Source organism: Eumetopias jubatus, unplaced genomic scaffold, assembly GCF_037043125.1.
Source record: "Eumetopias jubatus isolate StellerSeaLion01/CBP00866 unplaced genomic scaffold, mEumJub1_p1.0 scaffold_8, whole genome shotgun sequence".
NCBI lineage: Eukaryota > Metazoa > Chordata > Mammalia > Carnivora > Otariidae > Eumetopias > Eumetopias jubatus.
The window spans coordinates 118,544,840-118,616,928 of NW_028274814.1; positions in this window are offsets into that span (position 1 = coordinate 118,544,840).

A 72,089-nucleotide genomic window follows, 5' to 3' on the forward strand; every position below is an offset into this window, starting at 1 on the left:
CCTCCTATAGCTGGCCTCCCGCTGTCAGTCATTATATGCTCTAGCCTTCCTGAGAGTCTGGGCTCCCATCTTGGCAAGGCTTTCCTGTCACTCAGCTTAGCTGGGGACTGGATTTCTTGCAGAAAATTGAATCTGCTGACAATCCAGAAGGGCATGGTTAGCCCTGTTACTGCTGCCCTGCTGCTTTGATCCCCCCAACAAGGGAAAAAGAATTCAGAAGTGGAACCTCTGGGGCAGGTAAGCAGTTTTCAAGTGAGACCTAACTACCTACAAAAAGAGGCACCTTGAAGAGGAATCAAGTGGTAATTTTCATTAAAACAAACAAAAAACAAACCAAACCAAGAAACAAGGACCAGGTTGTTAATATTATTTAATTAGAAGTGGTTATTTGCAAAAAAGGACTCCTAGAAGGATAAAACAGAAACTCCTGCTCCTCGTTTAATGACTTTAATTTGTTTTGAAAACCTTGCCTGTAAATGAAAAGCCATTAACTAAAAACATTTTTTTCTGTTAATTTTAATTGGAAAAAGTTGTGATACATTCACCCAACCCCAAATACCCAAACCTTATTCACAGGTAGAAAAATCTTATCAACTGAACAACATAAATAACTTTCTATAACTAATAACAATTTGAAAGTAAACAAATGTCATTTATTTAAAACGAGAAATGTAATGAGATTTTATTGTAATGAAGGGTACTCATGAGGGAGGGGAGAAGATGGATTGGGGTGCCAGCAAATCATCCTTTGGAAGGTGATGAAGATTCAGATGGTCTGCATGTGAAAATAAAGTTATAGCACACACATGTTCACATGCACTAAGGTAGAGGAAACCTGGTCCTTCCTCTACCTTAGTGCATGTGAACATGTGTGAAACCAACAGAGCCCTGTTTCAGAGTCACTTGACTAGACTGTTGTGTTCCCAGGGAAGGCACTAAGTCTCCATCCTCTGGGCTGCTCCACTGGCTACCTCGGTCCCAGGCCTACAAGCTTATTGCCTGAATACATAAGGGTCAGCCAGGGCTCTTTGCACCTGTTACTCAGGCACTTTGCCTTCTCACTTGCTTTCACTGCCCTTTATGACTTGGACCTTCTGTCTGGTGCCCTGAGTGGTTTTGCTACTTTCTGCAACTCAGAGCTCACTACGGGGGAAGCAGAGTAGGTTTGAATTTGGAATTTCATCTGCATAGAGAAAACCCTGGAGGGAAACAAAGACCTCTACTTCATATTCTCTTTCCAAGACATGGAACATCTCACAGTAAACTGTTAGATCCAGGCAAATTTCCATCAGACATTTGGAACTCAATATGTCAAAACCTGAATCTACGGTCTTCTCCCTGTCTTTCCTGCTTTACCATGTTCCCTATCTAGGGAAAGAGAATTACCATCTCCCTGGTTGCCTTAACCAGAAACCTGGGAGTCATTCTTCCTGAATGCTTCCTGGAATCTTAATCCCCACTAATTCAATTTCTGCTGATCCTGCACCCTAAGTATCTCTGGTCCCCATTTTCACTTTTCTACCTGCCCTGCCATAGCCCTTGTTTAAGGCTTCTTCACAACTGCCATAGCCTCCTATTTTTGTTTGTTTGTTTGTTTTTGAGATTTTCTTTGCCTTTATTTTTATTTTAAATTTATTTTATTATGTTAGTCACCATACATTACATCATTAGTTTTTGATGTAGTGTTCCGTGATTCCTTATTTGCGTATAACACCCAGTGCTCAATTCAATACATGCGCTCCTTAATACCCATCACCGGGGCTAACCCATCTCCTCACCCCCTCCCCTCTAGAACCCTCAGTTTTTTTCTCAGAGTCCATTGTCTCTCATAGTTTGTCTCCCCCTCTGATTTCCCCCCCTTCATTTTTCCCTTCCTACTATCTTCTTTTTTTTTTTTTTAACATATAATGTATTATTTCTAAGGTACAGGTCTGTGATTCAACAGTCTTGCACAATTCACAGCGCTCACCATAGCACATACCCTCCCCATTGTCCATCACCCAGCCACCCCATCCCTCCCACCCCCCACCACTTTAGCAACCCTCAGTTTGTTTCCTGAGATTAAGAATTCCTCATATCAGTGAGATCATATGATACTTATCTTCTCTGATTGACTTATTTCACTTAGCATAATACCCTCTAGTTCCATCCACATTGTTGCAAATGGCAAGATTTCGTGTTTCTTTGATGGCTGCATAATATTCCAATGTGTGTGTGTGTGTGTGTGTGTGTGTGTGTGTGTGTGTGTGTATCTATATATATCTTTATCCATTCATCTGTTGATGGAGCGATGTGGAGCACTTTTTCATGTGTCTGTTGGCCATTTGGATGTCTTCTTTGGAGAAATGTCTGTTCATGTCTTCTGTCCATTTCTTGATTGGATTATTTGTTCTTTGGTGTTGAGTTTGATAAGTTCTTTATAGATTTTGGATACTAGCCCTTTATCTGATATATCATTTGCAAATATCTTCTCCCATTCTGTCAGATGTCTTTTGGTTTTGTTGACTATTTCCTTTGCTGTGCAAAAGCTTTTTATCTTGATGAAGTCCCGGTAGTTCATTTTTGCCCTTGCTTCCCTTGCCTTTGGAGATGTTTCTAGGAAGAAGTTGCTGCGGCTGAGGTCGAAGAGGTTGCTGCCTGTGTTCTCCTCTAGGATTTTGATGGATTCCTGTTGCACATTTAGGTCTTTCGTCCATTTTGAGTCTATTTTTGTGTGGTGTAAGGAAATGGTCCAGTTTCATTCTTCTGCATGTAGCTGTCCAATTTTCCCAACACCATTTGTTGAAGAGACTGTCTTTTTTCCATTGGACATTCTTTCCTGTTTTGTCAAAGATTAGTTGACCATAGAGTTGAGGGTCCATTTCTGGCCTCTCTGTTCTGTTCCACTGATATATGTGTATGTTTTTGTGCCAGTATCATACTGTCTTGATGATTACATATAGCCTCCTATTTTCAATCCTACAGGATTTATCTTTTAGTAGTTCACTCATTCATTCATTTATTCAGTAAATATTTATTGAGGATTTACTATTAGCAAGAACTGTTCTGAGCACAAGAACAAAATAGACAAGAATTCCTGCCCTTGTGGATTTTATCATAATATATTAGAAAATGATAAGTGTTAATAAGATAAAGTGAGGAAGGGAGATATATGAGTATTGGGGAAAGGGAGATGAAATTTTAGATACAGTGATTGGGATGGTCTTACTGCAAATGTGGCATGTGAGCAGGGCCTTGAAAGGACTAAGTGCTGATCAGTGCAAGTACCTGGGGGACAGGTGTGATTAGGAGGAAAGAGTAGGCACAGGGTAGACCTGTGCCTGGTGTTTCCCTGTGGTTGGAATGGAGTGGAGAAGACAAGAAAGGAGAGCAGTAGCAGAAGAGGTAAGAGCTCACCGGGGCCAGATCATGTAGAACCTCATAGGTCAGAGCAAGGACTGGGACTTCTATTTCTCTGGAATGGGAAGCATTTGGTGATTTTGAGCAGATGTTATGATCTGAGTTATTTTACCAGGATGAGTCTGGCTGCACTGTTGAGACTAGACTGGAGGAAGAGAAGGACAGAGAGGGAAACTCTTAGGAGAAAACCATTATAATACTCTGGATGCTGGAATGATCTTATTAACATATACATCCAACCATGCCATCCTCTGACTCAGATTTCTCCCTGTATTGGTCTCCCTGTATTGTTTTCCTAATACAGATAGGATAACATTGAAACTTCTTTGAATAGCTTCTAAGGTTGGTCAGGATTTGGTGCCTTCTACTATTTTGACCCATTCCTTGCTAGTGCTGCCACCCCTCCACCATTCTCTGATCTGACTGACCCCCAGTAAATGCTTATTGAGTCTTTAAGTTACAAATGCTTCCTTCTCCATGATTTCTCTGAATTTACCCATCCTATCCCACATTCGATTTAAGCACTTTCTTTCAATATTAATGTGTTTGGCTTTCTTGCTACCATAATGTGTGCTTCCTAAGGTTAAGATTCTGCTTTTCATCCTGTTACATAGAAATGACAAAAAAGCCAAGTGAATGACTTTAATCATGGAGTATGTTTTGGCTTTCTCTATACATAATTTGGGGCAGGGAAGGGGGAGGAAGAGTGGAAGAAAGTACTGGCTTTGGGCACCTGGGAGCTCAGTCGGTTAAGTGGTTGCCTTCAGCTCAGGTCATGATCCCAGGGTCCTGGGATTGAGCCCTGCCCAGGCTCCCTGCTCCACGAGGAGCCTGCTTCTCCCTCTCCCTCTGCTTCCTGCTCCCCCTGCTTGTGCACTCTCTCTCTCTGTCAAATAAATAAATAAAAATCTTTAAAAAAAAGTATTGGCTTTGAGATCATGTAAATTACTAGATTCTACCTTCCTTTGTTTTTTTTTTTTAAATCTTAGTTTTTAAAAAACTCAGAGGCCACTGAAATCCTTACCTGGGGTGGGGTGTGGGATTTACAAATGCGGCTTCTATCTGCTTATGTCATCTCCTCCTCCCCTTTAAAAAAACCAAATCCCTTTCTGTTGTTCCTTTTCTTCATTCTCCCACTAACGCTCCAAGAGAAAAAGAAAATTGAAGAAGAAAAAAATGACTAGCTGCTACTTTTTAATGCCCTGTGGTTATTTATTTATATATTAGTTTTGTTGGGGAACAGATTGTCCTAGGCATCTAGACTAGCATTTAATTTCATGGTTGGGTTAAATGTTTGTTTTATTCAGATCTCTAAGAATGCTATTTTATAAAACTAAAAAAATGCATTTTGTCAAAATCTTGCAAACCATTTTCCCCAAATATCAGCTTCTCAGATGTTTCTTTCCAGTTGTTTCTGCATATTTATTTTCTTATTGCAAACCTCTCAGTTGAGACTGGAATTCACAGCATCTCCTCACAGTTTCTTCAATAACATTCATTAAGATACTCTTTTGTCTCATCATGCAGATCACTAATGAAGCTGTTAACACTAGAGCTTCATTGATTGCTGGGGCAGGGCTACCAGACACTTCTGTAATGTCACACATCGCCTTTATCCTTGGTTTCTATGTCACCAGCTCTCAGCTTTCAGCCAGTATAGAATGCGAGTTCAAATCCAATCCAATTTGAATTCATTTTGCAAGTAAGACTTTATTAGATACTGTATTAAGTGCTTTACCAAAATTAGGTTATGTTACATCTTCATTTTCTCTCTCTCTTTTATTAATCATGGAATTCCCACTCCCTTTTAAAAAAAAGAAAAAAGCAATTAAGTTTGCCCAGCTTGATTCAATCTTAATATCCAGGCTGCTTATTGCCCTGGTTCCATTATAATCTAAATGCTTACAGATGCTAACTGTCAGGCTCCCTCCTCTTGTATCTCTATGAAATCAGTGCCAGATCAGCTTCTATCAAAACTTCACACCTCCTTAAGCCTCAGTTGTTTTTAGACTGGAAGTCTCACCTGATTAATGATGCTTGGCACTGGAAGTCTCCCCAGATGCATCGAATAATGTGGTTTTCAAAGTGCTTTTCAGGAACTCCTGTTTCCCCAAAGATGCCTTAGGGACCACAGGGGAATGATAAGGCAGAAGGCCAGAGGAGAGGGTTCTATCCCTGCTTTAATCAAAGTGATACAGTTTTCACCTGTCTTATATATTCGTCTTCCATGCAGGGTTACCTCTAGTCCATAGGAAGCCTTTGTGCAACTTAGAAAAAGTCACCCTTCCTCTGGGCACAACAGGGTGACCTCGGTTTAAATAACATTTGATTTTCAGAAAGGGCCTCTGCTGCTAAAAATTACTTTGGAGAATCTTTAACCTCGGCCAGGTTCTTAGGGTACCCAAGACAAGGCCAAAACCAGCAAGACAGATTTTTCACCATTCTACAACAAAGCAGTGCATCCAGCTCCTTCCATCTTGAGTATGTAAAGATTTTTGTTATTTTTAGTGGATAAGCACTCCTGCCTTGACACACATTCATGCTCACAGATAAATGAATTCATTCAACACATATTTATTAAGTATTCACGAAATCCATAAAGCTTATATTCTAGAGGAGGAAGACAAGTGATAAAATCATACATAAATGAAATTTCAGGTGGTAAAATGAAATTTCAGGTGGTAAAAAGAAGAATAAGGCAGAGTAAAAGGGCAGAGTAAGGAAGGGGAGTGCTATTTCAGGTATCCCATAAAATGGTAATCTCTGAGAGTGGGGAATTCGTCTTTTAATTTTGAAGTTTTCTATATTGCAAAGTCAAAAAAAAAGCAAACATATTCCCCTTCTCCACTTAATATTCATAATGTCAATAATAAAGTATATATCAAACACACAATAATTTTATATTCATTCAACAAATTTTACTGAATAGACACTGAAAGAAATACATGCAAATGAATAAGATGTGTAATAAAAACATATTTCCTGACCTCAAGAAACTTAATGTCTAGTGAGAGATTCCTGTACATTTATATATTCCTATACATTTAACCAACTGCAACATATTTCATATGAAATGAAATAATTGTTCAAAGGTCTCTCAGGGAACAATGGTTAATTGCCATTAATTAATTAATGGCAGGAGATACTGGGAAGTGGAAGGTTTTATTCAATAATATTCAACAAATGTTTCTATGTTCGTATTCAGTAAGTGAAAATGAGTCATATGAGAGCTAAGCATCAGAGACAAGAAGGAGGCCAAGGAGAGAAAGAACGAGCAGAGAAAGAAAAGCTAGTCTAAAAACCAGAGAGTAGCCTGATGAGGCAGAAATATGCAGTTGTGGGGAAGAGACCTTGGAGGCATTAAAGAATATGCTGAGGAGTTTGGGATTTATTTCATAGGCAATACTGAAAAAAATGGAAGAATCTGATGAGTTAAATGAATCAATGTAAAGGAGATTTGCAAAGAATTTGAAACAAATATATTGTATTAGTCAACATATTGACTAGTATATTGGATATAAAACACAAATATATTGTAATAGGGTTCTCCAGAGAAACAGACCAATAAAATATGTGTGTATAATAAATGTTTATACATTTATATAAATACATTTAATATTATATATTAAATATAGTTGTATTAATATTTATAGATATTAGATATATTTAATAAGTGTATTTAAATATTCTAAATATATATTATATATGGAGGGATGTATATATTATACATGTACAAGAGACTGTTTACAATATACATCATATTAATGTATATGTGGTATGTATACATGTGTGTATGTATATACATATATATGCATATACACACATACACACATATATATGTATAGAGAGAGAGAGAGATTGAAAGAGAGTGAGGGAGAGAGATTTATTTATTTTAAGAAATTGGCTCATGCAATCATGGAAGCTAGCAAGTCCACAATCTGCAGGGTAAAGTGGCAGGGCTGGAGGATATCTGCTGGTAGAATTCTGTCTTCCTTAGGGGAGGCCAATCTTTTTTCTCTTAAGGTCTTCAACTGATTGAATGAGGCCCACACATATTATGGAGGGTAATCTGCTTTACTCAAAGTCTTGATTTAAATGTTAATCTCACCTAAAAAATACTTTCACAGCAACATCTAGATTAGTAATTGACTAAATTATCCGGGTAATGTAGGCTAGCCAAGTTGTCATATAATATTCACCATTAGACATCTTCCTACCTTTTTGTCTATGGTGCTCAGTAGTTGCTCAGCAAACAGTTGTACCACTGGCCTCAGCAAGCAGCAGGTTTGTGGACAATGTACATTGCAGCCTGTAGCCAAATGATAGGAATGGGGGAGGGCTTTGATATATTTTCAAGAGAAGGCACTGTCTAGGAGCTCAGCACTTCCCAATCACTAACTTGCTTATGAAGCACCTGGGACATCTTGTTAGATGCAGATTATGGTTTGGTAGGCCTTGGGTGAGTTCCAAGATTGTCACTGTTAACTAGGGATGTGGATACCACTGGTCCATGGTCCACACTTGGGGCAGCAAAACAGTAGAATTTCTGAAGCTTTAATTTTAGCAAGATGGGTGGGAGGTAGCCTGGGTTGTAGAGGAAGAGGAGCCCTCTGAATTGAGATTTGAGAGGTAGCAAGAATTCTGTGTAGTGTCTCTTGGAAGACAGTGGTTGTCAGACTGTTTTATGTCTCACTGTCACGTGGGGAGCTTAAAAAATGTAGACACTCTCTGTCCAGTGGTCATAACTGAGTGTGTCTAGTTTAAGGCCAGGACTCCCTGTTAACAATAATAATCCCAGGAGATTTTGATGCAGATCTGGGACTACCCTATGAGAAACACTGGTTTAAAATTTTAGGACTCAGGAAAAACTACAAGTATATTATCTCAGAAAAGTCTTTGAGTCATCTGCAACCATATTTGCTGGAAAAAAAGTGGAAGGGTAGAAAATAAATTTTGGCTAATTTAGAGTTTTACTGAGGACAAGAGAATATATAGCCCTGGGGAAAGGTCAGTCTACAGCTATATGGAAAAAATTCCTAGCCAAACTGGATATTGATTTCTCTCCCATTCCATGGCTTACTCAGGGCAAGGACAAGGAATGGCCCTCTAAGACTTAGATATAGAAAGTCTCTTGCTGTACTGGTTGTAGTATTTAGGATTAGATCTAGCTATTATATTTTTAAAAAAAAGCCAAAATAATGCTTACTTTACTGAGATTTTTTTTCCCTCATAGAAAAGACGTCTTGCAGTAAGTTGTAAGTGTGGTGCGGCTGGGATGGAGGCTCCAGAAAACTCAGGAGCACATCCTCCTTCTCCAACATATTGCCTCATGGTCCAATATGGCTGCTAGAGAACCAGCCACCTCTTCCACATCTGAAGCAGCAAGAAGGAGGAAGGATTGAAGAGGGTATGTATTTTTCCTTTTAAGAACACTCCCCAGAAGTCCCATATAGTACTTACGTTTACATTTTAATGACCATAATTATTCTGTCATTTTAGCTGGAGTATGGGAAATGTCTCCCTATCCCCCACCTTATTTCAGTATTCTCTGCTAAAACTCTAGTGTTCTTTTACAAAAGAAAAGGGAAGAATGAACATTGGGAGGTAGCAACAAGTCTCTGCTAGAGGAGTTGCTAGAGGTTAATCAGTCCATAGAGATGCCAGACTGGTGGGTAGAAGTAAGGAGGTCATTAATGAAATGACCTAGGATGGGATAATATATAAAAGAGATTCTACAGCTAATTTTGCAGTAATTCTGGCCTTTATACATTTATTCAAAAAATGCTAATGGAATTTCTTCAGTGTGCCATGCACTGCACTGCTCAGTGATACCACCGTGAGTAAGGTACAGTCCCTGTCATTTAGGAGCTTAATTTCTAGTTAAGAGTCACTGATAAATTAACAGCCTATTACAGTCTGTCAGTTGCAACATTAGTGTTGTTGGTGCTGCAATGTTGGTGCTGAAGTGGCCCATAGGAGTGATAGTCAACCTAGTCTTGGGGCTCAAAGGTGAGGTCGGGGGGGGTACACTAAAAGCTGAGGGGTGAGGAGGAATTAGTAGAAGTATGTGCATGTGTGTGTGCATGTGTGCGCACATGTCTGTGCCTTTGTGTATCTGTGTGTGTGTGTGTGTGTGTGTGTGTGCACGCATGCACATGCACATACCTGGGGGAGTGTTCCAGAAGCAGAAAAGTGCCTTGTACTAAATGTGGAAAGATGTTAAAGGGATCCGGTATAGCAGGCTGCAAAGGAAGTTGGCTAGATCCTGAACTGCAATATGCATGTGCATCTAAACCAAATAGTAAAACGATGAGTGTGTGTGCTCCTATGTGCAAGCATGCTCACCTAGGTACTTTCATAGAGAGGTGGGGTTTGGCTAGGGGTAAGGCTGAGAGAAACAGTTATTTGCAAGACTGTGTAGCTAATGGTATTTCCAACATTCTCTACACAAAATAAAATATGTAGGTGATAAATGACTTTTTTCATACATAAGGGATCATGGTACTGTGATTGTGACATTACAGTAAAGGTTTGGCGTAGGGAGATAGAGCAAAATCCAAATCTGCATCCTTGTACATTTTACATGCAGACATGCAAAAAGGCTAGAGTAGTTCTCTTAGAGTTATTTTTCCAAAAATGGAATTTTACATTCAAAAGAGCAGAAAGAGCCATTGAAATCAAGGACTAATTTCTTTTTAAAGTTACCAAATTTTAAAAGTTAAAAATTTGGTGAAAAGTGCTCTAATCATTGAGGTCTCTCTGGTCCACTGTCATGGATTCATCACAAATCCTAAAAACCCAGGATGGAACTTTAACATTACTGATAAAACTTATCCACAACCTCAAAGATGCTGTCATAATTAAGCAGTTTTTGTTTCTCCTAATGGAGTTTGATGGTCTTAGTTTATCAGCAACCTTTGAATTGAATTAACAACACGAAACTAATTAATCCTGGTATACCCTAGCAATCCACTTAGAAGCGGCATGCAAAATTCAATTAAGTCCCTTTGCCTTTTATGAAGCATGCACACTCGAGGAGCTTCGGTTTACAGCTGAGAATTAGGTAACAAAAAAAAAAAAAAGAAAAGCGCTTGTCATGTTTTTCAAACCCAACTTTTGAAAATAGACAATGGGTTTTAGAATTCTCCCCTGATTTGGAAAGTTGGAATCTAAAAGAACAGAACAAAAACCCTCCCTCCCTGAGCTAATCAGCCTTTTCCTCTCGCCTTTCTTTAGATCAGAAGAGAAAGATGGTGGTATGTGCCTCTGCCTCGCTGGCCCTGGTTTGTCACCAGAACCTTAGAGTTCGGGCTGTGTCTTGAATGCTTTTTGCAAACTCTTCTTTTCCTGGCTTCTGGCATGCTCTGTGCTGTCAGTCTTATTGATTAAAACTCTTGGTGGATTTCAAGACCTTCTCGCCCTGTATTGTCACAGATCTACTTAAAATGGATTTTCTCTCTTTGCCAGACCTGCATTTCTCAGTTGGTCGAGCAGATGCAAAGCAGGTGGTACTGAGATTTCAAAGAGAAGCTGTTTCTAGTTACTGGGGGATCAATGGTGGTATTATAACTTCTTTTGTTTTCTTGTCTTTTAACATTTTTATTTCTCTAAAAAAATCTTTATACCTCTCAGTATATATGGCTAATTCAAATAAGTAGCATTTATTGCTTTTAATAAAAGAGTATTTGGCAGGGGTAACAATCTGAGGCTTTGAATATCTGAGACCCAATGTGAGAAAGATGTGCTAATACACTACAAAACAGAAAGTGTCCTGTGTGTCCTGCTAGTTACTTCTCCCATATTTATTTTCCTTTTCCCCTTCCCGACAGTCCTTGGCACTGGAAAAAATTCATGGAATCTGGTAAATTTGACTTTATGTTTGGAACCCATGACTTAGGAAGAGTCAAGCATATCATTTCTTCCCCTGGCCATACTGAATGATTCAGGAATAACAGTGATCTAAGATGGTTCTATCAAAGCGAATCTCAGGACTTTTGTTTGCAGTGCTGGGATAAAGGCACTCTTCATCTCTCTTTTCTTCAAGATGAAATATGCAAGGTTAAGTATGCAAATAGTAGGCTCAGAATTTCTGCCACTTTTGCTCCAAGAGAGTGGCTTCGTCTGAGGCAAAGCTCATACATGGAAAAGTCTGGAGCCCAGAGACTGCAGAGAAATGTGCATAGATTTTCAGAGGACGTGCTGAACCTCTGGGTCAAACTGTACCTGAAGCCAGAGATATTACTGGCCTCCTCAGTTTGGTGAAACCATACATTTTTTAAATGCTTAAGGTAGTTAGGGTCCCATTTTATTTTACTTAAAATGGAAAACATTCTAACTACATGAGTCAGCTTTTGCTACATAACAAAACACCCCCAAATCCAATAGCTTATCAAAAATAAGTAAAATAATTCATGAATATAGCGTAACTGCCTAAGGGTTGGTTAAGGACAGTTGATCAGCCTTAGCTTTGCTAGGCTACTCTCTTGATATCTCCAGGGCTTGTTCATGAGCCTACTGGGAGTCAGTCAGCATTTTCATTCTTCTGAGGATAAATCAGAGCTGTGTTTGAGTCTGGGCTTGGTTGAGGCTGCTTACTGGCACTGTTCCATTCCCTGGGTCTCTCATTCCCTTGGGTCCCTTGGGACTAGAAAGCTTGCGTAGGCATGATTTTTTTTTTTTTTTTTTTTGAATGGTAGAGGCAGAAGCATGCTTGGCTTCTTGAAGCCTAAGCTTGTTACTGACTCATTACTGCCTCATTCTATTGGCCAAAGCAAATCATATGACCAACCCCAAAGTCAAGAGTTGAGAAACTAGACTTGACCTTTGGGGAGGAAGTGCAAAGTCATGTGGTAAAGGGCAGGGAAAGAGAGAGGGGTGAAAAATTGGGGTCGGTAATGCAATCTGCTGTACTAACTGACACATGATCCAGGCACCAACATTTCTTGCTATCTTAATAGCTCAAGATGGTTGGAAAAGCAGGTTGTAAAGCTATATAGAAAGTTGTTATGCCAGACGTGGCAACCATGAGAAACCTATCTACATTAGGTAATCTATACACATATTTCTGGTGACTTTTCTTTCAGTGAAAAAGCAAATTTGATTTTCAGTTGTGTTTTGTTTTCTATATAAGCTGATCTCTGTTCAGATGTGAATTAATCATACTCTATATTTAAAATATTTATTTTCCCTGCATATACTATTGATTTGATGATTGTAAAAACCAACCATTTTTTTTGTAAAAATGACACTTTTGTGTATTTATGGAGCTAACGGTGCATCTTTACGTATGCACATGTTTAATTTGTTTTACTGGAGAAAGGCACAGGTATTGAAAGCCTGGAACTTTTCACCTTCCTCATTCAGTTTATACTCGGATACTCTGTTGAGATTATGACTGTAACACTAACAACAGTAACAATAATAACAATAATAATAATATAATAATAATAATGACAATAATAATTGTAGCTAATGCTTATATAGTACCTGTTATGGGCCAGGCACTATCCTAAAGTACTCTACATAAATGACATCATTTAAGCTCACAACAACCTTATAAAGTCCTATCATTATCCTCATTATACAGACAAGGAAGCTGAGGTATGAAGTCACATACCCAATAAATGACAGATCTGGGATTCAAACACAGTTTGTTTCCAGATTTCATAATCTTAACATGATCAGGAATGGCAACTGAAACACATACTTTTCTCATGGAAATTAGTAACCACAGTCATAAAGATGATTTTTTAAAAAAGATTTTATTTATTTATTTGAGAGAGAGTGAGAGAGAGAGCACAGAGGGAGAGGGAGAAGCAGACTCTCTGCTGAGCAGAGAGCCCAACGTGGGACTCTATCCCAGGACCCTGAGATCATGACCCGAGCTGAAGGCAGATGCTTAACCCACTGAGCCACCCAGGCGCCTGTCATAAAGGTGATTATTAAAAATAGAAGGCAAAGTATGTTTTCAAGCATCCATACCACAAATTATACTTCCAACTGAGTGCTGTCTTTCAAACATGGGAGGCAGTCCCCTTATTTAGTCCTACTTTGCTGCCTGTGTTCACAACATTTTTGCATTTTCCTTGAAGGAGATAATCGCTCTCCCAGACATACATTTGGGTGTGCTTGTTAAAAGTCATTTGTGTTACTTTGTAGCCACATGCTTATATTTCATTAAGATCAAAAGATGACATCTAGAAAAACAAGAAATGACAGAGGTAAAAATATTAATTTTATTGAACGAATGAGATAATATGGTGATAAGCTGGGGGGATGTAATGGCCAAACAAAACTTTCAGAATATTTCTTAGAGTTCTTAGCTACAGGTCAATGATAAAATACGTCAGTTACAAGACTGGACCTCATCTGCGTGAAAAACTGCATTTTCAAAGGACTCATTTTTCGCTCTTGCTGTCTTTGATTTATGTTCCATAATATTTAAGTAGGGTGGCTAGATGGAAGAGTTGGAAGCTTGCCTCAAACACCTGGCGATCATTTTGAAGCTTCTTGCATGAACTGTCTTTAAAAGCAAGTACCATTATCCTGTGTACCTTCATGATAAGGACATTTTGACATTTTCCTAATAAATTATTGATAAGTGCATTGAGAGACATAAAGAGCTATGTCACTGTTGTTATCAAACTTGAAGCATCCTATAGTTCATTTTTTTAAAAGATTTTATTTATTTATTTGACAGAGAGAAACACAGCGAAAGAGGAAACACAAGCAAGGGGAGTGAGAGAGGGAGAAGCAGCGCCGCCCCCCCCCCCCCCCGCGGAGCAGGGAGCCTGATGCGGGGCTTGATCCCAGGACCCTGGGATCATGACCTGAGCCGAAGGCAGACGCTTAACACCTGAGCCACCCAGGTGCCCCGTATAGTTCATTTTTTAATGCCCACTATTATCGTCTTTCTTTAGATCATTTAAACTGTGAGAATTCTTTATGTTCATTAGAATTTGTATCTTACAGGATCTTTGGGCTTTTGAGGCTTCTATGGAGAGGACCAATTATCAAAAAGAAATTCAGGATTTTTTATTTATATGGGATTTTTATTTTCTCTAGCATAACTGTTTTTAGAGATCCCCCTCTTCCTCACCCCAGGATAAGGATTGTATCAAGAGATTTTAAAATGTAGCTTTCCATTTTGATTGTTGAAATCCTGGGACCATTATTATTTTGTCAGCTATATCACAGTTATATATATCATACTTACTGTTATAATAGTGACCAAACTTCCCTCCTAGAACCCTATTTTTTCTCTTAAGCACATTTTGTGAATCTTTTTAAAGAACTACCCCCATTTCCTTGTGGAAAACCGTATTCTTTTCCACAGTTGGAACTCACCATCTTCAGCCTCTACCTGGACTTTACAGCCATAACTTTCCAGGTCCTAGAGATTTAAATCACAGATTTGTGTGTCTCCTTATTTATTCTGATTTCCTTTGTTTTACGGCCTCTAAGCAATTGCCTAACTTGTCCAATAGTGCATTTATTTCTGTGTCTTTTTTTTATTATGGATCCACCTTCCCTTACTTAAAGATTCCCTCGCCCATTTTGTTTTTAACCAAGGTCCAAATAATTCTCTTCAAAACATGAAGAATAAAATCCTCTGGAGATTGAGTATAGAGAGGAATTCACCTAATTAACAAATGCAACTTTAAAAAATTATGCATGACATGGGAAAATGGAAAAGATTGTTTTCTGTGATAAACTATCACACACATCCCCCAACCCCTGCCGTACCACACCTATGAGAGTGGTATAACAAAACAGGGGAAATAAAGTAGTGCTTTCATCCCAACACTGTCATCTTGTTATTGCCATTTTAGGTTGTAGGTTTGACTCCGACACTGGCAGGAGTCATTATGAGATATGTGGATGAGAGAGGGAGTGACAAGAGCCAGTGAAAATATTCAGGGTGCATCAAGGAGAGGGGCTTCTGAAAGCTCTGCTGCTCGCTAAAAAAGGCTTTTGTTAAAATGGAAATATCCAGTCATCTCTGAAATAATTGATTGGCAAATACAATAAGTGACCTAGCTGTACCAGAAAGAATTTGAAAAGTACCAACAACAAAATTATATCTTTTTAGCCAAATATGTTTTCTTTTCACTGAAATATGATTGACTCATCATAATGCTAATTATGCCTAATTATCATCTCAATTATTTTACTCTCGCAAGAACATTTCATCATTGTGGTGTTTATCAGTTATCTAATAATAATTTATATTGTTTCCACTTTTTTAAAAGAAAAGTTTCACTGGTTTAAACACACTACCATGGTTTGGTGAGATATATAATTATTATTATTGGCTTTTATTTGATTGTAGGCCTTTGATGAGTTACAAGAGATTTCTCTAAAATCTTCTATAATAAGTTCTATCAAGAGACTAGTTTAAATGGCACAACTGGGAAGGCCACCTGTGTGGGAAGGCCACCTGTGGCTTTAATCATTAATTGGGGGAATTGAATTATCTTTTCGTGGGATGAAGGTGACCAAGGGCCTAATACAGAAGCAATAAGAAGAAAACGTCAAGCTACTACAATAGCCTCGAGAATTGTTAAAAGAAAAAAAAAGCAAAAAGCAAAAAAAAAAAAAAAAAAACCAGAAAAAACCTACAAAACTTACAGACCATAAAAGGGAGAATTCCACTTTCACATTCCTGTCATGTGTTCAGCTGGTCAGCCGTTGAACATCCTCCTCCTTGAGGAGGTCACCTGACTGAAACAGCCCCTCCCATCCATAGACAATCCTTGTCTTTGAACAGAAATGCTTCTGGCTCTCAGTTCCAGCTCTACCTCGTGGGGCCACACAGAACACATCTAAAACCTCTTCTACATGACAGGCCTTCAACTTTAATGATGATGCTTAACATTTGTAAAGCATTTGCCTCTGGACAAAGTGGTTTCACGTACATTATCACATTTAATCAGACCAACGGCCCTGTGACCTAAGCATCCTTAGCCTCCATTTCACTGCACGTTTTTCTCGTTCTGCTGTCTCACCTTTACCTTCCTCCAAACCTGTCTCACTCAACCTTCGAGTCTTTGAATGCCCTTCTGTTCCGGCTGCTGCCCTCTGAATTCTTTCTGTCTTTGCTGGTTTTCTTTGTTTAAAAGCATAACTCTGAGAACGGAATGCCCTGCTTTATGCTTAGTGGTCTTGAACAGTGCTTTTACTTCCTGGGTCAAAGACCGTTCTCTAAGACAACACGATTTGTGTTTTTGGCAGTGCCATCCTATGGTGGATCGATTTGGGGTTGACCTCAACTAGAACTTTTTTAAGAGTTTTAATCATGTGACTGCTAAGTCACCTTTTCCCATCCTGTACTTGTGAAGATTTTTGTTTGTTTTTTGTTTTGTTTTGGTTTGGTTTGGTTTGGTTTGGTTTGGTTTTAATTCTAGAATAGCACCACTTTACTCTTGTGGGATCTGGGGTGAATGCACTGACCACACTGGAGAAGGGCAGGTATAACCTGAGTTCAAGTTTCTGTTGTACTACTAATGAGTTGTCTTTCCATCTCAGTAAATGGCAGCCTCATCCCTCCAGTAGCTTAGGCCCAGAACCTTGAAATCAGATTTGACTCCTCTCTCAAAATTACTGCCAGTCTTACCTTCATTCCTAGAAGCCGATCATTTCTCCCCACCTTCATCAGAACCTCCCAGTTTTAGGTGCCATGGGCTCCTGTCTGGATGGCCACTATAGCCTCCTAATTGGTCCCTCACTTCCATATTTGCCCCTCTACAGCCTGTTTTCTATACAATAGCCAGAGTGAGCCTTTGAAATCATGTCAGAACATATTATTCATCTGCCCAAAATGCTCCAGCGTCTTCTCATTTAATCCAGAGCAAAAGGTAAAAATATTTACCATGCCTACGAAGGCCCCACAAAATCTGTTCCTTGCCTCCTGCTACCATGCTTCCTTCTTTGCCCCAAGCTACTTTCCACTTTGGTCACTCCATCTGGTGCTGGCCTCTTTGTCCTCCTCAAACTCCCTAAGCCTGGTTCTTCTCAGGGCTTTTTTGCTCATTGCCTCTACACAAAACCCTTTTCTACCAGGTTTCTGCTTTCAGATCTCTGTTCAGATGCCCTCTTATCAGAGGACCCTTCCCAGCTGTATAGAACAGCACCCCCAGTCCTCTATAGCCTGCTTTATTTTCCTCTGTAGCACTTTCCACTGCCTGCCACATTACATGGTTAAAAGATAAACGGAGACGTATTAAAAATTTTAAGAATTTATTTGAGCAGAATTTAATTTGCTTGGGGCAGTGCCTAAGTGAAAGTGGGCAGGGGCGCTTTACCGACAGCTGCTGAGGGAAAGACCTGCAGAGAAGGTGTGGCCGCAAAGAAGATGTTTTGATTTGCTATAGCTTCAAGTCTAGCTGGCTGTTCTTGACTGGTTGTCCTTAGGTTTTGATTTCTTAACTTTGAGGCATTTACAGGCTTAGCTTTCAGGTTGTTTACATCAGTGGCCCCAGCTAATTATAGCCACCTCAGTCTAATGGCTTCCTTGTTTAATTAATTTAACAACATATTCGCTTGGTTTCATTACTTACTGTTTGCCTTCCTCAATTAGAATGGAAGTTCCTTATGGCCAAGTCTTTTTTGTTTACGGTTGAAGCCCAACATCTAGTATAATACTTGGTACACAACAAATATCTGTCAAATGAAAGAATTTTTTGACTTTGGCTTAAGAAGAGGAATTTATTCTCTCACAGATCTTGAGGCCAGAAGTCCCAAAAATCAAGGTGTCAGGAGGGTTGGTTCCTTCTGGAGGCTCTGAGGGAGAATCCTTTCCATGTTTCACTAGCTTCTAGGGGCTCCTGACAACCCTTGGTGTTCCTTGGCTTGTAGATACATCACTCCAATCTTTGTCTCCATCTTCACGTCACCTTCCCTGAGATTTATCCCCTTCTCTTCTAAGGATGCTTTTGTCATTGGATTTAGCATTCATCCTACTCCAAGATGATCTCGGCTCAAGATCTTTAACTTAATTACATCTGCAAAGATCCTCTTTTCTAAATAAAGTCGCATTAACAAGCTCTGGGTAGACATATTTTTTTGGGAGCCACCATTCAATCCATTACAGCTCCATCAAGAGAACTCCACAATACAAGTCTTGGGGAAGCTCTTTCTATAATTTAATGTGGTATTCAGAAGTGAGTCATTATGTTAAAACATTTCATCCTCTCATTTCTGATCTACTGTCCCAGTCTATTGAAATATTTTTAAATACTAACTTTACTTTCCAGGGTATTCATTGCCCTTCCTGACTCCAGATCATTAGTAAAATTGCTAAATATGTCTTCTATATGTTCATCTCAGTTATTGATTTAAAAGACATATTGAATAGAACAGAGCCATGGAGAGAGCACTGAGGTCTGAAAACAGACTGCTCATCTAGATTGGCATGAATTGGTTAATCAGTACTTTTTAGGTCCAGGGCTTTGTCCAGTTATGAATCTTCTTCAAGGTACTTCCATCTTTCTATTTCTCCATATCGTCTATGGTAATTTATGACATTCTGTTGAATGGCTTATAGAAATACAGAGATAGCTGACCTATTCCATTTCATTTATTTATTTGTTGGTTTATTCATCCACTTATTCAACTAGGAATCGTTGAGTGCCTACTAGGTGCCAGGTTTTGAAGGGTTGGCAGGGAACAAAAGAGACACTGTCCCTATTTTAACAGAGTTCATTGTCACTCATCTCCTCGTTTTAGTAACTTGATTTAGAATAAAAACTGTGTGTGTATACTGGGTGAAGGAGACTGGAAATGAAGTCAGCTAGTCATGACCTCTTGCAGCCCATTCTAGCCATCACTGTTTCTTTTCTGTATTTCAAACCATCCCATTTAGCTGCTCTGTTCTGGATTCCAGCATTCTCCTTATCTTGTTTGAAAATTTGAAGTGCATTTATTGGCCTCCTGTCTTAGAGTGTGTATTTAGGTCTCTGATTTTTCAGATTCTGTGGAGTTTGGTCAGTCCTCTTGGAAATTTCTCTTTGTCCTTTGAGGTACAACTGATGCAAGTCAGCAGACCCGAACCCCTTAAGAGAATCTGGATGCCCTTTATTATACTACTAATATAAGTATTATTTTAAAGACAACAACCACAGCTGTAATTTATTTAGCAACTCTGCTGGGCTAAATGTCTAACAAATACTCTTTTTTTTAATCCTCACAAATTTCCCCGATGAAGGAAGGGTTTTACCTCTGCTTTATAAAACAAGAAGCTGTGACAGCGAAGGGTTAAGTAATTTGCCCAAGGTTACAGAGCCAGTGACTGTCAGAGCCAAGTTCAAACCCAAGGCTCATATTCTTTCACCACTGTGCTATCCTGCCTCTATTCTTTGCCTTTGATCTCAGAGCTCTTTCACTCCCTCCTACTGTTCTTTTTTACTGATCTGTGCTCCACCCCTTTCAGTTTGGAAATCCCTCACTTTTACATCACCGCTCTGTTCTTCCTCTTGGTTATCCATCGAATTAGACCACCAGCCCAAGGCAGAAAGCTGCTTATCCCTGTCAACTTCATGTTCTGAATAAAACTGTAAAAGCTTCCTTTGTTGTCCCTCACATTTTTCTCATCAGGCCTCAGTTCACTTGGGGCTTTTGCCTTTCTGACATAGTTCTTATAAGTCCATGCCTCTTTCATCTGGTTAAGAGCCCTTCTTTCCATCTTTTGAATATTTCCATTTTAAAACCTAAGTGTCTCAGAGAATTGGTTTCTTTAGGTGCTCCTTTTCTTCCTGATGGGATTTATTTGCAATTGTATGCCAGAATTACTTGTGTGTGTGTGTGTGTGTGTGTGTGTGTGAAAACTTCCTACTTTTCTTGAGTAATCTTTTTAGCAATTTATAGTCACAGCATCACCAGCCAAAAAAAGGTGTAGATATGTATGTGGGTCAAGCAACTCTGTTCGGTACAGAAGTCTATGAATCTGGTCCCTCAGTCTCTTAAAGGAGATATTATAATATGTGTGGCAGCATATACTGACATACAGATTAAGTGTTGAATGTGTGTTTATTTGTGAGGAGGCACAGGATGTCTGCGGGAGAATAGATGTGGGCTGGAGCTGTAGGAGAAACTTCATAGAACAGGAGGGACTTGAAGGATAATAATAGAGTATATATAACATTATAAACCCACTTAATTCTTCCCACAACACAGTGAGTTAAGTATTTAGAGTATATTCATGTCTCGGATAAGACAGTGGAGGGTACTGAGAGGCTAAGCACATTGTCCAAGGACACAGAGCTTGTAAGTGACTAAGCCAGGATTTGAACTTTGTGAGTATGACTCTGGAGTTCAAATTCTTAACTCCCCAGATCTCCTGGGAGGCTTCTAGATAAAGAAAGAGGAGGAAAGAAAAGGCCCACCAGATGAGAAATGTTCAGGACTTGTTTGGGGCAACATTGAAGAAGAAGAGTTTTGCTGACCGACCTTTACTTTTAATTAGAGGAAAGGGATGAGGGCTCTGATAGCATTATACCTTAATACCTGTACTATAAACAAGCTGAACCACAATGTGCTTGGAGGAAACAGCACCAGATCTCACCGAAGTCCAGTTCTGAAAACGTGACCAGAGTAAAAAAAAGGAGAGACTCATTCCATGGGAAAAAAAAAAAAATTGGAGTGGCAAATGACAGCAAGCAGTGTCAATAGATGCCCCTTGCAACTAATCAAATGCATTCAATGTGAAAAATCGTTAGAGTACATTTTGACATCTTGGGCCATTCTCGTGCTCACAAATAGCTGTGTTGTTAACAACATTGTCATTGAAAAGGAAGAAAAATGACACACGTAACAGGTAAAAATAAAACCATGTGAAAGGTGTGGAATTTCTCAGAAAAATGAATTTGCAGAAAAATCAAACACATGTGTTCCAGCATTCAATTATTAAACACCTTGAGTGCAAAAACAGATGACTTTGAATATCAGTTGGCTACATTGTCAGCTGGTTGGACCTACCCGCGACAGGCAACTCTGAAAATACTCCTCCTCTTGTGATCTGTCCCATGTTTTTCATAGAGCATTAAGTTGCTTTCTAAGGATTTCCAAATACCGGGTTGCTGACTGGGCATGATTATTAACAATCAAAGAGTCCTGTTCACGAGTGTGAGGGCTGCAGTCCTGGGAATCTGGCTAACTTCCAGTTGGGTAATTACATACAGAGAATCTTGCTGAATTCCCATTGGAGCTCTAGTTATGAAAGCAACTTATAGGGTGATTTGTAATTGTGCCTCTGGCTGGAAAAATAGTGCAATGCACCAAAAATAAAATAAGCAGTAGCGTCCATTGGAAGAAGGGAAAGCAAACCATCATGCCTGCTGCGGAGAGCGAAAGGTCAGCCTTAAACTCAGAAGGAAAGAAAAAGAAAATGATTACTGACACAACCAAAATATAATGTAGATGAGTCCTTTTAACTTAGTTTTGCCAAATGTAGTGAACTACCAAATTATAGTGCTATATCAGAGAGTGTTTGGGGGTAATGACGTATTTGCTTTTGCATCATTTATCCTAGAGATATTGTTTCTTAGGAGTCAATTGAAATCTGAGTCCTCTTAATTATAAGAAGGCAAAAGACATTTTCTTTTATAAATTATATCATCCTAAACATTGCATCCAGTAGATAAAGATGCAAATAACATTTTTTGATATTAAAAGATTTGATAATTTGTATTACCAGATCACAAACTCAACTGTATATAGGAATCATCTGGGAAGCTTAAAAACTTTCCACGTTCCCAGGTCCCATACATGATCTACTTAATCAGTAGTTGGGGGTAAGATTTGGTAATCTATTTTAAAAACCCCATCTGATGGTTGTGATGTGCAGCCAGGTTTGAGAACTTCTGATGAACTCCACTCAGCTTTTAGACAACCGCTTTCCTCATGAACTAGATGTTTTTAAAATTATCTTTGATGAAAGATGATGATGACCAGGAAGAATTCCCAGGCTAAGGAGAAGCAGGAGCCCAGGGATTGTGTAAGTGCCAGGGACAAGGACATCTGGAACCATAACATTCTCTTTTAACATGGCCTCAAAGTCATTGATGAAGGTAGAAATATTTTTAAAAATATAAGATTGTGTCTGATTATTATCAGATAATGGTCATCAACCATTGAGAAACCATTGTTCTTTTTTTTTAAAGAGAAACCATTGTTCTTAAATGCATTTCATGGCAGCTGCTTGAAAATATGCTACAGTCATCTTCAAAAAGAATTTCTTTAAAAAAAGAGTAAGTAGGGAATTGCAACATTTTCTATAAAAGTCTCAAAGGGGGAACCAAGCAAAAGTTTATCTATTTTTCTTTGCTCCCACATTCATAGTATATTTATAGAAGTGATGAAAGCTACCTAACTTAAATTGACTTTGTTTATGAAGAAAGTTTATTTTTTGTGGTGTGGTGAAACTCTAGTGTCTTAGGCTGAACCATGGCCGTCTCAATTCATCAGGCCATCTATAACTCAAAAGAGTTGTATTCATCAGATTTTACCAGCTTATTGGCAATGGAAAAGAAAAGTTTATTCATCTTGTTGGATTACGTGATCTCTAAAGTCCTTTCCATCTCTAAAATTCTATTATTCTTTTCTATCCCAGTGATAGACAAAGTACAGAAATTCATCACATTTCTCTGGTGTAGTAGAAACTAGTAGATTCCACAAGTATTTTAACCCCAAAGTTTTGGTCTTTCTCTTATATTTCACTGGCGAAGCACCTTATACAACTTTAATTTTTATGATTCAAAAGTAGAAATTCATCAGTAATAGTGGTTACAACCAATATGAAGATGCTGAGTGGTGATGGGAAAAAATAGACGCATTACTACTATTCTCCTGGGTCTTTTTCCTAGCGGCTGATGAATAAACTTTGAGATTATATAAGATTCTCTAGGATATTAAATCATATGAAACCTATGGAATGTCAAATAGTTGTGGCTCTATTTTTGGTACTCCTATATTTGTTCATATACCTATTAACATTTATCTCACTATTTTGCATTTTTAGGTCATGTATCTGTCTCACCTTCTAGGCCCTGAGTTCTTTACATTCCCCAGACATAATACAGTGCTAAGTACATTTTTAGTTGGCATGTAATTGGATGTCTCTTGAATATTAAATGAGTTCAATGGCTACATTTTTTGAAATAAAGTCCTAAAAACAAAAATCTTTCTGCAAAGTCTGTGGTGAAGCTTAGAAAAGAAGCTAGGAGAACATGTTAAGTCAAGAGAAGCAGGCTGGAACACTTATGTATTAGGTCAGCTTTTTCTTCTCTTTCTAGCAGGGATAGGTAGATCAATTAAACATAACTATATTTCATGTCAATTTACTGTCTCTTAGTGTTTAGATCAAGTTATGCCATATGTACCATTGGTTTCATGGGGGAACTGTTATTATTAATAGTGATGAAATCTTTCCTGTTTTTAAACACATACTTCTATGGAACCCTTTAGGTGAAAATGGTAAATACAGTGCTGTTTAGATTTAAGGAAGAGTTCATTAGTTAATTATCATTAGTATTGTAACAAATGACCCTGAATCTCAGTAATGTAACAAAATAATTTATTTCTCACTCACATAAAGTCATCTATAGCCAAGAGTAAGGGTTGAAAGGTTAAGTCTCTTTATAGATCATCACTTAGAGACCCTAGTAGACAGAGTCTTTGTCACCTTCAACGTGGGGGCTCCAAGGCAGTTCAAGTTTTTGACCCCAACTAGAAATGGAAACAGAGGGAGAGAATTACCCATGGGAGATTTTTCATGGTCCAGGCCTGGAAGTGGTCATCTCAATTCTATCACATCTAATGACAAGAGAGGCTGGGAAATGTGGTCTTCTTCTGTACCCAGGACAAGCAGTAGGAGATGGGTTTGTTAAGCAGATAGCTGGGCTCTGCCACAAGGAATGGGGATTGGCACCCAGGAAGGCTTGCTTAGGACTCCGAAGAGCACAATTTGTCGCCTCTGAAGCAAGGTGTACCTCAAGAGCTCTTTCAGCTTGAATGTTCTCTAATTATACCAAGCACTGTGCGTGATACACAGGAAGCATTCAATAAATGCTTCAATTTCCCTGTATCTTTGAAAGAGGTCTTTGGTCATTTAATCTGAGCAGCAGTACCATGAGCCATGTTTTAGTACTTCCTCTCTACCTGCCCCTGCAGTATGATGACACTCCAATTTGTTTCAATTGACCCTTGAATTTGGGTGCTTGTATAAAATATGATCTTGCAGAACTGCCTTAATTCTGGCTTGAAGTTGTGGAATGGATTTAGCTGCCTTTCAATCAAATTAAGGAAGAATCAGATGACATAAATGTAAAGTGTTTGATGCATCCATATAAGACAAGAATTCAAATCCATATGATACCTGATGTATCCGTGGTTCTTTCCTTGTTTAACCACTATTACAAACTATTGGCAAAACCTTATACTAAACATGCCTGGCTGTTGTGTCTAATGGGTCAATTCTTTCATCCTTTGTCCTGTGAAGCCATTTCTTCTTATGTCTTTCATCATCTGTGTCTTTTCTTATTATGCTAACCATGATCGTTTGGTTATCATCTGATGACTTCCAAAGCTGTTTATTCAATCCAGACCTTTCTTCCTATTTCAGCAGATCTGTATATCCAAATGCTTACACAACATCTCCATTTAGATATCTTAGTATATCTCAAGTTCAAATTGTCCAAGACCAAAATCCTATTCTTCCCTTTCTCAAAACTCTTCCTCTGGGTTCTTAGAAGTCTTGGAAGATGGCACCATTATTGGATCCAATTATTGGATCATTGAATTCAGGCGCAGAAGTCATTATCTCTTCCTTCCTTTTTTTCATGCTCTTCCAAGGCAAAATATTCACAAAGTTATAATGACTTCCATCTCCTTAAAAGTGTTTCTGATTGTCCCCTTTCCCTTTATTTTTTAAAAATATTTTAATTAATTAATTAATTATTTTTTTTCTTTATTTGACAGAGAGAGAGAGACAGTGAGAGCAGGAACACAAGCAGGGGGAGTGGGAGAGGGAGAAGCAGGCTTCCTGCAGAGCAGGGAGCCCGATGTGGGGCTCGATTCCAGGACCTGGGATCATGACCTGAGCCAAAGGCAGACATTTAATGACTGAGCCACCCAGGCGCCCCTCCCCTTTCCCTTTAAATCACAGTAGGATCCAAATGCCCATTTTCCTTCAGCTAGACTATTCCCAAAGCCTCTTCATTGACCTCCAGCTTCTAGTCTTTCTCCTCCCCAGTCTGTAGTGCATCCAGTTACCTAACATACACTCCCCTATGTAAGCCCTTTGTCTGGCCTATGAGACTGTTATCATCTGACTCCTGCCAACTGTCTGTCTTCATTTGCTGTCCATCTCCCACATGAAAAATTTAAATAAACTACTTCCCTTTCCCTAAATATACTGTACTTCTGGTGCCTCCATGCCAGGGCTAGAAACAGACACAGATAATAAATAAATGGGCATGGATGTGTTCCAATAAAACTTTATTTATAAAAGTAGATAGGGGCTGGATTTGACCCAGGGGCTGTAATTTGTTGATTTCTGCTCTGTGCCTTTTTATTTGTTGTTCCTTCTGCCTGGACTGTCCTTTATTCTCATTGTACACCTCATTGTCTACACTTTTACTGCCATTTTTAATGTGTAATTTTTCAGTGTTTACTTAAGCATTTTTCCTATATGAAGCCATCCTGAATAATGCTCACTCCTAGAGCATGTTATGCATACAGTTGGTACTCATTATTCATGGTTGTTATATTCTATAAAGTTGCCTCAAACATTGAATTAGAGAATTTTGAACCATTGCTCCTAAGGAAAATACAGGGTTAGGTTCCTGCAAACCTGTGGTCACATTTTTACCAACCAGTCAACATATAACTTTGTTTTCTGGGTGCTTCTGCCAAAAAGACACCTTATTTAATATATAATGTTGGTTCATTAACATTGAACTCATGGCCAACAGCAGTGTAGCTCATGCCTAAATGAAGCTTATCTGACACACTTACTTTTTCTGTAAGGCACATCACAGCCTTCTTGCACTTAGGAACACTAGATAGCACTATAACACTACACTTAGGGGACATTTTAAGCATCAAAATCACCAGGAAAAGCATAAAAATGTGGAAAATGTGGCACTAAGTTGCTCACAAAAAAAGACAATTACTTGCAGTGTGAGGGTGGAAACAAGAAGACAGAGAGCTCTAGCTACAAATGTGCACATCAGGCAACTCAGAATTTTCATAGCTCTGCACATATCTGTGAAGACCACTAAAGCACCATGAGTGTTGATTTTGGAGTTACATGTACATTTTAGTGAATAGGGAAATTCACAATTATAAAATTAATGAGTAAAGAGGATTGTCTGTATCTCCATAACACAATTGACAGAATGGACAGCTAGGTCCTTGTGCACTAGTTAATTTGTTTCCTTCTTCCTATCTTCATGGTCTTAGAGCTTAAATGAAAATTTAAATAAGGAAGTAATTGAATGAAATATATTTTGTTTAATATTTTCAGTACAGGCTCTATATATGTGGGAAAACATTTTTTAAATGCTTTTTTCAGCATTTGCTTAGTGATTAGTAATTCTGCTGCAGTACATAGGGAATGATGTTGCTTTTTTCTTTTTTAACATCTTCATTAATGATTTTCAACAGGCAGTAAACAATAAATTAATGAAACCTGCAGATAATACTAAATTAAGAGGTGCTGAAAACACCAGTGAGAGTACTGTTGTAGCATAAATGTACTTAGAGAAGTTAAAAATATGAAGCAAATCAGAAATAATGCAACCAGAAAAATACAACGTAGAAAATCTAGCCAAGCAAATTTTAAATGTCCTGGAAACCTAGACACTACTGCTTATTGATTTTAGGTGACCTGTATATTTATTCATTTAGCGGCATTTATTGAACGTCTATTATGTGCCAGGCTAGTGCTCTGGCCTGGAGTCATTGAAGTGAATAAAACAGTTAAGGCCCCTGCCTGATGGAGTAGGGGAGATAGAAAAGAGGAGTGAATAGTCAAGAATCTCCAAGTTTAGTGGGGATCTGATATTAGAGTTGAAACATGAAAGATGAGTGGAAGAGTAAGGGGGAGGAGTGCTCCAGAGAGAGGAAAGTCAAGGGCAGAAGCCCAGAGGAGGGGAGAAATATCGGTGTGGTAGACACAGGGAGCAGAAAAGGAAGATGGCTGGAGCTTACTGTAGGGGTGACGTGGAGGATAGAGATGACTTGTAAGCAGTGAAATAGCAGGCAAGGGACAGGTTATGTGGTGCCCTGTAGGTATTGTAAAGGAAGTTGGATTTTATTTTATGTGCCATGGAAAACCATTGAAGAATTTTAAGAAGAGTAAGACACACAATTTGACTCACATTACTGGACTGAAGTAGGGCACATATATAGCAAGGAGTTAAATTAGGAAGTTATAGCAGTAATTCCAGCAAGAAGAGATGGTGGCTTGGACTAAGACCTAGAGAGGGGAAGGTGTGGAAGGATGGAGATCTGTTTTGGAGACTTGCTAATGGATTAGTTGAGAGTGGAGAGATGATAGAAGGTTAGGGAGGATTCAAGGCTGAGTCCTAAGTTTTTTGATTTGGGAGGTTTGGACAACAGGAACTGGAGCTACCAACTGAATTAGGGTAGAAATTTGTCTATAATGGATATATTAGATTTTTGAGGTATCTATTAGACATTTAAATACAATTTCATTGTGATTTTAGTTTGCATTTTCTTGATGGCTCATGCTGTTGAGTGCTTTTTCATGTGCTTATTGCCCATTCATACGTTTTCCTTTATAAGGTTTCTGTTTAAGACTTTTGCCCATTTTTATTGGGTTATGTTGCTAGTATTTATTAATGGTTTTTGCTTCTGTGGTCATAAGAAAGTTGGTCAGTAATCTTCTTTAATTTAATGTCTTTGTCTAGTTTTGGCATCAGAGTCCTGCTGGCCTATAATTTGCTTATTAGTTTTCATAATGTATCTTTTGATGAAAAGGTTTTAATTTTAATGATGTCCATTATGTACTTTTTTTTTATGCTTAGTGCTTTCAGGTTTTTGTCTAAGAAATCTTTGCGTGTCTTAATGTCACAAAAATATTCTATCTTTTTTTAGAAGCTTTATGATTTTAGCTTTTATATCCACTCAAATCTACTATTTGAAGGTGGTATGAGGTATGGGTCAGGATTTTTTTTTTTCCAAATAGCCATTTTTCCCAGCACCATTTGTTGAAGACTTTTTTCCATTAAACTGCTTTGTTGCCTTGGTTGAAAATCAGTTGAACATATAAATGTCATTCTATTTCTGGATTCTGTATTTTGTTATATTGATCTGTTTAACTATCTGTACACCCAAATCTCATTGTCCAGATTATCATAGCTTTCTAGTTAATCTGAAAATCAGAGAGTGTAAGGTTTTCAACTTTGTTTTTGTTAAAGATTTTTGGTTGTTCTAAGTCCTTTGCATTTCCATAAAGGTTTTAGAATCAGTTGTCAATATCTGTGGGAAGGTCTGCTGGGATTTTTATTTGGATTGTGTTAAGTGTCATGTAACAATATTGAATCTTCTAATCATGAACATGGTAAATTCTTTATTTTGAACTTCTTTATTTTTTTCCAGCAACATTTTGTAATATCTTGAACTAATTTTGTTAAATTTTTCCTAAGTGTTTTATGTTTTTGATGCTATTTTAAGTGGTATTTGAAAATTTCATTTTTGTTAGTTACTGTATATATATTTTAAATTGACCTTATATTCTGAAATCTTGTTAAATTCAGTTATTCTAATAGTTTATATTTTTGTAGGTTCCTTGAGATTTTCTACACAGTCATGCCATCTGTAAAAAAAAATTGTTACAATTCTTTAAATGGTTTTTATGTTTTTGGACTTATTGCCAATACAATATTGCATAGTAGTAGTGCAGATTACTTTATTTTTCATAATAGATGAAAATGGTTCAGTCCCTCACCACTCAATATGATCTCAGCTGTAGGTTTTCTATATGTTATATTTATTGGATTGAGAAAGCTTCCTTCTCTTTCTAGCATATTGAAAATTTTTATCATGAATGGGTGCTGAATTTTATCCAGTGTTTTTCTGTAGTTACATGATTATATGATTTTTTCTTTTATTCTGTTAATGTGGTGAATTACATTGATTAATTTTCAAATATTAAGCCAATCTTGCTTTCCAGTAACAAATCCCCCTTGATACCTCCTTTTTAAATATTGCTGGGGTCAATTTGCTAATATTTTATTAATGATTTTTGCTTCTATGTTCATGAGGGAAATTGGTTTGTAGAATTCTTTTCTTATAATGTCTTTGAATTTGGACTTAGTGAATACAAGCTTCATAGAATAAGCTGGGATAGGTTCCCTCTTCTTCTATTTTTTGAGTAATTTTTGAGAAATTGATATTATTTCTTAGATCCATCTGGGCTTAGATCTTACTTTTTAATTGTGCTAAAGTATACATAATGTAAATACCATCTTAATCATTTTTGCATACAGCTCAGTACTACTAAATATATTCACATTGTTGTGCAACTATCATTACCATCTATCACTATAACTCTTTTCATCTTTAAAATTGAAGCTATGCTCATTTTAAAATAACTCCCCTTTCTCCATTTCCCCCAAGCTCCTGGTAACTGCTATTATACTTCGTCCTTATGATTTTGATTACTCAAAATACTTTATATAAGTAGAATCATATAATCTATGTCTTTTTGTGACTAGATTATTTCATGTAGGGTAATGCCTTCAAGGTTCATCCATATTGTAGCATATGTCAGAATTTCCTTCATTGTATGAATATATCACATTTTGCTTATCCATCCATCTGTGGGTGGACACTTGGGTTGCATTCAAATTTTAGCTACTGTGAATAATGCTGCTATGAAAATGGGTGTACAAATATTATCTCAAGACCCTGCTTTCAATTCTTTTTGGTATATACCCAGAAGTAGAATTACTGGATTATTTGGTAATTACCTGTATTTTTTATTCATTAATTTTTTATTGTTTTTTTAAAATTTCAGAGTTATATTAGTTTCAGGTGTACAATATAGTGATTCAACAAACCTGTTCATTACTAAGTGCTCATCATGTTAAGTGTACTCTTTAATCCCCATCACTTATTTCGTTCATTCCCCTACCCGACTCCCCTCTGGTAACCTATCAATTTGTTCTCTATACTTAAGAGTCTGTTTCTTGGTTTGTCGCTCTCTCTCTCTTTTATTTTTTTTTCCTTTGTTTATTTGTTTTGTTTCTTAAATTTCACATATGAGTGAAATCATGTGGTATTTGTCTTTCTCTGACTGGCTCATTTTGCTTAGCATTATACTCTCTACCTCCATGTTATTGCAGGTAGCAAGATTTCATTCTATTTCATGGCTGAATAATATTCCATTATATATGTATACCACACCTTCTTTATCCATTCATCTACTGATGGACAGTTGGGCTACTTCCATAATTTGGCTATTGTAAATAATGCTGCAGTAAACATAGGGGTGCATGTATCCCTTTGAATTACGGTTTTTCGTACTTTTTTTGGTAGATGCTCAGTAGTGTGATTACTGGATTGTAGGGTAGTTCCATTTTTTTTTAAATTTTTATTGTTATGTTAATCACCATATATTACATCATTTGTTTTGGTGTAGTGTTCCATGAGGGTAGTTCCATTTTTAAGTTTTTGAGGAACCCATCTACTATTTGCCACAGTGACTATACCAGTTTGCTGTTCCACCAATAGTGTATGAGCATTCTTATTTCTCCACATCCTCTCCAACACTAGTTGTTTCTCGTGTTGTTGATTTTAGCCATTCTGACAGGTGTGACGTGATACCTCATTGGATTTTGATTTATATTTCCGTGATGAGTGATGTTGAGCATTTTTTCATGTGTCTGTTGGCCATCTGTATGTCTTCTTCAGAGAAATGTCTGTTTATTTCTTCTGCCCATTTTTTAACTGTGGATTATTTGTTTTTTGTGTGTTCAGTCTTATAAGTTCTTTATATATTTTGAATACTAACCCTTTATCAGATATGTCATTTGCAAATATCTTCTCCCATTCAGTAGGTTGTCTTTTAGTTTTGTTGATTGTTTCCTTTATTGTACAGAAACACTTTATTTTGATGTAGTCCCAGTAGTTTATTTTTGCTTTTGTTTCCCTTGCCTCAGGAGACATATCTAGAAAAAAATTGTTACATTTGCTGTTGGAGAAGTTACTTACTGACTGTGCTCTCTTCTAGGATTTTTATAGTTTTGGATCTCACATTTAGGTCCTTAATCCATTTTGAATTTATCTTTGTGTATGGTGTAAACCAGTGGTCTAGTTTCATTCTTCTGCATGTTGCTGTCCAGTTTTCCCAACACCATTTTTTGAAGAGACTTTTTCCCATTGCATATTCTTTCCTCCTTTGTCAAAGATTAATGGACTATATAAATGTGGGTTTGTTTATGGGTTTTCTATTCTATGGCATTGATCAATGTGTCAATTTTTGTGTCAGTACCATACTGTTTTGGTTACTACAGCTTTGTAATATAACTTGAAATGTGGAATTGTGATACCTCCAGCTTTGTTTTTCTTTTTCAAGATTGTTTTGGCTATTTGGGGTCTTCTGTGGTTCCATATAAATTTTGGGATTGTTCTAGTTCTGTGAAAAATGTTGGCATTTTGATAAGGATTGCATTAAATCTGTAGATTGCATTGGGTAGTATGGACATTTTTAACAATATTTGTTCTTCCAATCTATGAACATAAAATATCTTTCCACTTGTTTGGATCATTTTCAATATGTTTAATCACTGTTCTATAGATTTCAGAGTACAGGTATTTCACCTCCTTGGTTAAGTTTATTCCTAGGTATTTTATTATCTTTGGGGCAACTGTACATAGGATTGCTTTCTTAATTTTTCTTTCTGTTGTTTTGTTATTAGTATATAAAATGCTGTGGACTTCTATATGTTGATTTTTTATCCTGCAACCCTACTGAATTTATTTATCAGTTCTAGTAGTTTTTTGGTAGAAGCTTTAAGGTTTTCTATGTAGAATATCATGTAATCTGTAATTAGGGAAAGTTTTATTCCCTCCTTACCAATTTAGATGCCTTTTTTTCCTTCCTCTTGTCTGATTGCTGTGGCTGGTAATACTATTTCTACTTTTTTGAGGAAACTCCATACTGTTTTTCACAGAGGCTGTACGATTTTACATTCCCAACAACAATGCACAAGTGTTCCAATTTCTCCACATCCTCGCCAGTACTTACTGTTTACTGTTTTTAGATAGTAGCCATCTTAAAGGGTGTGAGGTAGAATCTCACTGTAGTTTTCATTTACATTTCCCTAATGATTAGTAATGTTGAGCATCTTTTAATTGTTTATTGGTCATTCCTAGATCATATTTGGAAAAAATGTCTGTTTAAATCCTTTTCTCTTTTTTGAATCATGCTGTTTTTGTTGTTGAGTTTTAGGAGAGATCTATGTACTTTGGATATTAATCTTTTGTCAGATAAATGATTTGAAAATATTTCCGCCCATTCTGTGGCTTAACATTTTACTCTGTTGATCATATCTTTTGATGCACAAAAATTTAAAATTGTCATGGAATTGAGTTTATCATTTTTCTTTTGTTACCCATGCCTTTGGTGTCATATCCAAGAAATCTTGCCAAATCCAATGCCATGAGGCTCTTGTCCTGTGTTTTTTTTCTAAGAGTTTCATTACTTTAGGTCTTATATATAGGTGCTTGATCCATTTTAAGTTAATTTATGTATATAGTATTAGGTAAGGGTCTAGTCTCATTTTTTTTGCATGTGGCTATCCCCTTTTCTAGTACCATTTGTTAAAAATACTTCTCTTTCTCAATTAAATGGTCTTTGGCACCCTTGTCAAGAATTATTTGATCATATGTGTAAGGGTTTATTTCTGAGCTCCCTTCTATTCCATTGATATATATGTCTATCTTTATGCCAGTACCACATTGTTTTGGTTACTGTAGCATTATAGTAAGTTTTGAAAACAAGAAGTGTGAGTCCAGCAGTTTTGTTTTCATTTTCAGGATTGTTTAGGCTATTCTGGGTCACTTGAAATTACATATGAATTTTAGAATTTTTTCTTTTTCTTCAAAAACTATTCCTGGGATTTTGATAGATATTATGTTGAGCCTGTAGATCACTTTGGGTAGCATTTACATCTTACCCAATATTAAGTCTTCCAATTCATGAATATGGGATGTGTTTCCATTTATTTCTGTATTCTCTAATTTCTTTCAGCCATGTTTTTGTTTTCATTTTTCATGTCTTTCATCTCCTTGGTAAGTTAATTTCTTAGTGTATTATTCTTTTAGATGCTATTGTAAATTGAAATTTTTAAAAATTTGTTTTTCAGATTGTTCCTTGTTAGTATAGAGAAATGCAACTGATTTTTGAAATCAGTCAACACTTTGTATCCTGCTACTTTGCTGAATTCATTTATTATGCTAACAGTTTTTCATAGAATCTTTAGGATTTTAGGGGGAGCTAAGATGGTGGCAAAGTAGGAGACCCTAGACTTGCCTATTCCTCAAACACAGCTAGATAATTATCAAATCATTCTGAATACCCAAAAAATCAACCTGAGAACTGATAGAACAAATTACACAACTAAAGGGAGAACAAGAGGCCACATTGAGGAAGGTAGGAAGTGCAGAGACATGATTTGTGGGGGGAAACAAATCTGAGGTACTGTGGAGAGGAGGGAGCCCTGACCTGGAGAAAGGTGAAAGAATGGAACACACAGGGATATGGACAAAGAAAACACTTCCCCAAAGCCATTAGCTGGGAAAATGAGAGGAACTGATTTTCGTGAGTTTTTGCAACCAGTAGGGCTCAAAGAAGTTTGTGGCTTGGCTGGGATAGAGCCCTGGGGGTGCTGCCCTTCTCCTGGAGAGAAGGCAGGCAAGCAATCCCAGGGCATACAGCGTGATCTGAAGATCACCTAAGGTACACCAGGAGAGATTGTTTGCTCTTCTTGGAGTGCATCTGTGAGAGTTGGCATTGCTTCTCAGGGTACAAAAGAGCTGGCAAGGCAGATGCTATTTCACTCCCCTGCCCCTCATCATAAGCACAGAGACATCTGTTGAGGGTGGCTAACCAGAAACTGACTTAGCCTGCTTTGCTCCAAATCCTGTGCCCCTGCACTCTGGCATAACTGCCCTTCTGGGTCAAACCTGCATCAGTTCCAGGATAGTGACATCTTCCCCCAGAAGACCAATGCCTACTCCTACCACAGTATGTCCCTGACGTTTGGAGTTTTAAAAATCAGTAGGCTTGTCTGGGATAGAGCCCAAAGTGCACCACGCTGCTCCAGGCAGGCAAGCAACTCAGAGACAGTGTGACAACAGTGATCTGAAAAATACCTAGGATGCACAAGGGGAAATTATTCGCTCTTCTGGGAGTAATTCCCTGAGAGCAGCAAGCACAGACTCTGCTCTCTAGGGAGACTTTCCCTTTCCCACCCCGCACCATAAACCAACTTCAGTAAATAGCACAACACCAACGCTGGCTGCTTGACCTGCTTACACCAAGTCCCGCCCCCCTGCACTCTGCTGGTACTCCTTTTCTTGGGCAAGTGTGCTTAAGGACCAGCACACTGGGCCTCTTCCCCAGAAGACCAGCAGAAGCCTCTTAACACACCATATCTTCTGACTTTAGAGTTCTGGAAGTCTTCAGTTCTAGTGGAAGCAGCATCAGGGCTCATTTAATAAGCAGACCACAGCACACTCCAGCCAAGGTCCAAACACTGCCCACTGCAGATGACTGACCTGAGGGATAGAGCAGCCAAAACACAGCAACAGAGTGCATGCAGCACACACCAGAGATACTTCCTGAAGTGCCAGTCCCTGGACACTATATGACCTCTTCTTCATAAAGCCATTACCCTCAGGACCAGGAAATATAACAGGCTTTTCTAACACAGAGAGGACAACAGGACCTAGACAAAATGCCAACACAGAGGAATTCATGCCAAAAGAGAGAATAAGAAAAGGTCACAGCCAGAGATCTAATCAAAGCAGATATAAATAATATGCCTGATGGAGAATTTAAAACAGCCATCAGAAGAATATTCACTGGGCTTGAGAAAAAAGACATCAGGGAGATCCTTACTACAGAGATAAAAGAGTTAAAAAACAATCAGGCAGAAATGAAAAATACAATAACTGAGATTCAAAACCAACTGAATGTAATGACCATAAGGATGGAATAAGCAGAGGAATGAATAAGTGATATAGAAGATAGAATTATGGAAAATAATAAAGCTGAACAAAAGAGAGAAAGAAGAATGATAAATCATGAGAGACTTAGGGAACTCAGTGACTTAATCAAATGTAATAACATTTGTATCATGGGAATCCCAGAAGAAGAACAAGAGAGAAAAGGGTGCTGAAGTTTTATTTGAGGAAATAATAGCTGAAAACTTTCCTAATGTGGGGAAGGAAACAGACATCCAAATCCAGGAGGCACAGAGAACTCCCATCAAAATCAACAAAGGCAGGCCAACAACAAGGCATATTATAGTTAAATTTGCAAAATACAGTGATAAAGAAAAAACCCTAAAAGCAACAAGACAAAAAATCCCTAACTTACAAGAGAAGACCCATAAGTTTAGCTGCAGATCTCTCCACAGAAACTTGACAAGCCAAAAAAAAGTGGCGTGATATATTCAATGTGCTGAATGGGAAAAATCTGCAGTAGGAATACTCTATACATCAAGGCTATCATTCAGAATAGGAAAGATAAAAAGTTTCCCAGGCAAATAAAAACTTAAGGAGTTTGTGACCACTAAACCAGCCCTGCAAGAAATATTGAAGGGAACTCTTTGAGTGGGTAGAAAAGACCAACAGTGACAAAGACGAGGAAGGAACAGATAACATCTCTGGAAATAAAGAGAAAACAAGTAATAAAATGTCACTAAATACATATCTGTCAATAATTACTCTGAGTGTAAATGGACTAAATGTTCCAATCAACAGACATAGGGTGACAGAATGTATAAAAAAACAACCATCTATATGTTACCTACAAGAGACTCACTATAGACCTAAAGATACCTGCAGATTGAAAATGAGGGGATGGAGAAATATTTATCATGCAAATGGACAGCAAAAGAAAGCCAGAGTAGAAATACTTACATCAGACAAACTAGATTTTAAACCACAGACTATAACAAGAGAGGAAGAGGGGCACTATATCATAATAAAGGGGACTATCCAACAAGAAGATCTAACAGTTGTATCTTGGGAGCACCCAAATATATAAAATAATTAATAACAAACACAAAGGAACTCATTGATAAAAATACAATAGTAGTAGAGTACTTTAATACCCCACTTACATCAATGGACTGATCATCTAAGCAGAAAATCAACAAGGAAACAATGGCTTTTTTAAAAAAGATTTTATTTATTCATTTGAGAGAGAGAAAGAATGAGCAGGGGGAGGGGCAGAGGGAGAAGGACAAGCAGACTCAACTCTGAGTGTAGGAACCCAATGTGAGGCTCGATCCCAGGACACTGAAATCATGACCTGAGTCAAAGTCAGACGCTTAACAGACTGAACCATCCAGGTGCCCTGAAGCAATGGCTTTGAATGACACACTGGACCAGATGGACTTAACAGATTCAGAACATTTCATCCCAGAGCAGCAGAATACACATTGTCTTCAGGTGCACATGGGACATTCTCCAGAATAGATCACATACTAGGTCACAAATCAGGTCTCAACAAATACAAGAAGTGTGAGATCATACCATGCATATTTTCTGACCACACACTATGAAACTTGAGGTCAACCCCAAGAAAAAAATTGGAAAGACCACAAACCTGGAGGTTAAAAAACAACATCCTATTAAAGAATGAATGGTCAACCAGGAAATTAAAGAAGAAATAAAGAAATACATGGAAACAAATGAAAATGAAAACACAGTGTTATAAAACTTTGGGGATACAGCAAAAGTGGTCATAAGAGGGAAGTATATAGCAATACAGGCCTACCTCAAGAAGCAAGGAAAATCTTAAACGACCTAACCTTACACCGAAAGGTTTTAGAAAAAGAACAACAAACTAAGCTTAAAGCCAACAGAAGAAAGGAGATAATAAAAATTAGAGCATAAATAAATGATATAGAAACTAAAAAAACCCCAGTAGAACAGATTGATGAAACCAGGAGCTGGTTCTTTGAAAAAATTAATAAAATTGATAAAAGCTAGATTTAGGAAATGGAAAAGAGAAAGGACCCAAATAAATAAAATCACAAATGAGAGAGGAGAAATAACAACCAACACCATGGAAATACAAACAGTTACAAGAGAATATAATGAAAAATTATATGCCAACAAATTAGGCAATCTGGAAGAAATGGATAAATTCCTAGAAACATATAAACTACCAAAACTGAAACAGAGAGAAATGGAAAATTTGAACAGACCAATAACCAGCAAAAAATTGAATCAGTAATCAAAAATCTCCCAACAAACAAAAGTCCAGGGCCAGATGCCTTCCCAGGGGGAATTCTACCACACATTTAACAGTTAATACATACTCTTCTCAAATCCATTCCCAAAAAATAGAAATGGAAGGAAAAATTCCAAACTCATTCTATGAGTCCAGTATTAACATGATTCCAAAACCAAAAATGCCACTAAAAAAAGAGAACTATAGGCCAATATCCCTGATGAATATAGATGCAAAAATTCTCAACAAAATACAGCAAATAGAATCCAACAGTACATTAAAAGGAATCATTCACATGATCATGTGGGAATTATTCGTGGACTGCAAGGGTGCTTCCATATTCACAAATCAATCATTACATGATACACCACATTAATAAAAGAAAGAATAAGAACCATATGATCCTCTCAAAAGATGCCGGAAAAGCATTTGACAAAGTACTACATCCATTCATGATAAAAACACTCAACAAAGTAGGGATAGAGAGAATATACCTCAACATCATAAAAGCCATATACAAAAAACCCACGTGTAATATCCACCTCAATGGGGAAAAACAGAGCTTTTCCTTTAAGGTCAGGAACAAGGCAGGTATGTCCACTCCCACCACTCTTATTTAACATAGTACTGGAAGTCCTAGCCTCAGCAATCAGAAAACAAAAAGAAGTAAAAGGTATCCAAATTGGCAAGGAAGAAGTAAAACTTTCACTATTTGTAAATTACATGATACTCAACATAGAAAACACAAATGACTCCACCAAAAAATTGCTAGAACTGATACATGAATTCAGTAAAGCCACAGGATACAAAATCAAGGTACAGAAATATGTTGCATTTTTGCACACCAATAATGAAGCAGCAGAAAGAGAAATCAAGCAATCAATCCCATTTACTGTTGCACCAAATCCATAAGATATCTAGGAATAAACCTAACCCAAATCCCATATTCTGAAAACTATAAAACCCTGATGAAAAAAAAAAAAACTGAAGAATACACAAAGCAATGGAAAGACATTCCATGCTCAAGAATTAGAAGAACAAATATTGTTAAAATGTCTATATTATCCAAAGCACTCTACACATTTAATGCAATCCCTATCAAAATACTAAGAGCATTTTTCACGGAACTAGATCAAACAATCCTAAAATTTGTATGGAACCACAAAAGACCCTGAATAGCCAAAGCAATCTTGAAAAAAGCAAAGCTGGAACATCACAATTCCAGACTTCAAGTTATATTTCAAAGCTGTAGTGACCAAACGGTATGATAATGGCACAAAAATAGACACATAGATCAATGGAACAAAATAGAAAACCCAGAAAAGAACCCACAACTCTATGGTCAACTAATCTTCAACAAAGTGGGAAAGAATATCCAATGGAAAAAAGTGTCTTCAACAAATGGTATTGGAAAAACTGGACAGCAACATGCAAGGGAATGAAACTGGGCCACTTTCTTATACTGGATACAAAAATAAATTCAAAATGGATTAAAGATCTAAATATGAGACAGGAAACTATCAAAATCCTAGAAGAGAGCATAGGCAGGTACCTCTTTAACATTGGCTATAACAACTTCTTACTAGATACGTCTCCTGAGGCAAGGGAAACAAAAGCAAATATAAACTATTGGGACTACATTGAAATAAAATGTTTCTGTACAGCAAAGGAAACAATCAACAAAACTAAAAAGCAACCTTCCAAATAGGATAACGATATATCTGATTAAGGGTTAGTATCCAAAATATATAAAGAGCTTACAAAACTGAACACACAAAAAAACAAATAATCCAGATAAAAAAAATGGGCAGAAGAAATGAACATTCATTCACCAGTGAAACCAGTGGGTCCAGGGCTTTTCTTTGTTGGGAAATTTTTTATTACTGACTCAATCTCCTTACTAGTTATAGGTCTATTCAGATTTTCTATTTCTTTGTGAATTAGTCTTTGATGGTTTTTATATTTCTATGAATGTGCCCATTTTATCTAGGTTATCCAATTTGTTGTGTAAAATTATTCATAGTTCTCTCATAATCCTTTTTATTTCTATAGAACCAATAATAATATCCCCCCTTTCAGTTGTGATTTTAGTAATTTGAGTCTTGTCTCTTTTTTTCTTAGTCCATCTAGCTAAAGGTTTGTCAATTTTTTGATCTTTCTGAAGAATCAATGTTTGGTTTCATTAATATTTTTTATTTTTTCTATTCTCTTTTTCATTTATCTTTGCTCTAATCTTTATTATTTTCTCCCTTCTGCTAGCTTTGGGTTTAGTTTGTCTTATTTCTCTAGTTTTTTAAGTTGTAAATTTAGATTGATTTGAGATCTTTCTTGTTTTTTAATGTAAGCATTTATACCCATTGAACTTTTCCCTTAGCACTGTTTCCATGCATTTTGCTATGTTGTATTATTTTTGTCTGTAAGTATTTTCCAATTTCCCTTGTGATTTCTTCTTTGATCCATTGGTTGCTTAAAAGTGTGTTGTTTAATTCCACAGTTTTGTGAATTTGCCAGTTTTTCTTTTGTTACTGATTTCTAACTTCATCCTCTGTGGTCAGAGAAAATACTTTGTGTGAGATTGGTCTTTCTTTCTTCCTTCCTTCCTTCCTTCCTTCCTCCCTTCCCTTCCCTTCCCTTCCCTTCCCTTCCCTTCCCCCTTTTCTTCCCTTCCCTTCCCTTCCCCCTTCTCTTCCCTTCCCCCTTCCCTTCCCTTCCCTTCCCCCTTCCCTTCCCTTCTCTTCCCTTCCCTTCCCCCTTCCCTTCCCTTCCCTTCCCTTTCCTTCCTTCCTTCCTTCCTTCCTTCCTTCCTTCCTTCCTTCCTTCCTTCCTTCCTTCCTTCCTTCCTTCCTTTCTTTTTCTTTCTACTTATCCATATCTTGGTACTTAATTTGTGGGCTACCATATGTTTTATCCTGAAAAATGTCCCATGTGTACTTGAAAAGAATGTATATTCTTTTGTTGTTGGGTATTGTGGGCTGTGCATATCTATTAGACTTAGTTGGTTTATTGTGTTATAGGTACTCTGTTTTCTTACTTACCTTCTGTCTGGTTGTTCTATCCATTATTGTGAGTGGGGTATTAAAGTCTCCAACAATTATTGTGGAATTATTTCCTCCTTAAATTATGTCAGTTTTTGCTTCATATATTTTCAGGTCTGTAATTAGGTATATAAATGTTTATCATTGTTATATATTCCTGCATATTGAAATTTGTATTAATAGACAATGTCCTTCTTTGTCTCATGTAATCTTCTTTGATTTAAAGTCTCTTGTTTGATATTAGTATTGCCACTCTTACTATCTATTGGTTTCTATCTATGTGGAATATCTTCACTTCACTTTCAACCTGTTTGTGACTTTGGATCTCAAGTGAGTCTCTTATAGGCAGCATATAGTTGGATCATGTGTTTTTATCCATTCTGCCAATCTCTGTCATGGATTGGAGAGTAGGAACTCACCAAGTTCCTACTGGGCAGGCACTGGGCTTGGCCCTGACAATAAAGCTATAAATAAGAGAGTGTGACGTCAGGGAGTTTATGTGTTCTTTGATATATACAGATATTAAAAAATAATTAAACAATTAATTTCTTGCAATTGTATAAATCCTACAAAGGATAATATATAAGGGAATGAGACTCAGAATGACTGCTTAAGATTAAAATCAGACTTTAAGCTTTATTAATTATTTAAATCTGGAGCTGACAAAAAAATAATAGTGTACATGTTAATCTCTCTATGTGCACCTTACATATAATTTTTCAACATGTCACTCTCTTTATGAATAAAATATATTAAGAAGCCACTTAAATGTTCAGAAATAGACCACAGTGGATATGCCAATAATGATAACTTTTCTTAGAAAAAAATAATATTAAACTGTTCAGTACTCAATTTTATCACGAGACACTTTGTATTTCACTTAGAACTGGATTATAGATATTAGAGATGGAAAAAGCAGAGTTGGCCACAAAAAGTCAGTCCTCCCTACTTAAGAAAATGTCTAAATCTCCAGGAGCCTCTCTGAATTCCTCATTTTGGTGTACCACTTTAGAATGATTGCACCAGATCTCCAGTTGTGTTGGGCAGAGATAAGCACTCCTAAATGTAGACTACAGAAGGTAGCTGTAGTGGGATAGGCTCTTTCCCAAAGCTGCATGATTATCTTGAATACTTCAGTGGGCTGGCCACCCACAACTAGTCTGATTACTTCCTTCTCCACAATTTTGATTTTGAGTTCTCTTGGCTAAAAGTTATCTCAATTTTTTAAAGTCTCTGAACTCTGATTATTTAAATGAATTTAAGTGGATTCAATATCGACAATCTCATTATGTGCTATATCAAATCCATTAATAAATTAACCATAATTCAACTTGCTTCTGTGTAATGGAGTTTTTGCTAGAGGTGTTGTAATTGGAAGAACACCACCAATTGCTTATTATTTAATCTAGCGATTTATACAGATTTTTTAAATGCATATAATAGGAAACCAATTAGCGTTAGTTGGGAGTTTCATTTCTCAATTCATTTTTGGACTCTAATAATTAAACATAGCTACCTGAAATAGCTGGTAATGAGTTGAAACATGATGAAAATATAAGCTATTAATTGACTCATCAACTCATGATACAAACTGCTAAGTTAACATACTTTTAGGAATTTGAAAAAAGTTCTCTTTGGAGGAAGAGGATAAAGGGTGGTCATAGCCATGGGTAAGCAACTTCAATTTTCTTTATCCACATAAACTTTGTGAAATGTTTTCAGTTCAAAAAATCTAAAATTCAAAAATGGATTTCGATAAGGGTGGCATGTGCTGGAAGCCTGTGTTGTAACAATGCAGAGAGATTTTGTCCGGTCATGCGATTTTATCACAAAAGCCCATGTCCTGCAAAGGAGGGCAGGTTTCTATGTTTCTGTTTCCGTCAGCTCTTTGCATTGTTGATTGATTCACTATAGTGCTGTTGTCAGTATTTTATCAATAGTCACATAGATCTCATGACTGGCATTTTGCCTTTTTAAAACCACCCCTTTGCTGTGATAGAGAAGTGGAACCTTGAAACCTGTTGGGAATGGCTGGTCGCCTTTTTATTATTATTTATGAATTCATCAGAAAAGAATATTGGCCTCTAATTAAAGGCAGAAAATTACTCCTGGAATAAATTGCTAAAGGTCAGTTTCTTTGCAAAGAGCTCGCTGTGTGTCTCTATGTGCCTTGTGTTATCACTATTATAAATAAGGCAGCTTCAACCTATTTGTAAAAATAGGTGGAGATGACTAATTGTTATATTAGTTCTTGCTTTTGGTCTTGAATTTCAATTAAACTTTTCTAATGCTTTTCCTGTTCTTGGTATACTTCTCTTCTAAGGGTGGGAAAAATGGCTCTGTACTAAATGCAGTTAGAAAGTTCCATTTTTTTCTTCAGAAAGGGTAATGTGTATTTTTTTGGTCTAAGAGAATTAAAATGGCAAAAAATACTTTGGAGCCCAATTTCTTAAGAAAAGAGAAAGTCTTTCTACAATTCCAGGAAGTTCTAGGAAAAGCATTTGTCTATTTTGGATTAGGAAATCAAAGTGAATCAAAATACTGTAATAATCAAAAGAAATAATCAAAAGAAATAGCTTCACTTGAGATTTTGCCACAGTGAATAGATATTTAAATATTTAACAACTCTTTTTATCTTTACCTGTTCACAAGTTATAAACAGGGAGTTGGAATGAAATGAAAAAAAGCTGCCTATTAACTTTGACATTAAAGTAGGTATTATGCCCAGGTTTTGAATAACTTCCCTTCTGTCTATCAAAAGGTTCTGCTCTCAGACTTGGGGTTAAATTAGTTGTGTGCCTCAGAGCTATTCATCATGCTGTGTCGATGCTATATATTCACTCATATTCTTAGACTTTGAGAAGGTTTTGAATTTATCAACCCTGAAAAAATATCTTGGAGGTGATTTCTGTCATCTTGCTTATTAAATTTAATAAGTAAATTTGAAAATCAAAATCTTTCTAATTTAACTATTTAGAATAGAGGTTCTCAACTGCAAGTGATTCTGGTAATGTCTGGAGATATTTTGGTTGTTACAGAAGGGGATGAAGGTGTTTTTTTTTTTTTCTGTAGAAATGTCCTAAATTCTTTTTTTTTAATTTTTTTATTGTTATGTTAATCACCATACATTACATCATTAGTTTTTGATGTAGTGTTCCATGATTCATTGTTTGTGCATAACACCCAGTGCTCCATGCAGAACGTGCCCTCCTTAATACCCATCACCAGGCTAACCCATCCCCCCACCCGCCTCCCCTCTAGAACCCTCAGTTTGTTTTTCAGAGTCCCTCTTCTCTCATGGTTCGTCTCCCCCTCCGACTTACGCCCCTTCATAGGGGATGAAGGTGTTTTGGCATCCAGTCAGTAGAGGCCAAAAATGCTACCAAACAGCCTACAAAGCATAAGACAGCCCCCCAAACAAAGAATAATCTGGCCCCAAATTAAAAGTGCATGGTTGAGAAATCCTAATTTAGAGAAAAATGATGCAATGTTGTTTAATGGTAAGATTGATTCAACACTAGATTTTCACATTGGAAAATACAAATTAAAATAATGATGTCTTTTTCACCCATCTGAATAGCAAAAATCAAAGGGAATGATAACACCCAGTTCTGGCAAACACGGTGGGAAGCAAGTACAATCATCCATTGCTGGTGGGAGTAATCTGGCAGTATCTATTAATGATAAAAGCACAGTTTTCCTCTCACTTAGCAATCCCTCATTTGATAATATCAATATACAAAAATCCAGCCTTTTTGTTATGGTTAAAAAGTACTGGAAAAAACCCGAGTATTAATAAATAGGGAGATAATTTATAAGACATCTATAATATGGAGTATGATGTACTTATTAAAAATAATATATTAGATTTATATCTAATGACCAAGAAGGATATCCATGATATTTTATTAGGTAAGAAAAGTCAGTTTTATGGTAACATGTCTATTCTGAGCTCATTTTGTAAAACAAAACAAAACAAAACAAAAAAACCCAGTAAATACTTTCATACATTTGTGTATCTTTAGTGAGCATGTGGAAGACTACTTAGCTGCTCTTTGGCTTGATTATTTCATTGGAGGAGATAAAAATGAAGATGGCTGGAGGTTATTAACTTTTCCCTTTTTCTAGTTGCCTTTCTATCCAGTTGAAATTTTAATACTACTTTTGTAATTTACAAACTATTTAACAAAGAAAACCTTAAGAAGAGTTCATATCACTCTTCAGTGACTATTTTATGTTAAGTATCATTGTCTTGTGGACCTCAGGGAAATTTACATCTCAGCTAGTACAATTACAAGAATGATATTGGGTTTTGGTATGGGTTTTTTTGTGTGTTGTTGCTTTGCTTAGTGAATAATGCTGAAATTTAAGGTGTTAAACAGTGAATATTTATGAATTTTTTGTATACATGGCAAATATTTTATTCTATCATTTATAGTATGATATAGATTCCATATGATAAATTGCCTGTATTAAGAAAATATTAATGTAAAAAATATCTTAATGTGGTATCATGTAACAATAGTGTATAATGAAGAGGAGCAATTGGAAACTTCAGAGCTGTTCCTTGGCTTGGACCCAGGGGCCAGGCATTTGGAGCTGCCCAGGGACCTGTTGAAGAAAGGGCACTTGTTTCTCTTGACGTCAACCTCAAAGGTTAGGGACCTTTCCTGAATCTCTTATTATCTCTCCATTATGGATAGTTTTAGTGTCTCAATAACAGAAGTTGTTGAAAGTGTAACTTGATTGTTTTACATTTTGAGAATAGTGGTGAATTACTTTCTTTTCTTGAAAATTACATGTGAACACTCTGATGTATAAATTATGGTTATAATATGGCACTGGCTACCATCCAGAAATGAAAAGAACAGTGAAAAAAATGTAAGGATCAATACCCTCTTCAGACTTTAGTTATAATGGGTACTGAAACCACAACAGGAAAGTATTTGACTGACCCTGTTACTCTGTTCCCACTCTCCCCCACAAAATCTACCAACATTATGAAGTACATACCATGTTTTGACCATAGTCTTATCAGTTCATATGTATTAACTATTTTAATTTTCATGATAACCTAATGAGACTATGTTATTTTTATCTTCATCTTAGACATAAGACAACAGACACAGAAAGGTTAGACAACTTGCCCAAAGTCACACAACTTGTGACAGAGCCAGAATTCTGGCTAAGAAAGTAATCCCGGGAACAGTGAAAGTGTGGTGGAAATTCAGGACTGTGGAAATTGAAGAATCTGAATTATTTTCTTCTGAGAAAGATTTTTTAAAAATTCAGCACATCATAATTCAACAAATTATTAGCTTAGATAATAGATAATTTGGTAAAGAGGACCTTTATGGATTGAGACTTGATATCATCTACTGTGGGCATTAGCATTTGGTGTTTTGCTAGGAACTGCACACAGTTTTAAATAATGGTGTTTATTTTGGCTCAGTGAATAAATAACGAATGTAATTTCCTTCAACTTCTTCTCTTCTTTAGGATGAGTATGTATGTATGCATATATTCCTGTAATTGCCTTAGAGATCAGTTTATACACAACACAATCTTCTGTAAATAAAAATATTGAAAGTTTAAATTGTTTGGACCATGATCCAGCTTTTCTGGCCTGGTGATCTTGTGTCAATGGTTATAATGAATGCAGTTCTATTGTCATTTAATATCTCATGTATATGTTCAACTGAATTGTGACACGAATGTACCACAGAATATAGGTTATTAGATGAATAAAAATAAATAGTTTGAGAGTGCTTTCTCACATTTGAGGTTTAATTCTCTCTCTGCTGGGAGTGTTATATTGAGAAGGGCACATTTTGCAGATCTTTTTGCCTTTGTAATTCCAGTCCTCAATGTCTGTACCCCCTCCCTTTTATGATTTCCATGTTCTATACATTTCTTCAGCCATAAAGCCTGCCACTAGATGACTGGCTTTGGGGGGTCAATTTTGTATCTAAGTTTTCTTGTCACTAGTGAGTATTTTTCCCTTCTACTTTTATTGCATAGATTTTTCACATAGCACATAAACCACACATCCTAAATTGAAAATGCTGGGTATAAAGTCCATTTTTAGGATGCTGAGCCCTTGCCCTCTTTTTTTTTTTTTTTTTTGCCCCAAGGAAGAAAGAATTCAAAACATGAAAAACTGTAACAACTTATCCACTGTTTTTGATGAACACACATTTGTAATGAGGAGGTGAAAAAATATTTAAGTGTGAAGATCTTCAAGCAAGAAGATTTCTGACAGTTGAGGCTTTTAGAGCTGGGAAGAAATGAGGGGGAGGTGGTGGAGTCTTTCAGTCCTAGAGATGGCTGTGACAGGGCAGACAGCTGTGGGGTCGAGCTCCCTAAAGGATAATTCTTCGTGGTGGCACCTAGCATGATAGAGGACAGGGAGTGTACAATCTGCTAGTCTTTCTTAGTGCTTCTCTAGAAATAAAATCAAATAATGTAACTAGCCTGAACAAGAATCCGCACAACTGTATTAATGAATATGCCATGCGGTTCGCTCTGAGTGAAGTGATATCTTTGGGAACAATTCATCCTATTGAACCATAATGATCCATTACCTACTAGACATAGAGGGTGAACAAAGTGGAACAAGACAGCCCCTGCTCTCCATGTTTCAGAATCAACTGATTGTGGAAATGAGCATCCCCAGAATTAAGCTTAGAATAAGTCAGACCAATGTAAGAGCTATTATGAGGTATACAAGTTATGTGAAATTGAAAGGAAAAAGAGGAGGATTGGTCACACTCAGGGATAGGCAACCTAGGAAGATCTCATGGAAGAGGAGGTATGTGAACAGGACCTTTAAAAATGTATAGGCCTTTGACAAGAAGAAACTGGGATGCATGAGGTGAGGGTACAGCTTGAGTAAAGGCAGGATAATTCAGGTTGTGCAAAGTGACCCCTTTCAGACGGCTGGAAGAGAGGAAATCAGAAGCTGGAATGAGAGATAAATTTGGGGTCCAATCATGGAAAACCTGGTACATTTTGATCACTTTCTTACTTGAGTCTGAGACCCCTGTAAGGTAAGGAAACATTGTTCTGTAATGCATTGCCCAGTGCTCGATAGATTCCCAATATATGTTTCTGAGTAAACATCTAGTTCTCTGTTAACAGAAAGAGTTAATTCCAATCTGGTTGTGTGCTCAAGTTTATCTTGGCAATAGTCACTTCCATCCATTGTCAAGGTGAATTTCCACCATTAATCCAGTTTGAGGCAGTATGTGTTCTGATTTTTAAATCTTATGCAGAATGGAACATTACCCTGTGACACAGCATTATGCACATAGCCGTAAATATGGAATATGTGGCACTCGACTAAAATGAGATTAACACAGTCCCCTGTTTGTCTGGCCAATTTGAAGGAGACAAAACAGTTTTGTATCCAGCAGCAATACCCCCAAACACTATAACTCTTGGCATTTAAAAAAAAAACAACTGACGAGAGAAGCCTTGGCTACTCCATCTTTTTCACCCTCTCCATGTTGGACTTTGGATTGAAGGGGAGGCAGCCTCTGAATAAGGAGAAACAAATCATGTCAGCATGATTGATAGAGGCTGTGCCTGGCACACCCCAGGTGATTGTGTTGGGTAGAAGAGTCATCAATTTGCTCCCCCAAAAGGGTGTGTGGTGGAGTCATAAATATTTCACAAAATGTGGGGTGGCATCTGCTTTCTTGTTTACTGAGAACAATGCCTGCTAGAATGTTCCTCCTTCAGACAGTTATTCTCAGTTCTGATCTATGGAAGAGTTATTTACCTGCCGATGGGAAGTGTTGCTATTTCTTCTATTTTCCTTTGAGTTTTCATTTTGATTTTTGATAATGGCATATTTTCCAGAAGCTGAACTAGTTTTTATTATGTGCTTTGTGGGACGCAAAAGAAAACGGGCATTCTTGGTTATGAGCTTGAAGCAGCAGTTTCTAAAGGGCAGAGTCCTTTTTCATGTCTTGGTATTTTGTGATTCAGGAAAGAGAAGTTGAGTTCTTACAACATCACAACCGAGAGAGATCAAGGTGCACTTAGGAATTTTGGTTGGACTCCTCTTCCTGCTTGTACATTTTCATAAGACTTTATATCTTTTCATTTCTTTCATATGTGTAACCTTACGTGATTATCACAAAAGCTCTGAAAGGAAGGATAGGTATTTAAAAAATATATTTTTTCAGAGAGGAGCAAACTAAGCCTCAGGTGGGTTCAGGTACTTACCTAAGTTTCTACGAGTTAGGGCAGGAACTAGAATTTGAACAGTGACCATCCTTATAAAATTCTTTAAATATACACAAAAAGGAGTCCTTAAAATGCTGCCTCTTTTTGCCTGTTAAGTATGTTGTGCATGGAGCATTCAAAAGTTAATAAAAATTTAAGTTATGGTGGGCAGTAGATGTTAGGAGAAGCGAGGACAGGAGCAGAGGAAGTGAGTCATCTCCTGGTGGTTATGAAACAAGCCACCAAGGGAAGGACCGACAAGACTGATTTTGTCGGCTCAGTGCAGTCGGGTCATGCTGCAGATGAAGTCTCTTCCCCTTAATCCACATAATGAAACTGCGGAGGTCACCATGTGCTTGTAATCATCCAGTGGGGCTGGAGGTGAGCTGTGCCATCCTTGTTAGGTACTAGAAATGCAGCTACCCTGCTTAGCGAAGGAGTCCATCCTTTGTTAAAAGTACTATAACTCTGAGTTATTGTGAGGCCAGGCTGTGCTCAGTGCTGTTTCCAGTAGAGGTGAATTTTTACCTGGTTCCTGATTGTAAGCACCAGCAATAAGCTTTTATAAAAAAAAAAAAAGTGTTCCAAATAAACACTGGAAATAACTTTGAAAAACAGTTGACCCTTGAACAACATGGGTTTGAACTGCATGGGTCCACTAGTATGTGGATTTTTTTTTCAATAAATACAGAACAGTCCTCTAAACTTATTTTCTCTTCCTATGATTTTCTTAATAACACTCTCTTTCCTCTAGCTTACTCTATTGTAAGAATACAATATATGCAACACATACATACGAAATATGTGTCAATCGACCATATATGTTACCCATAAGGCTTCTGATCAACAATAGGCTATTAGTAGTTAAGTTTTGAGAGAGTCAAAAGTTATCCGTGGATTTTTGACTGCCCCGTGGGGCTGGCACCCCACTCCCCCACATTGTTCAAGGTCAACTGTATAATTTAATAGGGTTTCTGCTGTAGCTGAACATTAAAATGGGTACAAACCTGAGGTTATTTTGATTTTTTTTAAAGATTTTATTTATTTATTTGAGAGAGAATGAGAGATAGAAAGCACGAGAGGGAAGAGGGTCAGAGGGAGAAGCAGACTCCCTGCTGAGCAGGAAGCCCGATGCGGGACTCGATCCCAGGACTCCAGGATCATGACCTGAGCCGAAGGCAGTCACTTTAACCAACTGAGCCACCCAGGTGCCCAGGTTATTGATTTTAATATTGCTTCCTTTCCCGGATATTTACAACTGAAATCAGTTTATATTTGTGATAGGATCCTGCTTTCGGTTTTTCCTTTCTATTTATTTTTACAAATATTTGAAGTAAGTGCTGTTTATGCTAATTCCAGGGTCCAGGGCCAAATCTATTTTTTTAATAGAAAAAATTGAAAAGGCATAATATGAAGGGAGATAGTGTAAGATTATTTACAAATTTAATTATATCTTAGTTTTTTCTGTCTTTGTGGTTATTGACATGTATCTGTCACCATGTAAACTTTGAGACGGTGTTGAATTCTGTTTGCTGCCATTGGTGGAGCTCGGCTGGAGTTTGCCACCAGGACCCGGTGCAGAGGAATATGAATCACGTTGGTGTTTATTTCTGGTTAGGTTGTTTTTGTGTCTGGTATTAATGGGTATGTATTCAGAATGATGAATGCTCCCATTCATCATTGGGGGATAAAGCCAGTCAGGGAGGCTTACTCTTGAGGACAATAAGGAAAAGTAAGTATAGACTTGATTATTCATCCCAACCTCCTCACCATCATTCTGAATATAAACCAGTGCAGGGGGCCAGTATGCTGATGCCATGAGGTCATTACAGAGTCAAGCCGTCCTTGGAAATGCCAGGTTGATCTCCCAGACCATGTTGAGCCACTCTGGGGAGATGTTCTGATTTGAGTTAGCCTCACTAGGCTAGCCCCAGCTAGCTCTTGGGAACGGAAAGCTCCAAAATTTTTCTTTCATTCTCTGAAATTGGGTTTCCTCTGAGTTTTCACTTTGGGGCAAATTTTGGCTTCCTAAATAAATTTTAGGAAATAATCAGATTTGCCTTTATGTAATTTATTTATATAGTGGTTTCTCTTTTGGTTCTAAGTTAATAATATAGTTCGTCTGGGTCATGGGAAATAGAATCAGATGTATTTTACACCTTGAAATCAGATTATTTGGTCTGATAGGCAACTCCATTATTTATTCACTTATTTAAGTCACTCAATAAGTATTTATTGAGTTTTGACTACATGACCAACAGTGTCCTGGGCATTGGGATACAATAGTGAATAATACAACAATAATAATAAGGGTGAGCATTTAGTGTTTGTTGTGTGCCTGAGACCATTCTAATTGCTTTGTACTTATTAACTTATAACAAACCTATGAGGTTGTTTCCTGTATTATCTCCATTTTGCAAATGAGAAAATTGAGGTAAGAAAAATTTCCTCACATAAGTAACTTGCCCAAGGTTAAGTGCCAACAGTTTAACTCCATAACCCAATCCTTAACCACCACTTGCAAGAATATAAGCTGAAGGACTGTAGGTCATGTTCCAGCTTGTTCCAGAGTGAACAAATAAATGAATACGCTAATTTCAAGAGAGTGTCTTTCTTGAAAAGCAGGGATAATATGAGCTTGTGTGTTCAGGGACTTCTTTGAGGAGTTGACATTTGAGTTGAGACCTGAGTGACTGGAAGAAGCCAGGCCTACAGAGGCTTGGAGGAAGAGCATACCAGGTGGGTGAGCCACAAGAGTGATATCTATAAGGTATGAACAAACTTGACATGTTGAAAAAACAGAAAGAAGGCCACAGTTACTACGGTATGGAGAGGATGAGAGTGTTGATAATTAGATAGAAGGAGTGAGTAATATGGAAGCCAATTAGAGAGTTTAGATTTTATTCTCAGTACAATAAAGAGTTTTAAGCATGGTTGTGAAAGCACCTACTTTATATTTTGGAAAGATTCCTCTGACCACTACATGGAGAAGAGATTGCAGACTCCCCAGGGTGGAAGTAGGGACATTAAGTAGAAGGCTAACATAGTGGTCCAAGAAGAGATGATGGTGGCTTGGCCAAGGCTGGTAGTGGTTGGGGGAGGGGGCCTTCCAGATCTGGAGGGTCATAAAATGGCTGCTCTTTATTAATCCACTTTCGGGCAGAGGCTATTCACTTTCATTACTCTAATATATCTGTGATAGGTTCCAGCTTTCAGTTTTTTTCTTATATTGATTTTTTGCAAATATTTAAATTAAGGGCAATTTCCTCCATCTTGTAGGACCTAGGGCCAATTTTTTTAAAGAGTTTAAACAGTAATTTTTGAATATTCCATTCAGAATGTTATGATAAGGTCACATATAAATTAAATATATGTTTTGCCCTCAAGTAGTAGATTGTTTAATTGGGGAAATAAAGCAGAAATACAAAATAAAATGCAGGGGGTGGGGAAGGAGATGAGTGCTTTCAGAGAAGTATAGATAAAACAAAAGGAGAGTTCAGAGGACAGAGGCAATGCTTTCAAGAGGAAGAAATCAAAGAAAGTAACAAAGAGAAAGAGCTTAAACTGCATTTTGAAAGAAGGTAAGATTGAACATGAAGAAACAGGATGTAACAGTCAGCTAATACCCATAACAGTGCTATGTAATAAACTACCTCAGAACATTGTTCATTTACTCTCACTCATGTGTCTATGGGTTGGCTGGGGATTGGTGATCTAGCCTTGATCTGACTGAGACTACGTTCAAGTCTACTGCATGTATCTCCCATCCTATATAGATTAGCAGGCCACCCAGAAGCACACATTTTCATAGTGATGGCAGAGGGCAAATCACAAGCCCTACTATGCAAGCACATTTAAACTTTTTCTAATGTCATATTCATGTATTTCCAAGTCAAAGAAATTTCCATGTCTAAACCAAATGTGAATATGTGGGGACAGATCCTCTGTTCAGGGTGGTAGGATGACTATAGTAAATGTTTGCTGAACAGTAATCTAAATTATCACAAAAGACCACAGCATTCCAGGCTGAGTGTAAGAGGAAAGGCACAGAGGTGAGAAAACTCAGGATAAGCGTTGGAAATAGTGAGTAGTTTACCGTAAGGTGGGGCGTTGAATATATTTGTACATGTAGAGAAAAAGAGATTGAAAAGGCAAGATGGGCTATTATTGTTGAGGGCCTTGAGCACAAAATTATGAAAATGGTTCTATATCCAGTGTCAGCTAATGAAAGAACAAAGCTAAGAATTGAAAATAAGCCTTCTTGGAAATAGCTGTCATTTTTTTGGATCTCAGGTCCTAGGGTCCAATACCTTGTCTTCAATGTATTGGTGAGAAACTCCTGTGGATTGAATTGTGTCCCCTAAAAAGATTTGTTGAAGTCCTAGATTTTTGCACCTGTGAATGTGACCATATTTGGAAATGGGGTCTTTACACCTGTAATTAAAGATGCAAATTAAGATGAGATCATACCGGAGTAGGGTGGGCCCTTAATCCAATATGACTGAGGTCCTTATAAGAAGAGAGAAGGAGACACGAAGATAGATGCACACAGAGAGGAAAACATCATGTGAAGACACACACAGAGAGAAAATGGCCACGTGATGAAAGAGACAGTCTGGAGATAGTGTCTAGAAGCCACAGAACCCCAAGGATTGCTAGAGCTTCCAGAAACTAGGAGAGAGGCATGGAACAGATACTCCCACTAAGCCCCTAAGAAGGAATCAACCTTGGCTTTAGACTCTGACCTCCTGAACTGTGAGAGGAAAATTTCAGTTATCTTAAGTCATCCAAGTTTGTGGTTCTCTGATAGACCAGCCCTGGGATACTAATGAAAGCAAGTCCAATTTTCAATGAATGATTTTTCTATTTTACCCAAGGATCATTTTACTTTTTTTTTAAATCAGGAAAGAAATTTTAATGTCAATAAATCTGTAACATTTAATAGAATTATCAAATTTATCCAAGAATTTTAAATCACTGTAATGACAAATCAACCCCATGCTAGTTTTGGGGTAAACAATGAAATTCATAATGTTTATTCTTATTAAAAAATAATCTTATACTCAAAATTGAGCTTCAAAACTACAAGGGGTCTAACAGTTGTAAGTGATCTGAAATTGTTCAAACAATGATATAGATATATATGTGTTTGTGTATTTAGCTAAGTATGTATATTTGGGTTCCCAAAAGTCAGAATGAAAATCTTTCAACTTACAAATCTTATGTAGTATTAAAGGAATATAGCTGCTATTTTCTTTGGGAATTAAAAAAATGTTGCTATTTCACAAGTAGATAGAATACAGTGTGGGGATTTATATATAATGATGACTGCTAACACACTTAGAAGGTCTTGTGCCTCATGGTATTTTTCAAAAATCAAGTGGTACTTGGGTTGATTCCTCCTGTTTCATCTTTTGGGTTTACTTGCTTATTGCAGATTTCAAGATGGCAGACCAAGATTAATTGGTCACACAGAGACTAAACCCACAACCCTTTATTAGTTCAGATTTTCTCCTGACCTCCTGACATGTTACAAGAAGAGTTACAGTAGGCAGGAGGAGAACTTATGGGGCCTCTGTGATATATACGTGTGTGTGTGTGTGTGTGTGTGTGTGTGTGTGTGTGTGTATTTAGAGAAAAGCTTAGAGCATTTATAATAAAACAAAACTCTTCTCTTGAAAAAAAATCTTACCTGGAACCCCAAGATATAAAACAGAAGCAAATTGTAAACATGTTCCTCCAACAGTTTAGATCCAGTGAGAGGGATTACTTCATAATTTGAAGGACTGTTAAAACAAATCCATGGAGGTCTAGAGCTGTGAAGAGCAGTTTGAGTTAACTGCTCTAGGGTAACACTGTAATAGCCACCATTTCGAGCATCCCCAAAGGTGTGTGTTAGATACGTTATATTCAAGATTCTGTTTAATCTTCACAATTGTGCTATAAGACATCTGAGGAAACTGAGGCATAGAGAACTTAACTGACTTGCACAGGGTCACAGTGGATGGGATCTCTCTCCTGGTCAGTATGCTAGCACTTCCCCTCTGAAATATAGATATGATAAAATGTCCACATTTTGGGTCAGTATATAGGGAATTGACTAGATAACATAAACATTAGCACTTTCACAGTTAAAAAAATTTCCTGCCTCTTATTGCTTGGGGGGAAAGAACCAGGACCAGAATACCACAGATCCAAGTTTGAAATGGTGTATTCCATACAAATCACCTGGAGCTGGTCTGGGGTGACCCCAAGATTTTGAATTTCTAACAGACCTCCAAGTGATGTTGATGCTGTTGATACACATGCTTCAAAAACCATCTAGTGTGACTTTTACTACTTTTATGGATATTATTAGTAGCAGCTGTATGTCTGGACCATGGTGATCATGTTGTTGGGCTAAGTGCTTGACATACTGTAGTGGTCCCGTGTTTGTTTACCATGTAGCAGCCATCTCCCTTCTTGGGGCAGCAATTTTCTATTTTTACTTGGAGTGGTGAACCTGTCCCATTATTAGCTCATGTGAAGCTAATTCCAGCTTCCTAACTCCAGGATGGAATACTTAACTTAAGCTCTACCTACCAGCAATTGGTTTGGGGATAGACATAAAAGAGTCAAGCCATTAAGAGCCCATGATACGCAAACCTGTTTTTTTAATTTTTCTGGTTTGTCTGAGATTAGGAGAAAGCTGATCTTCTTCTCCAGTTAGTTCTTTTGAAATTATGAAAGGTCTAGAGCTGCCTCTGCCATCATATGACCTATCTAAGAACAGAGCCAATACATGAAGAAGTGCAGAGCTGAAGAAAGAAACAGAGGCAGGTGGGTTTGGTGCCAGTGATTTGGCCCCTCTATCCAGCTACACCTGAAGCTAAAATTGCCTCTTGCTTCTAGTCTAAAGGTAAGAACAGACTGGTGGGGTATTTCTCCCATACCTAAATAATTTGGAAATATATTTTATTGTTTTGTCTGTGCTGATAAGACTGCTTACCAGAGTTCTTTAGTTGCTTTATATGTCTATCCATGATTATAAAACTTTTTAGATAGCAAGATTTCCCTACAGGGAGATATAATTCCCTTTTTTTTCCTGTCCACGACTGGTGTGATAGAGAGCACATGGAGGTTGATGACTAATTGGTTGCTGACAGCTCTTGATGAAGAATCCTCACCTCAAGATGTGACCCATTTCTCTGTGTTAATTTTACAGTTTGCATTTGAGTTAGTCAAGAAAAAAGGGTCTTCTACCAGCTGCCACCCACTTATTTCATCTCTGCATTTTTTCCTCTTAAAAATAAGCAACTTTCCTCAAGAGGACACAATTCCATGCTTCAGGATGTGTCGTCTGTCCTGAAAATACCCCCCACCCGTAACACACTCCCATCTTCTTAACAACCCATTCACTGGCCTTTTCCACTAATTACCTCTCAGAGTGGGCTTGCTATACCCTATCTGTAATTATTCTTTTCCTCTCATCTCTTATATGCCATTGACACCATATTAAGATGTACTTGTACATTGTCTTGTAAATTATCTTAATTGTTACAGATTTACTGAAACATCCTTGAGATGGGCAACTTGATCTTGTATTTATTCTGTATTCTGCTTTTCCTCCATGCCTGGTAAAGTTTTGACCTCATTTCAATAACAGGGTGATCACTTGAAATGCAAAATGTAAACAAAAGTGTGTAGTTGATGAAGAGGATAGACTAGAAGTAGATGACAGGAGTTCAAATCCTGGCCCTGCCACCTATTGGCTCTGTGACCTAGGGCAGATTATTTAGCCTCTCTGAACCTGTTTCCTCACCTATAAAATGGGAGTAATATTTGTACTTTATCAGAAGGTCATCATGAGGATCAAAGACATAAAAAAAGAATTTAGATCACTACCTGATATGTGGCAGTTCAGTAAACATTAGCTATTGTTACTAATCTGTGGTTAATTTGATTAATTAACTTTTCATCCAGCTTTAGAGTTTTAAAATTCCTTCTTCTTCAGTGGTTTCTGACCCTTAAAAAAACAGAATTCTAAAATAGATTTGAAATGCTTTCTGCCTCAAAGGCATCTCTTATCATCCCATGTTCTTCATATATGTGTGTGTATGTGAATACACACCTACATACACAAATAATTTTTGTAGATCACAGTTAAAGATCATAGAGATTTTATTCAAGAAAATATTAGAAAGAAAGTATAACATTCTTGTACAAAGAAATAAGCTTGGAATGCATATAGTTGAAAGAAGGTGAAACAAAATTACCACCCTTATTGTTACATTATGTTTAAGAATTACACTTTCCACTTTCATCGCTTACTAAGCACATCATTTCATTCTCCCCACAAACATGTGAAGTCGGAATAGCAAGTACTGTTTTTACTGTGTTTCACGGGTGAAGAAACTGACCCAGAGCAGAACTTGCCTGAGGGTCTATGTAAGTGGCCAGGTGAAGATGGTTCCAACTCATTATCCCTGTCCCCAGCTGCCTTTTGAATCTTGCTTTGTTTGGTGTTCTTGCTCACAACCCTTTTGTAGTATAGTTGGCTAAGTCTTCTAACATCTCCACAAAATGAAAACCAACTGGAACTATACCAGGATTTGGACTGATTACCATTTTAAGGGAAAGAGAGGGCTCATGACTTAGAGAAACATTCATGATCCAGGCACGGTGTGTGGTCATCATTGTTGCTAATGTGCACACCAGCCCTGTGGGTATCATTCTTCCCATTTTATGAAGAGATTAATATATTGTGAAAGAATCTAGTCAAGGCTGGTAGCAGAGCAGAGATTTGAACCCAGATTTGTAATTCTAACACCTGTCCACTTCCCCCTGCACAATTCCTTTTCCCATGATTATAAAGAATCACTTAACTCCCATTATCAGCATTGCTGTATGCTTCAGAGAAGTGGTGTGAAAAGATGAGGCAGTAGAAAAAAATCAGACTCTACTCCATAGAGAAACAAACAATACTGCCAAGGAAATGGTTTGCACTGCTTTTAAACTGTATGCTATTTAAAAATATATGAGGGACAAGGAAAATGAAACCTTTCTGTCTTTCACTTGAAATCTACATATTCAGCAAATTCCCTTTTGAGTAGAATGTGATTAATTTAGTCTATCATTTTGAGAAGTTAAAAAGTGCGATTTCTCTTGATTATTCAACACTTCTGAATAACCAACAGCAGTATATAAAGGGCAGATTAAAAATGTGACTCTATCAGCCTGGTTCCTATTAATGACTTGAATGGTTCTAGAAGCAAGCACGTGGCATTTGCTCTGATGATTTATTTAGGCCTAGGTGCCAGTTCTTCATCTCTTCTTGGAGTCAGGAATGCAGTCTTGTGGAGTAAGAAGCAAATGTGAATTTCTGAAGTTCATGGTGTGACTGTGGGCAAGTCATTTCTGGCACTTTTGGGTCTGTTTTTTGCCTTTGAAATTATATACATAATTATCTTCACAAAGGTTTGGGGGGAAAGATTCATCAAGGAAATTACCACTCATTTAGAAAATTGCTGCTCAAACTCACTAAATGTTTCCCTGGCAGAATTAATGGGCACATGGTGCCCTTAAGGTGAATGAGTCACCCCCGTTTTCCTGGGGAAGAGCTTTGCTTTTCTTCTACCTCACTCATTTTCTAGGGGTGCCCAGGACTAACAGCTTGGTTTCCTTCTGAAGAACATCGACCCATTTACCCAATCTTTAAAAAGAGCTTTGGAGTGCCTGGGTGGCTCAGTTGGTTAAGCATCTGACTCTTGATACCAGCTCAGGTCATGATCTCAGGGTTGTGAGTTCAGGCCCCACATTGGGCTCTATGCTGGGCATAGAGCCTACTTAAAAAAAAAAAAAAAGCTTTTCTTCTGTAAAGCCATCTGGTTTATTCCGATTATTTTCTTCCAGTTCATTCTAGACTCATAAACATGGGGGGTTTAGAAGCCAGCCCACACAAAGCTACATTAAGATGAGCCCCCTTGATGTTTAGTAATTGTGAGTGATTATTCACTCTGTAATTTTCAGATATGATTAGTCAGGATAAACACTATTTTGTGCTGAACTGATTTATAAGGGCGCATAAGAGTGGCATGCAAGATAGTTCAATGATATTACCCACTGTTAAGTATTTTATAACCTCCTTGTTTCTCAAGTCATCAGTGAGCACTAGGCACAAAATGCCAAAGACAGCCTGACTTGTTCAGTAATCAGGAGGGTAGTTGAAGATGCCTGGTCAGAATCCTCAGTGAATATTTTACTGTGTGAACAAAATGATGAAGTAGACACTGTTATTATATTGGAGCTGATGGATGGAAAGACTGGAACATTAGCAATTTGTCTTTTTTATTTTTTCCCTGTTCACCGATAAGTTCAGGCTTCAACCAACACTCCATTCCATATTCTCCTCTTGAAAGAGAAAACACATGAATTATTCTGATTGACTAGGAACATTGGCTGATAGAATATTATTCTTCTCTTCTATTTCTGGCCCTGCCCACTCATCACATAATGATCTCTGAAATCAAGAACTGGGCTGGCAAACACTATAAGCTGAGATTCCATTGGTGGAGGCTCAGTGTGATAAAAAAATTTTGCCTTCATCTTTTCATTTATTTGGGGGCCCACCTGTAGTTGGCCCGAGGCTCTCACTAGGGGCTACAAAACCAAACCCAGGTGGCTTTGCATACCCACAAAGTCAACTCTTAGGTATGTTTCCTCTGGTTCTATCATTTCTTGACATTTCTCTTATCATATTCCAAAATCACGAGTGAGGAAATAATGAGTCCATTTATTCATGCATCCAACCAGTATTTTATTGAGAATTTCTATATAACAGTATCTGTACAACCCTATCTATGGGATAGTATCTCCAGTGATAAGTAGTAGGGATACTATAATGAAGGAAAAGAAAAAGGCCTGGTCCTCGAGACTTAGATCCTTTATATCAGTGAAAAGCAGAGTCATAGAAAGATGGCAAACTGTGTGTGTGTGTGTGTGTGTGTGTGTGTGTGTGTGTGTTTATGCATATTACGGATAAACAGGAGGGACAAACACCAAAGGCCTATGGAAACAGTGACCAATTCATCTTTTCATTGAATAATATTTGTTCTGAGTGTTGTGGAAATAATTGTGACAGAGTCCCTGCCTTCATTGTGTTTTCATTGAGTTGAGGGAATAGTTTTGAAAATTCTACTTCAGGAAATTAATTTAAGTTCTTCCAGTGATATTCCAATATTTGATCAGTAGTGGATGAAAGTCTGGTATTTGGAGGTCTTGGGGGCTTGGAAATGGGGAGAAAGAAAGAAATTACTCTTTTCTTGCATCCCTCCTCTGAGCCAGCACCCTGCTGGTGCTTCCGCTGCTATCTTGCTCAGGGTTCCCACGGTCATGCAGGGGAGGTTCTCCATGCTTCAATGGCCAGGTATCCTCACAGAGATAATTTAACTTCTTCAAATGAAGAAGGAAAAGAAGAATGACCCACATCCAGAAAGTATGTAGTAATGAATGAATGTTTCTTGATCTTGGGGGCATGTTAGAGCTCTGATAATCCTTGGTGTCCAGGCTATATCCAGACCAATTAATTCCCACTCTCTGCGGGTGGAGCCTCAGCGTCAGTATTTTTTTAAAGCTCCTAGGGTAACTCCAGTGTGCAGCTAATGTTGAGAGCCACTATATTAAGTGATAATTAAGGTAGATGGCATTTGTATTTCTTTTTTCAAGATTCAGAATGAAGGAATGTTAAAATGAGCTCTAAAATCACCTAATCTAATTGTTTAATTGTACAAAGGAAGAAACCATGGGTGAGATTAGTAAGGTGACTGACTAAATTTATACAGTTAACCAGGGACAGAGCTGGATGTCTTCCTTTAACTGGCTTGCTGACTCCTCAAGAAAGGCTTGAATATAGTCACTTCCATATAACTAATATGAATGATTACTCTTGGAGTTTTATAAGTTTTCTTGAATTTTCTCTTTTAATTGTAAGAGCCATTTCTAAACATAAACTAATATTTTAGTATTTTGATAGGTTCTTTGTTAGGGTGGTGATCTTTTTTCCCCCCAAAACAAAGAATATCCAGAAGGCAAGGATAGAAAAGTAATTTAAAATTTATCAAGTTTTTGCATAACTTGTGTATCTTTGCTGTCTCAGAAAAGGACTAGGGAATCCGAGGTCAACTTGAAGCACCTCATTTATATGATAATTACCAGTAAGCAGTGGCCAGTGATTCGTGATACAAATCATTTGTTCCTCTGGGACTTGTATGTTTACTGGGCAGGAAGTATGTGATTATGTCGTACTAATTAGTTTCTAGGTGACAGAAAGAATGTAGCACAATTGAGACTAAGTTTGTTAATTGTGTGCTGTTCAGTTTCTTTATTTACATGTTATGGAAGAGTTTTTAATTTAATTTTTAATCCACAGGAAATCTCTGGGTGAGTACACACCTGGATGACTGGATACTAACCTTCATAGGATCACTCATAGTTTATAACCTGCTTTAATATGCTAATCTTATGTAATCCTTGCACCAGTCCTCTGAGGCACATACTATTATTGTTATAAAACTCCCTTTACAGATGAACAAACTGAAGGCAGAGAAGTTAGAGTAAGACTTGAAGATCCTACAAGTAGAAAGGTACCATAATACTTCATATTCACATGTCCTATGGTTAATAGTTATGAAGAATGGTAATGAACGGCCAGAAATGATCATTATTTATCATTATTTTCCTAATTTTCTCTACTACTAAGAAAATGGCTATGAGAAAAGCGATAATGAACCGTTGTGTGAGGGATGGGGAATAAAATTATTAGGGCAGAATATAAATTCAGAGAGGTTCTATTTTCACAGCAAGGGGAAAAGAGCTTCAGTGGGCAAAAGCTGAATTAAAAGACAGTGGAACACTATTTGCACTTCAGCAGAAAAGTGGTCTGAGAGGAGGAAGGAGAAGGAAAGAGCAAGCTTAGAAACAGGGACCCACTAAGAACAATAATAGGAGATAGACAGGGAAGGACAGAAGAAAGTGAAAAATAATGAGCAAACGCAGTGAAAAAGAAGTCTGCCATTAAACCAAGGCAAGATGGGAAATTAGAATTAGATGAATAATAAGTTTGGTTTCCAGTGATATTTTTTAACGTTTCAGTGGTCCAGAAATATTCATTTGAAGGAGAGACAGAAAGTCATTATCTGAAATGGAACAGGAAGAATGGATAGGAGCCACTTCTACCTATAGCTAGTGTTCACTGCGTTTGTCTCCGAGGCAAATGTTACCTGAATATGTATGACAAAGCCTTTCTGACAAATAACACAGAGAATTGTGTTGCCTGAAATATGGGAGAAATGTTAGCTAGCATGGAACCCAAAAGCCCTCCGATATGGGTGATGTGAGAAAAATATTATCTCTGAGACAGCAGATTTTGCTACACTTATAAAAGGCCTTGGGCAAAATGTAGATATGACAAGAACCCGAGACTGTTCTATAGGTGACGCGTCCTGTGGTCTGATAGGCAGAGTGGGGCCGCCACAGAGGATTAAATGTCGCAAACTCAAAGGGCATCATGCTTGATCTAATGCCTTTCTTAATCTCCTAATGCTTTCCTCAGGAATATTTTCATAAATCCACAATCAAAAAAAGAATTGGGGGCTGAGGGTGTGCTATATATTGCTACCTGTTAGGTCTCCATTAAATAAGCTTCGCTCATCTTAGGCCCTCAAGTGGCCCATCAAGAAAACATCAGAAATAACTAGTCACATTTTTTTTCAGAGAAACCAAGCCCATAGGATGTGTGTATATACATAGAGATTTGTTTTAACGAGTTGGCTCAGGTGATAATGGAGAGTGGCAAGTCACAGATCTGCAGGGTGGGCTGGCGGGCTTTCCAGCCAGAAGTAGATGTTGCAGGGGAAGCCTGAAGGTCGTCTGCTGGCAGAGAATGCCCTCCTGCTCAGAGGAGTTCAGTCGATTGGATGAGGCCCATCCACATTAGGGAAGGCAGTGTACTTTACTCAAAGTCCACCAATTTAAATGTAAATATCATCTTTCAACACTTTCTCAGAACCATTTAGAATAATGTTCTACCAAATAACTGGGTTCTGTGGCTTAGCCAAGTTGACACATTATATTAAGTATCACAACTAGACTGGTGAGATTTTATATATATTAACTTTTCCACTATCTGAATTCTCTTACATAAGATCTATACGGGGTAGGGGTGTGTGTGTGTGTGTGTGTGTGTGTGTGTGTGTGTGTGTGATTACTTTATCCCCAAAGGAAAGGGAAACATCATTGGCTGACTAGAGAAAACAATACGAGAATTTAGCTTTTTATTGGAGTATATGGGAAGCCCGATAATAAATGTGTAGTGTAGGACATAACTTTTTACAACAGATTCCATTAGCTTTGGATGGTGATATCTGCAGAAACTACGGTATGAAAATGTAAGCATTGAAATGTATATTTTCATTTTAAAGGAATAATCTTCAGGTATGTATAATAATGGAGCACTGTAAAAATCACAAGATGTCCCAAAGAATGGGACTTGAGCCTCCAAAAGAAAAAGACACTATTATCTTTGGTTTATAAAGCTATGCTACTACTATTATCATTATTAATAATCATAATAATATTGGCTAACACTGTGCCATGTGCTTTACATGCATGATAGTCATATAATCCTCAAAACAGCCATTCTCAGTCTCTAAGTAGGGAGACCAACCACAGAATGGCTAATTAACCTGCCCCAGGTCAGGAAGCTAGAAAGTACCAGAAAGTCCTTGAGTAAGGAGGACTTTACCAATCATATGGGTTGCTCTCAAACCCAGTGCCCAGGGCCTCCTGACAACAGCCCTAGCCGAAAGCCATCTTGCTTCCACCCAACATCTCCAGAGACAGATTGCCGCCTGTCTGTCATTTTTACAAATCAAGGAAGGATCCTGCTGAGTCGTCTCTTTGTGGGTGTGACCTACATTTCATTCTACACCCTCCAGCTACAGCAGGGCCCTCCATGCTACTTGGCCATCATTTCACTCAGCCTTGGCTGACAGCTTTCCCCATTCCCTTGATGGCTGTTTCGAACTTTTACCATGTTCCTCAAGTCCCACTTACCCCTCATTCCTAGGCACTCAGGGACAATGATTTCATTGGCTTCCTCACTGAAGAGGTAGGGCAAATGGGTGTGCACTTACACAGCCTACCTCCTGTCCCTCCTAAAGTCACCCTCGTCTTCACCATTCCTTTCTTCCATTCTTGGTGACTGAGGGATTTTACTCTAAACTCATCAGTTCAGGATGCAGGATGTAGTTATGTATTTTGTATGGAGGGGGAAAGGGAGGATTCTTTGTGCCCATTTTCTGTTCAGGGGCTAAGTCTTGAACTTCCCAATATGGTCTTTTCAAACTTTGCCCACCCTATTTTTGAATTCCCTGATTCAAGACTATTTATCCTATTTTTTATTCACCCTTCAGATTTGATGCACAGACTTTTAGTTCTTTTACTTTATTCAAATTCTTGCTTCTCTCTTAACCATACTGATGACTTGCCTTCTAAAAATTCTTCCTTAGAATACCTATACTGGATAAACCCTCTAGAAGGGGCGTACATTATTATGTTGGATACATAATAATAATAGCTAACACTGAGTGCCTGCCATATGGCAGGTCCTATTTTGAGTGTTTTACAGGGACCTCCTCATTAAAGATACTTAACTTGTCTTGTATCACTAATCCCTTTGAGAATCTGGATCTTCTTTTTAGAAAAGCTTGCAGTTAGGAGCACCCACATACTCTGTGCTTTGTTATCTATTAATGAGAAACAAACCACCCCCAAACAACAACAGTTTGGATTTTTTTAAACTTCTGATGATTGCATGCATTGACAGGTGATTCTTTTGCTTTATCTGATGTCATCTGGGACACTGAGGCAGCTGGAAATTCCAGAATAACCTTACTCAGATTACTGGCAGTTGCTGCCCACTCCTGGCTTTTGGCCAGGGCCTTCAGTTCTCCTTCTCATAGGCCTCTCCATGTAGTTCCTTGGACTTCTAATGGTCTGGTGGTCCCAGAGTAGCTGGAATTTTTATGTAGCAGCTAGCTTCCCTACGAACATAAAATCTTAAGACTAGGTCTCAGGACTGACACAGTCTAAACTCTGTTTGTTAAAACAGATCACGGAGCTTGTCCAGATTCATGAGAGGAAACTACACAAGGGCATGAATATTGGGAGGCATAGTTCATTGCAAGCCACCAAAGTTATCACCTACTCTGTGCACACACAATTTTGAATAATAATTTTGTATATTATTTAATATAATAATTTTTGTGTAATAATTTCAAGCCATATGCACATCCCACAAATCCATGTAAAGCCCTCAAGTTAAGAATTCAGGTTAAGAATTCATGACATAGGGTCAAGAAGAGAATGCTTTTACCCAGTCAGTTTAGTGTAGAGAAGACAGGGGACAATTCTTACTGTAAAAGGAATTGCACACACTCAAAAACAGTGGTGAGACCATGCATGGCATATTCCAGGGAGAGGGAGAGATCAGTTAACTGAAAGGCTAGGAATTAAGGTTGGAGTCAGATTGCGGAATATTTTTAAAGACAGCCTGTGGAGCTTGAACTTCATTCAGTAGGCACTGAGGAACCATTGCAAGTTGTTCTTGGGTTTTTTTTTCTTTAACTGGTATAAAAAGCATAAATGCTGAAATAATTTAGGAGAATTACAAGAATTAAGAAACAAGGAGAATGGTGTAGGGGGGAATTATGTTAAGGAGCTTTTTAAGGTTTTGGAGTTTTGACTCAGAATCAGATTTAAAGTCAGGACTAACAAAATCACCTAATAAAGAATGGAGACATAAAAATTTACTGTAGAAAAGGGTTTTGTGCATATTTGCACAATGTAGCAAATATGTAACAATATAGAAAGCATTATATATCTAGTATCATTTGTGTGATCCGATTAACAAAGAGCTCAGTCAGCCTTTATGGCTTCAGTTGATATTTATAAAAAAAAAAAAAAAGAAGAAAAGAAAGAAAGAAAGAAAAACAACCAGGGAATTTTGGGAATTGCTTTCTACTCAGAGTTAATAGAGTTCTTGAGTGTGGCTGTAAAGGATAATGAGTCTAAGACTAAAACATTCTGATTTGGGTCCTTGAGAATAAAGAAGCCGGTGGGGTCAGAGCAAACCTTGAATGTTAGCAGGTTACTTTTACTAAAGGACAGTGTTAAACCTACAGCAAAATCCCAGAGGGCAGAAAACCGTCGGTAATGGTCCAATTTCTGTTTGTCAACCCATAAAATTGAGAAGAAGACCTCTCTGTTTTGGGCCCTAAAATAATACCTGTAATATCATTGAGAGGATATGTACAAGGGATGAAGTGGGAGGGCCTAAAGTTCATGTCTATTTCAGGGATGAAATTTCTTCTGCAAACTTGAATCTGCTTCTTGCTCCTTGAAGCCACTTCCATTGGCCTCCTCTGTCATCAAGCCTTAACTCTCTCAGTATTTAAGAGTGGCTCTGACAGGGGAGGGGATGGATTGATGCTGAGTTGTCTACATTTGCACTAGAGCTTTCTAAGATCTACTAGCCAATATTTGAGAGATTGGACAGGATAGGGTTGGAGTGCCATATATGTCTAGGGGTGTGGAACTCATTAAAGTCAACTGAGCTGCAGGTATTTCTCAATTCTAGCACTTCTCATACTTAAAAAGAATGCTTATATCTCACCCTAGAAATTTTCATTTGATTGGTCTTGGATGCAATCTTGGAATGGGAAATTTTGTGTGTTTGTGTCTGTGTGTGTTGTTGTTGATTTTTTAAATCTTTTTTTTTAACTTTATTGAGGAATAAGTCATGAATGTAATTGTATATATTTAAAGTGTACACCATGATGATTTGATATACACATACATTATAGAATGATTACCAAGATCAAGATAACGGAAAATGTGTGCCCTTTGACCTACATCACTGGAATGGGGAATTTTAACAACCTGTCCAGGTGATTCTCATGGGCAGTCACATTTGGAAACCACTGCTTTATATTCTTTGCTTGGGGCTCTTATTGAGCTACCCAGCCATGGTTCCAGTTGTTGTAAGTATTAAAATTATGTGGGATAAACTATTCTCAGGCCCATCTCAGAAGATGGAAGGTGACAGTAATAAGTGCAGGACCTATGGTATCATAAGTTGTAGGCATGCAGAGAATACAGAAATAATATCTTGAGGAATTTTAGCTCTCTGCTTTCTTAACAGTTAGGTCTCTATGGTGGATGCCAGGCAAAAACAAATCTGGTAAATTCAGTGGCAACAACATTTGCCCTAAGAATGAAAGAAAAAGAAGAAAAGACAAAACCACAGCTGTCAGATTTTTCACTTAATGTGCCCTAGTTTTGGTGGGTTGTATGTTGTGTCCTCTTGTACTTGATCCAGGGAGTTCCATTCTCCCTTTTCAAGCAGCACATTATCACTTCTGGATTTCCATCCTCTCCTTAGCTGTTTATAATTATCACTTCCTTGCTGCAGTGCGTAGCTTCTGGCCCTCAATCTGCTAATTGTACTTCTAAGCTCTAATTCCATTTTGGCAGCTCTGCACTGGGTCTGGCCTCTCACCTCTCAAATCTGGGTTTTCAACACAGTCCCCACCAGTTAGCATTTTAATCAGCCCATCTCTGCCTCTCCCTTTCTCTCCCAATCCCTACTCCCTCCCTTATAATCCTATTTCATCTCTCTTTTTCTAAATTTCAACAACCCAAATACAGCCTCTCAGGCAAAAGTCACATTCAATAACTTTAGATTTCCATTCCCTATATTAGAGTACACTTTTTTTCCTCACTTCAACAACAGCTTTTATGCTGACATAGCAAGAGCTTTGTTCTCAGTATACAGAGAGCTACAAATAAATGTGTCTGTGTATGTATATACATCGCAAGAGAGGGAGAAAGAGAGAGAGGGCCTGTAAGCTGAGATATGGACAAAGATAAGGGTCTGTGCTGGGCTCAAAAACTAGTTGGACAATCTGTCTTGACTTCACTTGAAAACTTTTCATATCGAATTGCCCTCTTGGGGACTGAATCTATTCAAATTGATCTTTTCTATGAGTAGGCACATCATTTTAGAAATGTTTCTGTGAAGATGTGCTGTTTTCATGCTTAGAGAAGCACACTGCGTGCTGAGTGAGAGCGAAGGAAATGCCAAATTAATTCATTATTTCCGTGGCAATGTTCTTTTCCCAGGAAAGGACTGCTTTAATAGGGCAGGTGGCTGTGTGTGCCGTGGCGTGCCTGCCTCTGTAGGAAGCTTGATAATCCTCTCCCCGAAAACTCAGCTCTGGTGTTTGTTGTTTGAGGCTCTTGAATGTAATATTAGTTTACAGTCCCACTCCTGGCCATATTATATAAACAGTAGGAGAAGAATGACAATGGAAATTATGGCAGAGAATGCTTTACTTAAGCCTTTCAAAATGGACAGCGTTGTGCACGGCTGTGGGTCTGTTTTCAGCACCCTGCCTGAGAGAGTGAATGGCTGCTCTTTCCAGCCAAATGCAGGCGATGTTGGGGCCACTTCAAACCATCAGCTCGACAATGTTATCAAGCGGCTGAGTCCCTGCTTCTGTCAGTAAGCCATCATTATTCCTCATGAGCCAACTGCAGGAGAGGGCCACCGTGACAAATACACTATTATGTTGCATTTTAATGTGTGCCAATCAGCTTAATTCTGGCCCTGACATTTGTCTCAGGTACTGCTCTTTTCCACAACAGATGCCTGCGTGCTTCCTTCGGCTGCAGTTCCTGAAGGTTTCAGAGAGCGCAGATAGGCACTGTGAGAGGTCACCTCCCAAGAAATAGAAAGGAACTAAGTCCGTGGGATGGTTGAGCTTTTTCCAATTAAGTTCTGTGATACATTTCGAAGTCCTGTCAGCATTGGTGGCTGAGCAATCTGCACCTTCACTGGTATATTTGGAGATCAGATGCTGAGATACCAGCCACAGTGAACTTCTGCTGTCAGAGTTTACCCAAGAGTCTCTTGATCTTTGGGGACTTCTAGGTCCTGTGAGGACTTAATTTTGTTCCTCCGGGAGGGGTGTGAAGCATGAATGTGGTGTTTGCCCTCACTTGACATTTTATACTTGGGTGTGGAGGCCCCCGGAAGTTATTTCCTTTGAGCTTCCATATCTTGATTCAAGATGCCTGTTACCTGGGCGCTGTGGTGGCTGGTTTGGTGCTTCTGGGTCACAGTAACCCGTCTTCCCTGAAGAAGAGACAATGGAGTCAGTGAACATTTCTATCCAACGACATTTCTATCCCCCCTGTTGTTGGGGGAATGGGGAAAAATTTTATTAAAATATCTGGATCTGATAATCACTGCAATTTAAAAGGTCTGAATGTACTTTAAAATAAGACTAAAAAACAAACATACTTTGGTAAACTTCTTGCTAATCTTCAGCTGTTGACACTTATATATCAGAACCTCATTTAAAAAAATCACCTTGAATTTCCTAAATGAGTTGAACATCTTTGGAGGTGTTTTAGGTGGTCTTACATCAAAAGTCTCTTAGTTCTTGCTCTCTAAGAGCCCAGGGTTCCCATGTGCTGTGACGATCTACAAGGAAAAGAGAAAAATATGGACAATGTGGTGAATTTTTCTTAAAGATAGATTTATGGAAACTAAAATTCTGTTCTTAATTTTGAGATTATAAGATTACTACTTGTGGTTGAATTGTCCTTTCTTTATGAAATGATGATGGCAATCCATGGTGATTTTTTTTTTAAATGTTCTAACTTGGCAAAATGAACTTTACTCTCTGTGGCAGTTTACTCGATCCATCTACTCAGCCAAGTAGGTATTTTCTTTTAAATTTTTATTTTTCCTGGTTCTTGAAATCCAGAAGTCTAGGAACCACTGTTTTACCAAATGAATCACAAATTTTTAAAAGAAAGATTCAAACTGTCTGTGGGTTCTTCCAACTGCCAAATGATAACAAACCAAACAAAAACAAAGAGCCAATTTTGTTGTTTGCAAGATGTAAATCTGTAAGAGTTGCATTGTTTTTTTTCTAATTAGCAATTCTCTACTCAGTAGCTTCTCTATCTTACTGTTCTCTCGCCCATCAAATATCTAGCTAGTAGAAGTTTACTAACTAATGTACATCAAATACAGTTCTTATACTTAGTCATTAAATGCTTGCCTTTGTGTTATATGTAGATTTAGCACCTTTATAAATGTGTTGACTTGGATGGAGACATCTGACATACTCTTAAAGGGACCAGGTCCTTAGCCTATTCTAAACTTTACTTTCTGAACACTGTGGCCAAGATCTCAAACAAAGTTATAATGTGATTTCTTAATAATGGTGTCTGTACTTTCAAGCTTCTACCCAGTATTATATAAGACATTAATTTTTTTTTTGCCCCTCTTCACCCATTTTTCCCATCTCCCAATTCCCCCACTCTGGCAACCACTAATCCTTTCTTTGTATCTATGAGCTTGTTTTTTGTTATTGTTGTTGTTAATATTCCATATATAAGAGAGAGATCGTACAGTATTTCTCTGACTTATTTCATTTAAGATAATGCCCTCCAGGTCCATCCATGTTGTAGCAAATGGCAAGATTTCAATCTTTTTTATGGATGAATAATATTCTTCTGTGTGTGTGTGTGTGTGAGAGAGAGAGAGAGAGAGAGAGAGAGAGATATCTTGGCTATTATAAATAGAGCTGCAATGAACGTGGGGGTACATATATATTTTAGAGTTAGCGTTTTCATTTTCTTCACATATACACCCAGAACTGGAGTTGCTGAATCATATGGTAGTTCTATTTTTAATTTTTTGAGGGATCTCCATGCTGTCCCACCAATAGTGCATCAGTGTTCCTTTTTCTCCATATCCTCACTGACACTTGTTATTTCTTGTCTTTTTGATGCTAGCCATTCTAAAAGATATGAGGTGGTATCTCATTGTGGATTTAATTTGCATTTCCATAATAATTAATGATGTTGAACATCTTTTCATGTACCTGTTGGTCCTCTGTATTTCTTTTTTTGGAAAAATTTTTATTCAGATTGCTTGTTTTTTTGCTATTGAGTTCTTTAGATGTTTTGTGTATTAACCTCTTGTCAGATATGTGATTTGCAAATATTTTCCCCATTCATTAGATTGCCTTTTTATTTTGTTGATGTTTTCCTTTGCTGTGCAGAAGCTTTTTAGTTTGATGTAATCCTACTTACTTATTGTTGCTTTTGTTGCTTTTACTTTTTGTGTCAGATTTAAGAAATCATCACCAAGATGTATGTGAAGGAGCTTACCACCTATATGTTATTCTAGAGGTTTTACGGTTCCAGGTCTTAAGTCCAAGTCTTAAATCCATTTTGAGTTAATTTTTGTGTATGGTGTAAGATAGTGGTCCATTTTCTTTTGCATGTGGCTGTCCAATTTTCCCATCACCATTTATTGAAGAGACTGTTCTTTTCTTATTGTATATTTTTTATTTCTTTGTCATAAATTAATTGACCACATATGTGTGGGTTTATTTCTGGAATTTTAATTCTGTTCCATTGATCTGCGTGTCTCTTTTTATGCCAATACCATACTGATTTAACTACTATAGCTTTGTAATAGAAGTTGAAACCAGGGCGGGGAATGTCTCCAACTTTGTTCTTCTTTCTCAAGATTGCTTTAGCTATTTGGGATCTTTTGTAGGTCTCTATACATTGTAGGATTGTTTGTTCTATTTCTGTGAAAAATGCCATTGGAATTTTGATAGGAATTGCATTGAATCTATAGATTGCTTTGGGTAGTATGGACATTTTAATGATATTAATTCTTTCCACCCATGAGCATAGAATATCTCTCCATTTATTTGTGTCTTCTTCAATTTCTTTCCTTAATGTCTGGTAGTTTTTAGTATATAGATCTTCCAGTTCCTTGGTTAAATTTGTTTGTTTGT